We start from the raw sequence: 72,089 nt of genomic DNA on the forward strand, positions 1-72,089 counted from the left end.
AAGTTGTTGATAATTGTTTTTGCAAACACGACAATTTTTGTCACACGTGTTTTATGCTTTTGAACTGCTGCTGTAATTTATTGCAAGCTGTCTAACACTCTTAACAGTTAAAAACATGCAAAGTGTCTGAATTTTCTGATTTAAAATGAGTTTTGAAACATTCATTGTTTGTTTTGATGAAATATATTTACATTTGAAAAAATTAAAGAGAATTCATAAAAAAACAGTATGAACTAATTAGATACTTATTCAACAAATTTGAAAAAACCACAACAAATAACACAATTTTACAACTGACAAGAGTATATAATTTAATTCTGAGAAAAATTAATTCAAAATCTCTATCAAAGATTAACAAAATTGTAAATATTAGTATTATTACATTGCAAATAACATTAATAATTAATAAAATTCGAAAACAATCCATACTTTTAGCCAAGGGGGCAATTTTAACAAATTTTTTGAGGTGCTAAATTAATGTATACATTTCTACATTTTTGAAGATGCTCATACCCTTAAGTCCCCCTCACCAAATTCACGTATGCTTTTAGGTTTAGCAGATTTTACTTGTAACAGATAAAGAGGTATATTTCTTAATAATAAAATACTGTACTCTATTGTAATTGTATAACAATTTTTTATGTAATGACGCATAATAACATTGTTTATTTAGTATAATATTAAAATAATTGGCGACCTAAATAATTATTAAATCATTATTCTTTCATACTCTATAAACACATTAACAACTTTTCATTTATTACAAAGGCTAAATAATTAATGAATTCTTATAATTAGGTGGTACTTGTTTAATTAATGGCAACAAAAGAAACGGTTTCATAAAAGTTATCAATCTCATCTAAAATTAAATATAAAATATATATATAATTTCCCCTTTATATGACATCACAAATGCGTCACTGTCACATAAACATATTAAAAACCAAAACACTGAGTGTAAATTTGCATGTAAACACCAAATAAACATTTAAAAATAATTCGTGTCGATAGAAATATAAAAATGTTTAACTTTAGCCTTTGACGTTAAGATGTAACCAACAGGTGTTATCATTTAAAAATAAAATTAACGTAGTGCATTCAAACGGTTACACACATGTGATAAAGGCTCAAATGCTTTATTACTTCACAATGTAATACGCCACAGCTTACAACACCAAGTATTTTTATTTTAACTATTAATAAACGTTGATGTCCCAATGACGTTGGCTGAGTGTTGTGTTGAATGTTGATACAAAACAATAGGTGTTTTTGGCTAAAGATAGAAAATAGAGAAACTACCCGAAGAGAAAAATAATTATTACATCAAAATAACTTTTTGTTACAAATGCACTAACGTCAAACAATTATACGATTCCCTTTGTAAATATAAGATTTTTCTAAAAATAAAATGAAATTTTTTCGAATTTCTTGGCTAGAATTTTTTTTGAACTATACGACATATTTACGTACATAGATGAGGTAATAGTACTTTGTAAAATTCTATTTTTTAAAAACAAATATTAAAGATTGAAGGAAATATAAAAACTCAAATCAACTAATTGTTTAGAATAGTTTTAACATTTAAAAGTTGAAGTTCAAAACAGTTAAAAAATCTATGTATTATGTAACAATACTATTATAACATTAAATTACATCATATCAATTAAATGCAATTATAATGTCTTTTATCATTCCTTTTGTTCTAAAAAATACATTTGCCACGAGACTTATTAATATATATTACACTTAAAGAAAAAAAATAATGTGATTAATTATACAAGAAAATTATTTTGACGGTACAACCTATTAAAAATTCAATAAATCAAATAAAACAATGAATTTACGGAGTTATTAAATATGTTTTAAGATGAATATTATAAGTACTTAACATTGATAAAAATAAAATAACCAAGGAAATGATATCATTAATAAAAAAATGTATACTTCAAATGTATACACTCAAATTTTTAGTTTTACAATTTGATAAGTATGTAAACGTATTAATAATTTTTTTTTACCATACAATGCTGCAAATTATTTAGCTAAAAAGACAAGTTTTCAATAACTCAAGAAAAAAATGAGAAATCCAAGGACTTATTTCAACATTAAAATATATAAATCGATAAATACTATCAAAATTAATTAATTAAAAATCTATATAGATATTTAAATTCTTGAGATTGATATTATACAAAACAAATTATACTTATCTTGCCACAAAGAAAAAAATTTCACCGATTAAAATTGACAGGTTTAAAATAGATATATTTATGTATTCAATTGGGTACTTTAAAATATCTTAAATAAAAAAAAAACTATCTATTTTTCTTTATTACAAAAAAATATTTTAGATATCTGTTACACGTGCTTAATTATGAGTATTAAAAATACCCACAGGCGTAACATGAGTTTATAAACCTTTAAAATTGTGATACGTCTGAACAATTAATAACACTGTTGTACAGTGATAATTTAAAATCTAAAAAATACTATAAATGTTGACTTCGACTGTTAAGAAGTCAAAACTGAATAATTCAACAATTATAAAATTTGTGTGTACATACACCAAACAAATAAATAATTATACGACTAACCTAATATTTTTTCAGCTTTTTAATTCAAAGTAAGCACAATCAATTTAATTTAAAATATTAGGTTTTTATTAAGACGTTTTTATTTTTTTGGAGATAATTATTATAGTTCTTATAAATATCTATACATTTTTTTTTTTTTTAGATTTATTCAACTAAAAATAAATGTTTAAGTCATGTATTTGTCAAAATTTCTAGCACCTTAGCCGAGCTAAAGAATGCTCCAGTAATTAGATTCGATAATCATCATCAGCACCCCTCCATATGATCCTACTACTAAGAAACCTACAAACTAGTATTTTAAGGGAAATTTTTTTTTTAAATGACTCCTAAGATCATTGATTTCACACTAGAGTAGTATACACTACAATAATTTACATAACATTTTGAAGTCATATAAAGCAAAGAATTGAACCAGAGACTATCATATCCTCACTGGGAAAACCTCTGTTTGGTGTTAAAAAATGTGTATCAATCCTTAGTAATAAACTTTCAACTATTACTCCCAAAATTTATCTTTAAGAATAATTTTTTTAACAATAATCTTAATATTTATGTCGTACGTAAAAATAAATTCTGTACATTTTTAAGAAAAAAATTATCATTTAAAGAAAAAAAGAGTATTATTCTTAATAAATAATACTGTATGCTATTTTTTTATTTCAAAGGTTATTTGTAAAAAATGGTCAGTTTTACGTCCTCCTATTTCCCAAACTTAACATGCTACAGAGGGTGGTGCCCCTCTTTTACATTTTAGGGAATCAAAAACGATTTTTGGTTATGCCAATGATGGACGAGACGGATTTTATGGCCGGCTGGCACAAGAAAAATTTCATTGGCACCCTGGAGATCGAACCCGAGACCCCATGTGCCAAAACATACGTTTCTACCCTCTAGGTCAGAACGACCCTCTTATTTCAAAGTTTGTTGCTAATTTACAAAATACAAAGACAAAAACTAATAAATGTGGATAACGATAACGTTATTGTACACTGCTAGTTTTTGTACAACACTTATTAGGTCTTAAATAGAACAAAACTTCAAAGACACTGGCAGTTTTTAAAAATACGTGGCATTGACCGGGAAAAAATTCCGAGTCAATTCATTGAGCTTTGCTTATTTTCTCAGTCTTACTTTTGTTTGAATTTAATGATTAATATGGCCATTTATTCTTTTAATATATTACGCCTAGTTAATTTTAACATTAGGCTTAAAAGTATTTGTAGAATAAATGAATTCTACGTGTCATGTAGAAACCTCACCCAATTTTATTTTTTTTACTTTTTTATAAATGAACATTTTCTTGGTCAAATCGATTAAATTAGGTTTGCTAGTATGTCAGTAGAGTCAAAAAAGAGTAAAAGTTTCCTATGTGCCGATAGCTGATGGGAATTTTGGTGCTTAGAGCGATATTTGTAATTTTTTAGTGTTCATTTGAATAAAAGAATACAGAAGTTTCAAGTTAATAAATATTAAATGATAAAACGTTTGATTAATCATAGTAACGAAAATATAATTTCATGATTTAGTTATAATCCAGATCATTCGATGTACCATTTTTAATCACCTGATCAGAATATTACATTGTTTGTGGTATATCCTAAAGGTGCGCCCAAGAGACTTACAAAAACGTTGAGCGTTCAGTTTAACTTACCGGCAGTTATCACTATATGAACGCCAATGGCTGGCGGGAAAATCAGACGGAGTTTGGACTAAGCGATGAGATAGCGGTGTTGGTTTTGTTCGCGTGTGGAGACAAAATAATGCGACGTTGACCTTCGCTAACAATCAGCGTCTTCGCTGTACGCCACCAAACACGAGCATTAGTGTGATATTAATTTTTTATTTAACGCTGATAGGCTTTCGTGATAGTTAACAGATGATAACGTGGAGATAATTGTTGAAAAGAACAACAACAATGCACGTATTATTGTTATTGTATGAACGAGATGTGCTTATTATTTGGGTGCCAGCAGCAGTCGGACGGACACACGACGGTATCGCTCGTCTATTGAAATTTACGCCGGGCGAAAGTAGTAGGAGTATCGCTGCCGAACGGTTCGCGCTGGGCCACGCGACATTCGCCGTACAGTCAGCATCACGGCCCTCAACCCACCGACTGCCCCTTGATCGCTCGTCATAAACTAAATGCGATATCTAATTTACAACCTGAACTAATACGCTAACACTCGCCATTGTACACGCGCCGTGTGTCCAAACCTAGCGATATATTCGAGTGTTCCTCGCGTCGAGGGTAGTCATATCTGTGATAAATAGGAAACCGGTGCCGCCAGTAACACAGGTTCCGTTCCACGGTGGTCTCGTCTTCGCCCATGAGACCAAGTAACGCCGTCAATACGTTGGACGGCACCTCGACGCTCGCCGTGTAATGAAACATTCCTTTAAGACTTTATGGAACACCTGGCAATGGGGTTGCGGCAGAACTGTAAGTACATTAAACCGCCTCTTTGGTTTGCGCCAACCCAATTCTATGTCAACAATTAATTGTGATTATGACTAACGCATTTATTGTGCACGAAAATTGCAAGATTTTAAAGACAAAGCGATTACAATAAAAAATATCTCATGCCATACCAATGAACATTTTCTTAAAAAAAATCGTTTCAAAAAAGTAATAATCCCAATAAAAATTCTAACATAAACATTTTTTTAAGAAATTAACAATAAATAGTTCGTTATTTTAATTATTCGCTTAAAATAACTCCTTTTTTATAAGAAAAACGTATTTTTATTTAACGATAAGCACTCGGCAAACGCAATTTGATGTATCGTCACGATCCGCGAAACTTAAGTTTGCAGATCGTGTATTATACTCGAATCTCAGGGCCGCATAAATTAAAAAAATTTCCACCATATTCTGCAGACATAAATATTTCTAATAATTAATTACTGGCTTTAATAAAATATTACATCGACTATTTACTATGTTCATTAACTACCAATTGGGTTTCTAAAATTAAAATGAACTTTCAAGTCTAAACAAACACACGGTTTTGCAATAACTTAATTACAAAATAATAAAATAAATTATAATTAAAAACGAGATCATCATCGATAAACTTTTAATAGTCTCACTCTTCTTAAGAAAAGTGTTGTAATGATCCGTTCAAGATAAATTAAGCATTACCACGTTTATCACACTACCATTAAAAAATTGTGTAAATAGTAATAAAAAATGTTTTTATATAAGGCCGCAATCAAAATCGAAATGGTATGAAAATAATTAATAAAAGAATATTTGCAATTTATCCACTTATATATGTGGTGTAATAATATTCTTTTCCTGGATATTGAAATGAAACTTTAATTGGTTTATTTAGTCAATTATAAAAAATAAGACGCATCAGTTACAGATAAATGTTTATAATGCTATTGAATAACTACAATAAGTGCAAATACGTGACAATAATATCACTTATAAATCATTGTTTTCTTAACAACGAAATTCACCATTAAATTGTATCATTTTTTATTGAAAGTCAAGTGTAATATTAAACTGGAGTTTTTATTCAAAAATTATAAATAAAAGAAAAAAATAACAAATTTAAATATACACATAAAAATGTTGTTTTTATTAATGTTTACAACGAGTTAACCTAAAAATAGATAAATATTTCATCAAAAACACAATTGCTATGTTCTAAAATAAAAATCAAATCAAACCATCTTTTTGATAAAATGACTAAATTTTAGTATCTTAAATGCATTTGCGCGTTTAAACATACAAAGTCAATGTTATTATATACACGATATTATGTTATTGTGTTGACGATAAAAGTTCGCAATAAGAATACACAGACATTGTATTTAATGAGAAAAAGCTATTTGTTTTCGTTTTTTTGTTTAAGATTGTATAAACATAAACCAATTAACGTTGTCCAGTTCCATTACTGAAATATTATTACAATCAATTAGCTTGATTGATCGAGCAGATAATTAATCATATAAAAATTAAGTATTTTACATTTATTTAAATTAGTTAGCTATAAAGCACATTAATATTATAAATCAAACTATTAACTTTACACGATATTTGTTATATATTTTTCGATAAAAATACATAAAAACTGTTTTTAATGACTCCTATGCCTTTTAAAAAATAACAGGGCTTAAAATACACGTGAGCTATATTAATGCACATTTAAGAATAATAAATTTACATAATGATCTTTTACTATGCACATATTTGATTTTTACAACCCGAAAACTTCGGTTTTTAAAGGCATTCAACTGCTAAAATTACAAATTCAACTGTTAAAAATACATTTATAATTGTAAAAAATAACTACAAATATTTCCGCGAAACAAAACATAAAAATTTAGTCAATAAGTAAAATCCTTTGTTTTGCAGTGTTAAATAAAACAAAAATGTATTAACTTTACTACTAGTACTCCCAACAATTATACGCGATTTTACAGTCACATAGTAAGACATTATTTCTAAAAAGTAAATTAGAATCTAAATAAAAGCTATACTCTTTGCTAATTTATGAAAACAATTTTATGTTTTTAGGATATTCATAATTGCCAAAAATAATTTTTATTAGTTATGAATGATAAACATTGAGTCATGATACAATAATAAATCCCAAATCGTAATAATTGAACATTTTTTCATTAACATTACCCTATCGATAGTTCTTAATTTTTTATACAGCCTCTTATTCACCATTCAAAATTTAAAAGTTTTTGGCAACTATCAAATAAGAAAACATAATTATCTATTTTGAAGGTAATTGGTTATTTTTTCATCTTAATGATTCCGATAAAATATACCACTTCAAAATAGGAATTTTTTTTAGAATTTATACAAATGTATAATTTTACTGAAAAACAACGCGCGTCACAAATGAAACTATCCAACTGTTTTTTGATGCTGAAAATTCTTCTCGTAACGATTAAGTATATTTTCTAATGACAAAATGTCCGTGACCTAATTTTAGTTTTAAAGACTTTTAGCCGGTTAAAAACGTTTTACCAACAAAAAATTCTCAATGAATTTAAGCTTTTGGCATTATATCACAGTCCGTATACAATTACTTCATCAGATGTATTTCATTCATGAAATTCACTGTAAAAATTAGAGTAACTTTTAAATGTTCACCTACTATAGCCGATAATTTTCACTACCACAGAGATTGTTAAAACCTACAATTGATAGCGTTCGAGTTTAAAAAAAAATGCTGATTCATCAGAAAATCATATATAAATATACTCGTAATTGCTTATCACAATAATACACAACTACTTAACTTTCGTTTTTATAGTTGAAATTTATCGCTCAATGTCAAAAAGAAAAAAAATTACGCGTAAATTATAGATTTGTTTCTTTTTTTCGCGACATAAATATACTCACAACGTCATTTGAGCCAATTGACTTTACAAATTTAATAAAGCAAACAAACAATTACGACTTATAATATTGTAATGTAAACAAACTGATAGGCGCAATTTGAACAAAATGTTTGGGAGTCTAACTTAATTTCTCCCCTCCTTGAAAATATTTCTATATAAATTTACATGTAATTTCCAATAATTTTTAGGGGAGCTACAACACGAGGGTGGTCTTGAGGGGGGCCGAACCAAAATCGCGAATCAAAGCTCATAGTTATTAGATTAATACAATTACTCATAATTTGTTTTAACCTATTTAAATGGTATTGTTTTAATCTGCGAGTCCATAATAACTTGCTAAGCTCTAAAAAAAATATGAAATACTAGAACTTAATATTTTAGGAGATTTAATCATTTTTGTGTAACATTTGTCTCCTGCCCAAATTTTAGGTCGTATCTACTTTAACGCACTAATTACAAAATCACAAGGTATTAAGAGAACTATAATTAGCAAACAACTGATAAACCTGATTAAAGCTACGAAAATTTGCTAGTTAAACAAAATACTTAAATAGTTTAAATTCCAATCAATCACTTTTGAGTTTTCATACGTCAAAAAGTCATCGTTCGGTAGCTGATTGACTTATAAATGCCCAAGGTTCAAGGTATTCGAAAAGGAAATACATAGGCTATAATTTAACATTGTGTCATACCGTCCTTCAGTGAACCCCATGCGGACAGAGTTCACAAACCATATCGTCAATCTAATTGAAATTAAGTCGTCATCCAATATAACTAGACTACTTTAACAAAAATCTGTGTGATTCATCGCATCTATTTAATACACTTTCGTTTTGCAGATTATGTCTGCCGTGGCAACCCATGTCAATTCAATTTCCGTGGGAATGTGTCAGGGGTTCTCAGCTGTACTATTGCCACAGCTTCTCGACTCCAGCAGCTCTATTCTGGTCAACAACGTGGAAGCATCTTGGATAGGTAATTTATTTATTGTATTCATTTAAGCCTATTAGGTTCCTCGTATAAGTTCGATGAAAAACAACTTGCTTATTAATAATATATCAAACAAATCAAAACTTGTAAAAAATCATTTATTTATCGTTTTGAGTGATCCGTCGAATAAACAAATCGGTTCGTCATAATTTGTATTGGTAAATTATTTTATGCAACACAGTAATTCATTGCAATTATAAAACAATTTTATTCAAAGTTAAAACTTTGGTTGAGCAAAAAGCTAACAAGGAAATATTTATCTCGCACACAATGTAAACAAATCATTAGTACCCAACGCATGTGATTTACTTTCGCTCCAGCCACTGCAAATCGCCATAATTCCAATCATTAAGAGCAATGTCATTATCTACTATAGGTTCGAGGTGTCTCCAGGTTGCGGTCAAGGTTATCCAGTATATATATTCGATAACAATCGCGCGCAATAAATATAATTTGCAAAACGGCGAAGAAAAAATATGAAAGTTCCTGACTGTATTAACACGCAATTACTGTTCCTAATGATATATGATTGATTTACTCAGTTTTTCGTCCAGGCTAATTGCAATCAATTTTTCAATATAAGTCTATTTAGCCAAACCTACGGAACCTTCTATAACTCCAAAGTGACTCTCGGTAGAGTTGTGATAGAATTAGATACGATAATTAGCGATAAAACATGTAATACAATTAATTTTATCCGAAAATTGGGTCGTTATGATATATTATTATATAATCGAACCTTCGCGAATTCTAATTGAAATAAATTATTATTTATATATGAATAATACACATCGTACCTTTGCATATACTTAACCTATGAACCTGTTCATGGCCAAACTTTTTAATGTGTGTTCCTGCTCTACAATAATAATGATACTGCACAGATCTATTATTTTCTGGGTAAAATAATTAATTCAAAACTTCGAATTTATTATTTTTTACCCCGAGCAATAAAAAAATTTGTGTAGTCGTAAATATGTAAAAAAGTGTTAGTGTACGTTTAAAAGCGTTGGAATTTCATTCAACGATAAGTAACCGATGAATAATGTTTTTCCTTTGTGTTATGTGGGTGATTTTGTTTGATACTTCCCAAAACTAAAGAGAACAAATAATTTATGTGAAATAATTATATTGATATCAAATAAACTATATTTTACAATCATTATTTGTTTAGCTAGTTTAGGAGTTATATCAAATCCATTGGGTGCATTGATGTCAGGGGCCTTCATGCAAATATTAGGAAGAAAAACTACAGTTCAGTTAACTTCAATACCATTTTTGATTGGATGGAGTGTAATTGGACTATCTAATAACATAATAGTATTATGTGTAGGACGATTCATCACTGGAGTTGCTATTGGTCAGATATAGAATTTTTCTTAGTAAATCTTCCGTTAAAATACGAACAATACCAAAATAGTTCTAATTTTTTTTCACAGGTATGTCCTCAGCATGTTACGTTTATGTTGCGGAAGTTAGTTTAGCCAAACATAGAGGCATCTTATCGGCGTTTGGTCCGATATTTGTGTCTGTCGGTGTTCTTATCGTTTATTCACTAGGATCAATAATGTCTTGGCAGATTGTTTCCGTGTTATGTGCTCTAACCTCATTTTTGAGTTTCATGGCAGTGAATTTAACGCCTGAATCGCCATCGTGGCTGGCATCGAAAGGTCGAATAACCGACGCATCGAAGTCTCTATTATGGCTAAGAAGAAAGCCGGCATTGGCCGACAAAGAGTTAGCCGAAATCATGGATACTTTAAAGGTTGATAAAAACTCTGAAGTAACTCTATTACCAAAACTAGTAGACTTTTTAGAACCTGCCGTATGGAAACCTTTCCTGATACTAATATGTTTTTTTCTACTACAAGAAGCCAGTGGAATATACATAGTATTATATTATGCAGTAAATTTTTTTCAAGTAGCGGGTTCGACAATAGATAGTAATTTAGCATCAATTATTGTAGCTCTGTTGAGGTTAATAATGAGCATTACAGGTTCGATTTGCATTCAACATCTAAATCGACGAACTATGGCTATGACGTCAACAATATTGATGGCAATTTCAATGGCTGTTTGTGGAACATACGAGTTTTGGTACGGTTCGCTACAAGTAGACGACCGACCTTTTAGCTGGATTCCTTTAGTATGCATATTGTCTAATGTCAGCGCTAGCATGTTGGGCATGGTACCTCTACCTTGGATGATGATTGGCGAGTTATTTCCTCTGAAGGTCCGAGGTCTTATGGGAGGTTTGGTACCATCATTAGCATATTTCTTCATATTTGTCACAGTAAAAATATCACCTAGCCTCATGACAGCGTTGCAGACTGATGAAATTATGTGGTTATTTGCTGGCGCGGCCGGTTTGGCAACGTGTTTCATTGCCTTATTTTTGCCAGAGACGAGAGGTAAAAGTTTACTACAAGTGGAAAAATTATTCACCAATGACAGAACGGAGAGCCATGAAGAATTAGAAAAAAGTTTCAAACCCAAAGAACAAATATTTTCAATTAGTGCGTCGGTCGATGTATATCAAAAAGAACAAAAGAATTGGTGATAAATCCATACACCAAAATCAAACACTATGGCTGTGGCCTGGACTAGTCTAAGGGACCAATTAATATAAGATAGCTCCTATCACGAGTTAGTTAAAATGTACTGTAAATTGTTATTTTACTAAGAAATGTATTTGTTAGTACGTTGTCCTTTATGTAACATTTGGACGTGATTATCACACAATTTCACCAAGGTTAGCCCCAATAATTGTTTACAAAACCTTCTAATCTTTGATATTATTATTGTTTTTTTACGGCTGAAGTCACTAAAACTATTTATTTATTTAAACTTTCCACTCATAAACACATAAAAACTACAATAATTAGAAACTTTAGTTGATTTATTTATTTTAATCATAACAGTGGGACAAATATGTGCACTGAATACAATTAGATATGTTTTTGTATTGATAACATAACATGAAATTAATACATTCGCACACATATTTTAATGTTAAATATTAGTAGAAAACATATGGAATTTGTACAATAACATAATTTTTTATAATGTATTGCATATTTATCAACTTATTTATTAGATAAGAAAAAGGCCTGAATTGTAAATAAAACAAACTTGTGATACTATTTTATTGATAGGCATTTTTTTAAAAGAAATATACAATCCTCGATTTAGTATAAAAATGTGTTTGTTCATTATAGTTATTAGAAATTTTCATTTATAATCTCTTCCTAACTAACATACGACACTTATCTATTATTCACCTTATCAAAGTATATCACAAATGTTTATAAATGACTATAATTATAAACTTAAACAAACCCATGATAAAATTAGTAGTGTACCACATTTTTAAATGCACGTGACTAGATCACGGGGTAATACAGTACCAAAGGACAAATCATCAACGTTATGTTTCATAGTTAACGAGACTATTAAAAATAGACAGTTGTTTCTTAGATGACAGTAATCCAAAATAAATAAAAATTAACAATGACTATACGTTATTGTTTGATTGTTTAAGTAAAATTTTAAAATACAATAATAACTTTTATGAACTATAAAATGCTACTGTCTATTACTTTGTTTGTTTCAACAATTTCAAGATTAGTTAATTTATCAAGATTTAAAATACATTTGATAATTTTTCAAAAAATTTAAAAACTAGCAATCGTAAAAAAACTAATGCATTAAATTTTAAACTTGATAATCATCTATTTTTAAATGTATTACTCAATGCCGGATCCTTATTAATTACTTATATACTTTTCAGATTGTACAAATTTGAAAGTCTTACGCCGAATATTTTTTTTTACAACATTTTTATGTAATTTATTCTTACTGTTTCTATGAATTTTCGTATTTTGTTTTTTTGTTATTTCTTGACGAGTCATAATATTTTACTTCGATAAAATTTATCGATACATTACTAATTCAATCGTTTTTCTTTTTACATGATTTTATTGTGATAACGGTAAAAAGAAAAATAATTTATCAAAAAGTATGCATATTTCGGTAAATAAAAATATTTTAATACATAAAATATTCTATGAATACTCTTAGTTCCATATTTGTCTAGTCCCAATTTAACTATTGAGACTTTATCTTTAAAAAGCTTATTCCAACTTGGGTCTATTTCTATAGAAATACATTATTTATTATTTATATAATAAATATTATTATTATACATCGTTTTCAAAACTATTTAAATACCGAAAAAAATTATTTATACAATTATAAATCAATTTAAGTAACTTCTTATTTTTTCGGTTGAATTATTACATTTAATAATCTACAGATTTCTACATCAATAATATTTGATTTTATAAGTAACTATCAATTATTTTAACTTAAAAAAATACAACAAAGACACCATAAGAGATAATCACTAATAAGATTAAATTAAATTTTAATTAATTAGAAATTCTAATAAATAATCTTTTAATACGCTTGTTAAATGTAACTAAAACTATTTTACTTCTTGAAAACAAATTAAATAATCGATTTGATTAAATTATTCAAATAGAATAGAACTCAATAGAATAAATTTTTGTTACGAACAATTACAGAACTTGATGACACAAAAAATTAATTTTGGTATTTTTACAGATATATCAATATGTATACAACAAAATGATTTTAAACAGAATGTACGTGTATATATTTTAAACGGATTATAATAAATTTAACGAGTTAACATCTGTTTGCATGAAATCAATTCTATTGTGTTATATTTCAAAAATAGTCATGTCACTTAAAATTTTCTGATAGTTATCTGAAAAACATTGAAATAGTATAATCATAATTTAAAAATTAATATAATAATATGAACACTTTTGGAACGGTATATTTTTAATCATTTTAATAATTAGTTACAAACAATTACCTGATTATTAATTACAATACCTATCTTATAAAAATATCAACGAGTTATGTCGTAAATGTTTTGTGCTGTTCTTATCGTTAACAAGTAAATTAATATTTAAACCATTAAACATTGTTACTGTACATAATTACAAACAAATTTTTTGCAGCGGAAAAAATTGATGCAACTTACATAATATCCGCTAAAAATGTATTGTTTTGTAAGACTACTTATTTGAATAAATATGTGGTGGAACATTTTATTCATTTTACACATTTTATGTGACTTACATGATTTGGATGATATACATATATTAATAAGAGCCTAATGGTGAAATGTTGAAATATTTAAACTCACAAAGTAATGCAACTGGTTTAATGGTTACGATATACTTTAGAGTACAAATTAGCATTTTAACCTATCAAATTAATTTTATTAAGTAGACTAAAAATATACTAAATTATCACATAATAATTTCACTAATTCCATTTAATATGACATTTCAATAAACGACAAGTAAAATATTATTATGGTAATTTAACCTAATTTAATCAAATAGATTACCTAAATAATAAAATATTCAATAATAATTACAAAATATAATGTGACGATAGAAATTTTATCATTTTTGTACCTCTTGTTAATTCTTAATAAAAACAAATGTATATAAAACCAAAGTATAATGTAACATTTGCCAACTTGAAAACAAAATTAAACAATTAAATTTTGTTACATACAATATTAAAAGTGAAAATTAAATTTTTTAATTTTACAACGTTATTATAAACCAATTTAAGTTATTTATTATATTTATGATTGAACATTTTTATGTTCAATAAAAATTATCTAATTTGGTTTTATAATAAATTAGATGTTAAAATAATTTTAAAATCAAAATTAAAATAATACTTAGAAATATTTAAACAATTCTATAGTACGTTTAAATTGAAATATTTTTAGGAAAACTTTTATTTTATTTATGAATAATACTGTTTAACATCTTCATCCGTTTATTTTATTATTTTAAGAGCTTTAATGTACACCAAAAAATAATGAACGATATTTAATCGTGTTCTAAAGTTTGACGCCTTTAAAATTAACATGACAGACTATTGATCCTCATGATGAAGATTTAATTTTTTTATTGTTATGAAGTCTTAAAAATATATTTTTAGTATACAAAGTGTGCATTAATATAATAAGTTAAAACAATTAAAGTAAAACGAGTCAGTATTTAAATCAGTAAATATAATAATAAAAAAATGAAAAAAAAAAATGCACTCAAGTGAAAGTAATAACTGAATATTTCGTTTTTTGAGAAATGTAAACAATATTTAATTATATTTCAATGTCATAGTACAGTAACCTCAGTCCGCGCACAATGCAAATTAGTAGCGTGTCAGACTATCGAACTTGGCCACAATACTCTGTAGTGAGCTTGCCAAAACTATTTTTGGTATTGACCCCGTAAAACAAAAACAATTTAAAGGGAAACAAACAATTTTATGCATAAAAAAATTTGCTAATTATTAAAATAGCTAACTATAAACAACCTGAAACAAAATATTTATTTATATAAAAAAAAATTTACAATAACAATACATTCATTCAGATGAGTTAACAAAAAATAATGAGCTAACTAAAATAAATACTCAAAGAATAGTTATATGAATGAAATACATCAATTAACCTAAGTGCCTGGTTAATTACCACAAACGAATGAGTAATTATCAGGCCTCAATTAACCACTAAATTGTTTTATGGTTCCAAAATGTATATATTATCTCTTACATTTAATTAATGTTTTATTTGTTACCGTAATTCAAATAAATAAATAATTTAAACGTCATGTTATATTATTGTTGTATCAATACAGCATATTGCCGTTAATGTTCCCTTGGAGATCTTCTGAATAAACAACATTTTAGGGGTCAGCTAATCATATATTCCCCGTATATTTTTGAGATTATTATTATTATTATTAAATATGAATTCTAGACAAAATTGCTTGTGTACAAAATTTTTGTGTAATCATATATCGAATAAAATATTTTAACAATAAAGTAAATAATCAATAAATATTTTTAATAAGTTCTGTTATAGTAGATTAAATTTACATACACAAGAAAATGAATGTATTGAAACCTAATGAAAATAGCCGGTAATGTTTAAATATTTGATCAATGATAATTTTAACAAAATAAACCACAAATACAGCACAATTAACTTATAAGTTTAAAAAAAATTTGTTGTTGAAAAAACTGTAGAATATTGTTAATAGTATCATACAATTTCTTTTATTTTCCTTTAATTAATTAATCATACGATTTTTAATTAAGTATTACAAATTATAATATAAATGTAGTAACTAGTAATAATAATTTACCAAACCTTCAAATTAGAAGTATTAGAAAATTTTTTAAAAATGTACCAAAGAAAAACGTTCAAATATTTTATTCTGAACTTTTACTCGTGAAGTATTTTCTTAACGTAAATATTTTAATTTATGAACATTTAGAGCCAAATCAGTACAGTGATAAATTTATACTTTCAAAAGCATAGTAATTTAAAATAAGTACATAAGAGATGTTCCCTATGGTCTCCTTCATTGTCTTTTTGATAAAGGATGTTTAAATTAGAAAATTAATTTTTAAAAACAAATGGATTATTATCTTCAATAAATTACCTATTTATGAAAAAATGATTTAAAAATAAACAATACTTATCTCAAATAAGTAACCCAAATTATTATTTTTTATTTTAATGCTGAAAGAATTCAATAAATAAATAAATACAAAAATAAATATTAATATATTAATATATAAATATTAATAAAATAAGTTTGTTTTATATTTGAATTAAATAGCTTTAATAAATTGTAAAAAATATAAAAGGTAATATTGACTTTTTTTTTTCCAACCGTTAGGTTGGTTAATACCATTGGTATATCCTAAGGAAGTGCAGTAGTTTCCCGTTGCCTTCTGCAATATTGCACTATATTTACTATATTAAATATTGACTATATTTTATAAAATTATTAACAATAAATATAGTCTTATAAACATTATTTTATTTATAGGTTGATTTTGCACAATGAAGATAATCAAACAATTATCGACATACCGAGTCCAGTAAAAAAACAACTAGAATCTAGTGGATTCGAACTTTTCGAATACATGGAAGAATGTTCACAGTTAGTCACAAATGTATTACTCGCCAGTGATAACCGCGAAAATAACAGAAGAGAAACAGACAAAATTGAAAGAGATAAAAGATTAAAAGCAATAGAAGATGAATCAATAGAAGCGGCCACGAAATTTAAAGAGATCTGTGAATTATGGCCAGTGATACTAGACAAAAATGATGCGTTAGACATTTATAAACAGTCAGAATTACAAAAAAGTATACTTCTAAAATGTTAGTTTTTTAAATAGTTAAATAAATGTAGTCTAACATAAATATAGGCAGAGGAAATAATCTTATTGAACAAAAAAATGAGATGATCAATAAATTAAAACTAGAATTAGCTGAATCGGATTCTAGATTTTTACAAGAACAATATGCTCAGAGCGAAGATATAAGAATTTTACAAGAGAGAATTGAAAACCAAGTCAAGTTTATTAGAAAACAGTATAAAAACCACATCGATTATATTAGAGTGAGTATTCTTGTTATCATGAGCAAGGTCGAATTTTAATACTTCATTAAATATTATTCAGTCTTCTATTGAAGAACAGAGGAAAAAATTTATTGATAAATCAAATTATAATTGGGACGATTTTTATGATAAAATTGTAGTAAGTGAAATAAATTCAATTGATGAACGCTTAGCTATGATTGACAAAAAAGAAGACAATATAATAAGACAATTTGAGATTAACGAAGAATGTGTTCGAACGTTGAAATCCGAATTGAACACCGAATTACATGTAATGATTAGAGTAGTAAATAATCCAAATTACTTTAACGTTAAATTGTGATAATTATTATGTATATATAGCTCATACAGAGAGAATTTGAATTGATAAAAATGAAATGCTTAGAAAATGTGGAAAAACTTAATTATAACTATCAGGTTCTAAAACGAAGGGAAGAAGAAATTGCTTGTGCTAAGGCTGCCCAGAGAAGAAAAATTAATAAGTATGAGTATAAGTATTAATAAATATATATTAAATAGTGTTATTCATAATAACCCATAACCTAATCATTTAGGCTACAAGATGTGCTGTCGATTAAAAGAAAATTAGTAAGAGATACAAAAACTGAGTTCCAAGATAAACTGAAAATACTTTATGAGCATATAGAAAAACTTAAAGAAGACATTCAACGCTACGAAAACAAAACAGAAAGATTTTCAGAAGTCCAAGAAAATACATATAAAGAACTGTGGAATTATTCTCAAGAACAAATGAATTCTCATCTAAAAAGGGTATTACTTTTCTTATTTTATTGAATTACTTTTCACTTATGAAAATTTTAACACAATAGATTTTCGAAATCGACCGATTTATCCACGAAAAATACCTATTAGTTACATGGCAACCTCCACCCAAGTTAATGTACTCGAGTTTTACAGAGCTTCCTTCTTACAAAAACAACTTTATAACAGACAGAGTTAAAAGAGACAAAGGTTGTCTATTAGCATTTTTCTAAGGCTAGCGTCGAAGTGTTTATATTTTATATTTTTTAGTTATTAAAAAAGATGACATAGTTGACTTTTCCATTTCACCCTACAGTCGTTACAGGGAACAGGCCTTTTTGAATTTAATAATGGAAAAGACATTGGACAATGCTTCATTTTTATTAGACGATCAACTTCTCGATATAATCAATACACATTCGGAGAAAAATCTTTCCCTATTATTCAATATCTTGGCCACGTGTGGTATCAAAACCACAATTACATGGAACCAAATGCTTTTTAATGTGCGAGAACAGGTGATATGCGACATTTGCCAAAAACCTGTAACATGGCACAAACCCGAGACATTACAGTCAATAGATAAAAGGTTTTTATATTTATAATATATATTATATATACATTAGTTATTCAACAGTTATTTTAATAATTTATTTTTCTACTTTAAAGCAAAATGGAATATCAATTAGAAAATCAAATAATTGGCAAACTAATAGAATTTACGCAAAATCATTCTAAAAATATTGAAAACATTTTGTAAGTACGTATAGGCTTAAAAAAAAGATGTTTATACTTCTATGTAATTAAAATCTATTGCCGTAATTTTTTTGTAGAGCTTCTAATGAAGACAGTGTTATAAAATCACAGCAAAGAAAAATTTCTGAAACTGGACTGCTACACTATTTTAAATCATTTGATTACGCCAAAGCCGATTCAGACGTTTCTTTACTTACAAGTGCATAAAATATTTTTTAAAAAATTCTCAGTACTGATTTAAGTCATTTTAAGCATACATTTTAAAATTAAATAACTATAAATAAATAATCAATGGTTTTATTCTAACAAACTACAGTTTATGATTGATGTTAACAGGCGTAAGAGGGGGACACATATCTTGAACTAACTTCGTATAAAAATAAAAATATAAAGTATTGTAATTTGTATAAATAAAATAGAAATAATTTTAACATAGTTATCATAAAAAAAAAAATTATTCAATCAGTAAAAATTATTTTTCTATCTGTTCATATTCTTAACTTCATAGCAGCCCCCCACTAGTTTTTGATATACCAACTAATAATTAAGGATAACACCTAAATTTCTAATACATCACAAAAAAATTAATAAAATAAAATCATTCAATAGGAAATATTTTTTTTTTTTTTTTTTTTAGGATCATTGTCTCTTATGGATTATGGTCAAATGCTAAGTGAAAACAAATCTATAACTACTTTAAAATCACAAGATTCTCGACCTTTAAGTAAATATGAAAATCATGTCATCATTTAATAAAGTAATAGTGACTTATAAAGTGTGATTCCTGGTTATTATGCGTTATAAAAAGATTAAGGTGGAAATAAACAAATATGTAGTAGCATAAGATTATTTAATAGAGATGTGGAAGGTCTATCAGTAACTTTTTTATCAAAAAATATTAAGAGTGGCTATAATAATAGGCAAAATGGATGTATTTCCTATACTCATAAATTCGCGCATAATTAAATATGGTTATAATTAAACATCCCCATGTTGCTATGAGTTTTTAAACTTCTTATAGTTACAGCAATTGATAAGTCTACAAGCAATTATGATACGGAGTCTTATGAAAATGATGAAAGAGTGTCAATTACACAATCACAACAAAACATTAAAATCAATCCTAGAGAGCTTGGTAAAATTATTCAAATATTTACAAATAATAAATTTTTAAATTGTATTGAAAAATGTGTTTAATACCTTCCAGAAAATACTGAGAATGAATTAAATTTTCGATGCAATAATCTCACACATCCACTTTCGATTTCAAACATAGATTACCTGCGAGCTCTTAAAAAAACGATAGATAGCATAAAAAAAAAAAATAATAATCATAATCAGCAATATAGAACTGAATACTTTTTCAAAAATGTATTAAGCATAGATGACATAGAAAAATATTGGAAACAGTATCTAAACGTTTTTCCTGATGAAAACATTAAACTATGGGATAATTTTGAGAATGCAATAAAATTATACTATCAAGCATTATATTGTAAATACACAAAAACATAGTTATAGTTCACTTATTATTATTGACATTAAAATTAAGAGAATAGTAAAATTCTGTATGACTAAATAATCTTGTTTATTTTTCACTTTTACTGTGCGAAATTTAAATATATTATTGTTTTTATACCATATGCAATGCATATATTATAGACAGTTATATTATAAATATTAAACTCTATACTGTAGGTTAGGTACAATTTAATCATATAATTTTTTGTTCTATTATATAATAGTTATTGAAAAATAGTTAACTGACATAATAACTTATATGAATGTGTATCTGAAGTAATATTCGCCAATTTAAAAAAATAAGAATAATGGTCATAGAGAACATTTTTATATGTAATTTAATTACTTTTATCTACCTAAACACACAGAACAATAGATATTTCTTGTTAGCTTTTTTTTTATTTTATTAATGGGAACATAATATTTTAATGTTCCCATTAGTTCAAAACCTAAACAGTGAATAGATAAAGAATATTACCTAACATTAATTTGTATATATTTTTTTTATTTAGCTTATAATAGGAAGAGAAATGAAGTAGAAAAAATCGAAATTGAAAACAAGGAGTTAAAGAAAATATTGAGCACATTTATGGATTCAGAAAAAGTAAAACATATTATTAAATGAATAAAGGGTTGGACATGATAATAGAGTAACAATATTTCTGGAAAAATACATTATTTTTATTTAAATTAATAATTTGGTTCTAAGGGAGATAACTTTTTTAAATAATTATTTATAATATGATTCATATGAGCTTTTTTAAGGTTAAAACATATACAGAGTGATTCTATAATAATTATTATAATACACTCATTATAAAACACTTAATTAATCAAAAATAATAATTTTTTGGTTTCTTTTAGTTCAATGTTTTATTCAATTTATCAATCAAGTATTTTTTATGTATCCTTTTACTTTATAAAGTTGTATATAATTAAGTAGTTTGTTTATTACATAATGATACAATTAAGCAAATGACTAGTTGATAATAATAACTTTTGACCAATATTTAAGAAGTTATTAACATTATTATTTATAGGAGAGGAGGAATGTGGCTGAGAAATGTTTTGTTATAAAAATAGTTCTATCTATTACTTTAAATTTATAAAAACTATTGAAATTATAGTCCAAAAGTTGTTATTAACCAGTCATTTATTTAATTACATCATTATCTAATAAATAAATTAGTTAATTATAAATGTTGCCAATTGAAAAATTAAAGTTGATATTATTATAAGATATAAGGGATGAACATAAAAAATACTTTATGATTGATAGATTGAAAAAAACATAGAACTAAAATAAACTAACAAAAAAATTAACATTATTATTATTTTAGTACATTAGAGTTAGTAAATTTATACTTGACGGCCAAATTGAGTTAATTTTACAGTAAATATATATAGTTTTTTTTAATGGAGATTTTTCAGTGAAATCTACAATAAAGCTCTTTTGTAAGGTGTATTATATTCAGTATAACACTCTGTATAGTTAAAATATAAAAGATTTATAATGATAAATTACAAAAAAAAAATTGAACATAAAAACGCTTTTCTGAAAAGTCTAAAAATTTGCGTTAGAACCTTTCCATTCTATTTAAGGAATGTACCCTTATAAAAATAATTTAGTTTTGTATTTTTTTTTCTATCTCGTAATATGCGTGGAAATACAGGAAGATTTTAAAGAATATTGCAGTTACTGTGAAAAATTTCTTGAGAATATTCTTTGTTACATTATTAGTTACACTATAGTAAATATGCCTAACTTTTCATATTATCAACCAAAAATGAAAAGATTGTAACGCAAAATATATGAATTTTCAGTAAACTTTTTTCAAAACATTAATTGTCACAAAATTATATTGAAGTTTTTAGTTAATTACTATATAATTGTATATTAATTTGTCAAATTAAACAGTAAAATTAAAATGTATCTAGTATAGAATTGATACAGGGCTGAATTGTCATGATACTTCATAAAGTATTTCAGGATTTCACTAAAAAGGATCCCTCATTAAAATATTAAAATAATCTATCATTCAACCCTTTAACTACCAATAAACAATTTAATTTCTGAATTATTTTCAATCATATTTTAATTGGAATTCTAGAATGATAATGGTTTTCAAAAAATGTTTGCTCCAAAAATATTAAAACAAACAACTGTAACAAAGTTAAATTCCAAGCCAAATAATGAGAACACAGTAACCATCTATGGGACTCAAGTTGATATAATATCAGCAGACAAAAAGAACCAAAAGAAAAATACACAAAAATAATAGAACTATTAGTTACAAACTACCGTAATAAGAAAAAATGTAGAAGTAATGCACATATCTCTAGTACCCAATGACTATAGCACAGTGTCTGAAATCAATTAACTTATATCAACCGATGTAAAACAAATAAATTTGAAATTATTTCTTTTGTTTTTAAATTTACAAAAAATTAGGAGTGCAATGGGGAATTAACATGGTTTAAATATAAAATATATCAAAATACAGTCGAACTTGGTTATCTCGAACTTCTTTAACTCGAAATCGTCGATACCTCGAACTTTTACTCCGGTCCCTAGAATTTCCTATTTAAACAATGTAAAAAAATCTTGTTTAACTCGAATATTTTCATGGATAACTCGAAGTTTTGAGTTTTATTAATACATATGTTTTTGTATAAAATTTCCCTCATTTATCTATAAAGGTCATTACTCATTAGTCATTAATGTTATCGTTACCGATAAGTTGTTTATCTACGGTTTACGACGACGACGACTGGACGATTCACTACAAACGCTGCAATCAACAGCAAAACTCAAACAAAAATAAATACCTTTTTTAAATAATTTTTTAACCTCATTTTTGTTTATATGTACATACATTACCTACCTTTTTAAAATTACATATACATACATACTAATTTTTATTGCACATTTCATATTTTATTTATAATAAACACAGGAATTAATATACAGACATACAGTACTGTTTTAAAATTTTTTTTTGGATAACTCGAACTTTTACTCCGGTCCTTTCAACTTCGAGTTAACCAAGTTCGACTGTATATAGAGTGACTCACGATTTTTTAATAAATCTTTTATAGTAGATTAAGAAAACATTATTAATTTTCAGTAGTAAATTTTCTATAGCATTTTGAAGTTTATAAGAATCTAAATTTTCATGTGTTTATTTTACAATATCAAATATTAAAAATGTTTTCATAGAAAACTTTTAATAATATGTATTTAATATAAAAATATACTTTACTTCTATTTTCGTCTTTAGATAAACTAATTTTGACATTGTAAAATAAACATAAAAATAATCAAATTTATTCATAATTTAAAATGTTGTAAAAATTTAACAACAAATCGTACAAAGTAGATTTTGGTACTAAACTTCTATTTGAAATGTTTTAAAAAACATTGATTATTTTATTTAAATTTTCTCAAATTAAAAAAGAATATTTTTTTTTAGTAAATTAAAAAAAAAAGATATATATTTTCATAGTAAAGTTTAATAATTAAAAAAAAACTAACACAAAATATTTATTAGATTTGCCAAAACATCGTGGACCACTATGTATAATATTAAGATCACTAATTTATCTCCAATATATTTTTGGATAGCCTAAGTAAAATTTATTTAAATTTAAATGCAAATTAATATGCAAGTAGACATAGAAAAAAATTAATGGATATCAAAAATAAATATAAATAAGAGTGAGACTTGACTTTTTTCATAGTACTTAATACAATTTTTGTTTCTTTTAAACAAATTAAGTTATATTTTTATGAATTGTCATTTTTTAATTATAATTATAAATCAAACAAAATTTTTATGAAATAAAAGTTGATATTTATTTTAGTTCTGTAAATTATGAATCCCAATTATAATTTAATGATATTAATTAATATACTCTTCATATGTTAGTTTAAAATCAGAAAGATAAAAAATGTTGAGTAGTGTTACTATTCTTGCAGATATTAACTTCTCTAAAAATGTACAATTTACATGATTGATTAAGAAAAAAATCAATTGCACAATACAATACAAATTTTAATTTAAAATATGGATTCATTTGTTATATCAATAGGATATATTAAATTAACAAAAAAATTCTTTTTTTGTATAATGACATCCCTTACTACACATCATAACTTTTTACAAAATCAGTTTTTTACTTTAATATGACTGCCTACTTTTTATTATTTACTATCCAATTAATTTTAAAAAAAAAGTAAATATTGTAGCAAGGAAGAAAATGATCACTAAAAAACAATACTAGTTGATTTTTTCAATGTCCTTATATTATTAATAATCAAATATCAAAAAATTACAAGTCATTGACTTCCCTCAAACGTCTGATAGCTGACCGAACAGTAGTGGCTGCTGTTGTGGAATATACATAAGCTCCTCCAGCTACAGTTCTTCTACAGCGTTTGCAAGACCAAATACCAACACAAGCTCTCTTCATAGATTCCTAAAAATATTAACATATTAGAATAAGTTAATGTTAATACCTAAATAAATTAATGGTTTAGTAAAATTACCATTCTAATACAATTAAATTTAACCAAAGTATGGTGGTCAAATGATATTGCTATGAGGGAATATATTAAAGGGAATAAAAATTCTTTATGACAAAAACAATTAGCAGGAGCTGTGCTTCCTACTCCAAAACTATTTTCTTTGACTATTGCATGTAACTACACAACAACTTAATTTAGTTAGGGAAACCTTAATATAAATAAATGAAACTCAAATTAGAACTATCAATTTAAAAGCTCCTGAATAAAAATAATAGTTAATTTTTGTTTAAATGAAAATAAATTTAGCTAACTAATTATTTTACATTAAATTCAATTATAGAAAAATAAATTACAGTTAAGTAGTTATGTTAATTTATATGATTACAAATGATTATTATATTATTGTTTATTATTAGTAATATTACAAATTATTTCTTATAACAAAGTCTACTATCTTTTATCTATTAATAATTTTATTATTAAAAAGATTACAATTTTGGCATTATCCCTTTTTACTTGACACTGCCAAATTAGTATTATAGATATAAGAATATAACAACAAGCTTTCTACTGACAACCAAAATATTAATTTGAAAAAAAATGTTAACAGTTGACATTCAAGTATTTACTGAAATATTTAAAGAATCAACTTAATTTTTAAAACTACAACATACTTTTCCACAAAATGAACAGGTATATTTGCTGTGTTGGGTGATTTCAATTTTCTTAACCATCTTACGTAAAGAAGCTCCATATCGGGTACCATATTTACCTACAATTCCTACCTTCTTAGTACGTTTGGCCTGTAAAAATAAAAAATAATTAATTTTGGTAATCCAAAATAAAATATTAAATGTGAGCAAAACATCGAATACACAACATTATCAAAAATAATATTATGAATATTACAGTTAAAATATAGTGAAAGATAAAATTAATTATATTTTCTACCATTAACAAAAACAAAGAAACAATAACTTTATTTTTTTTTTACTCAATATTTTGCAATGAAAGGATTATTTAGATAAATTTGGATAAAACTTACCATTTTGAAAAGTAGTTACACTTCTTGCAAAACAACCAAATTAAGATTTACAGTCTGCTTAGTACTGTGAAATGTAAGAGAGGAAAATATATTGTCAACAGTATTATAAGAGGTTATGTTATTAACTAGTGCATCCAATTATGATATTATTCAGTGTTCTGGCACTGTTATATTATCATAAAATGATAATGTTATCACATTAAAAAAATATTAACCGTTACGAATATAGATAAGTATACGATAATCAGATTTTGTTTTAAAAACCCAATTACAAAATAATTAATTATTTCATAAAAAGATTTTTAGCAAATATATATTTTGATTGATATATTTTTATTAATTTCATAATATTATAATAAATTATGTGATACACTCCAAAATAATGATTAAAAAAAAATAATAACATCAAATATTAAACTATGTTTGAATTAAATGAAGAATTTGATTTAGATGATGAAGTAAGCAATAAATATGAATAAATATTTTATTTAAAAGCTATTTATAGAGAGAAAGCATTGTTTTTCCTTATATTGTAAACATTATTTAATTATTTCATGAAAATATTCCAATATTTAAACATAATTAATTAATTATCTGACAAATATAGATTGTGTTATATACTTATATAACATTGAATTAAACAAATGACTAAAAGAGTATTTAAAACATAAATTTAATATTCATTATACATTATTACTCGTAACTTGATTATTTAATAATAATAAAATACAAGGTATTTATAATTTATTTTATACTGCAATTTAAATTATATTAAACAAGCTTAAGTAAAATCTAAATAACTTAAAAAAATATAATATCAACATTATTTTTTAAAATATTACCAAACCTCATGAGAATATTATGCGATACAAATTCCATGTATCTTGAAGACAATTTTTTTATATAAATCAAATGCTTTTCTCTATATATATATTAATGAACTATAATTTTTACGGTCTAATAAATCAGAACAAATAATAATATTGTTTAAAAGTTTATATAAAAATGATACTTTTAGTTTTTTGCTTCTAAAGTCTACATTTTCTAAATTTAAATACTGATTATCCCATAGTAACTTGTATAAAGTACTTTTACATTGATAAGATACAAAACTTAAAAAATTATTTTGAACACAATTTAATGGCTGCAAGGTACCTAAACTTGTACTACTTTATATTGTACATTGACAATTTTATGTTTTACTGTATCAATAAAAAAATATATATTATAACATTTTAGATATTTCTTAGTACTCAAATTCTTCCTAACAAATCATCTGTTGTAAAAATACCAAATACAAATTGTATATCTAGTCCTCAATTTGATCAAGAAGAAGATGATGTAAGAATTTGTTTGACTATTTTTACTTTAATTATTATTTTATTAAATTTAATTATAATACTACATTCATAGGATTTATTTAACATATCAAGTTCAGTTTATGAATTAAATTCTACGCAACTTCAAAATAATGAAGTAAGTGAACATAATGATGGAAAAAATCACAAAAACTTGGGACAAGATGTAAGTTACATAATTAATTTATGATATTGATAACATGTTAATTAATTAGTATATTATAATTGATTAAAGGCTGAAAAAGAAAGTAAAAATCAAATAAATTCATGTGTTAAAAATCATCAATTTCAGTTGGATGCAGATTTTGACTCTGATGATGAGGTAATACTTTAAATTGATAATTATTTAAATTTTTTATAAAAATGAAAATTTTTAATTTAATTACTCATCAATTCTAGGCATTTTTCAACTCAACAAATGTACAAATTGAGGCTTTGGAAATACTAAATTCTAAATCAAATAACAATATTACTGCATTAAAATCTTTTCATACTAAAGGTAATACAAATGTATTGAAAAGAAAATTAAAAATATTTAGGTTCATGCTTGTTACATGTTTTATGCTTTGTTGATATCTATTTTTCTTCCCTAATATAATATTGAAATACATTTTTTATAAATATAAAAGTTCATTACTGTATTTACTTTTCAGAAAGTAATAAATCTATTTGTCATGATTCATTTAATACAACTATATCAAGTGTAAAGACAATGACGCCAAAATGCATTTCAAGAAAATTTCCAGGACCAGCTGGTCTTTTAACTGAAAAAGTAATATATAAATATGTTATATTTTTTAATAAATATTTCTGTAAAGATAACTGTTATCCTAGTTTTAGTTATTAGTGAGGTGGACATAATGCCCATGCACTCAGACCTGTTGGTCCATTATGCACACCTCATACAGAATTATCTTTATTTGGTTTACACACTTAAGTGTTATAACCTAAGTGTTATTATATCCTAAATATATGTTAATTATTTTATTTAAGGAAGATTTAATAACTGAAGATCCATCAAATTTAGAATCATTGGATGCCTCAATAAGCATTACAGAAAATGAAAAAAATGATGAAGTATGTAAACAATGAATTTGATTTACAAATCGTTATTTTTTTAAGTGCACTTTAACAATATATCATTAATAAAATAAGGATTTTTTATACAATATTACAATAAATAATTATATTCTAGGCATAGAGAAATTGATAGTTGATCAAAAAACAATCTTTTAAAATTAAATTTTAAAAAATTTGTATATCTTTACTGGAGTTATTAAAATGACCTCATTTTTTTTTTTAGAATTTAAATTTGCCTTCAAATGAATCATCTTTTTCTTCAACTCCATATCAACAGTTCCTATTAGATTTTTCTAATACAGACATAAATATTTTATTAGAAAAATACAATGTTGCATGGATAAAACAAAAGCTTCTACCATTCACAGCTTCAGGTAGATTTTTTACAGATAAGATACCATTTTTTGTCTCAGTTATACAAGAAATAGATTGTTTGTCACCTGATCCTTCTCTAATTCTTGTTGATAAAACTGGACTTATTAAAGGAACGATTCATAGAGATGTATGGACTCAATTTAGTAGTCAATTGAAAATTGGAACTATTTTAGTTTTATCCAATGTCGGCGTATCTTGTCAACGTATTGTAAAGGGATTTACTTTGAATATAACTAATGATCATTTGATTGCTATGTATAGCCATTCTCCAGGTAGTAATTTTTTTTTATTATCAAATTTTATTGAAATTATTATTAAGTATTAAATAATTATATATTATTACTAGATAATTTTCATGAAGTAGTTATCACACGTATGACAAGTCAAACAAATGAAGAAATAATTAATACAGCCAAGAGATGGCATTCGACCGATTTGAACAATTTATATAGAAAAGAAAGTTGTGAGGTCAGTGACAGACAGGTTGCTTTGATCAACTTGAAATTTCATGATACTTTATCAAATTCAGTTTCTGATAATCAACCTAAGACTATTTTAAGTAATGTTCCCCAAAATTCTTCAAATAGTAAAAGCTTCTTTACACCTAAAATACCAGTGTCACAAATATTGTTTAAAAATACTAGCAATACACCTGAAGAGCCACCTGCTAAAAAATTTAGAAAAGATTTTTATGATAATAAGTCTGAAGATAAAATATTGGTCAACGAGGTATCTGCAATACAAAGCATTTTTGAAGAAATTGATGATGCAATGTTTGGTGATTTTTATTGTTAATTTCTAAATAACTGTTAAGTAATATGTTTTTTTTCGAAGGTATGTTCTATATTTTGTTTTATTAATTCATTCAAATATGTTTGACCAGAGTTGTTTTTACCGCTAAATTATTGTAATCATTTTAATAAAACAATATTGATAGTATATACTTACTATTTTGGTACTTGAACTATCATAAGCATAGTTATTTATTTATTTTTAAATAAAATATATTATTTTAATGTTATCTGATTGCATTTACTTGAATAATTATTTAATTTAACAAAATCAATTTTTGATTTGAAGCCAATATTAAAACTATTTATTAAATGGTTTACAATGAGTATTTTTTTTTTTTAATTCTCGAGTGATCAGAATATTAATTTTAAAACTTACTCATAGACACTTTAACAAATACTTGAGATATCTCTTATAAAATGCTTTGAATTTCTTAAATTATATCAATTAGTGCAGGAACAATATAAATACCGAATAAGGCATGTGCTTCGTGCCCCTCATATAGCATAATAATGACATAGTTTTGTTTTTTGGGGGCATATACAAAAGAAAAGTATTTATTACCTTTTCCAAACAAAAAAAAATAATATATTCACACTGTAATAATTCTTACTAACAAAATTCATTGCACTTCAACCTTTTCCCTCCTATTTAATAATAACTTTAATTTATGAATATAGCATCATATGAATGAGACAAAGATTTTTCTGTGATTAAAATGTAAATATAATACCCATTTTAGCATCATTTTTCATAATATCTAAATAAAAAAAACATATTTAAAAAATAATTTTGTTAAATAAATAATATTTTCAGTATAAACAATAGTATTGCAGTTGTTATAAAAGTATAATTACTTAGCATAATTTTACTTCAACAAAATTTCATCTTATTAATATGATAATTAAATTTACAAATTTATGATAGCAAAAAGAAAAAAAAAATTTAATTTAATTATTTTTTTATATCTGATATTGTGGTAACTTGATAGCAATTTTACGCCTTAATATGCATACATGTGTAAATGAAGTGATAATAAACACTAAACTTAAAATCCATCTTTCTTCTTCACAAAATAAAAACCAACCTAAAATTAATAACATAACAAATAAAACCCATCCCTTTATTTGCCTGTACATTTGTTTTTGTGTGAGAACATACAGTTGAGCAAGTCGTAAAAGAATACTACAAAAATGTAACCAACTAGTATCTAGGGAAGTTTCTTCCTGAAAAATAAATAATATATTAATTATAATAAATACATTTTTTTTATTAAAAATTAATTCTTTGATGAAATAATCAAAGGAGTTATGAGAAACAATTATAAAGACATAGTTGTCCCTCTTTTTTAATCTGTTGGATTAATCAAAGTAACACCAAAATTATTTTGGATATTCAACATTTTCCTAATTTAGTATAGTATATTTGTCTAAGTGACTGATTTAATACACATTACAATTGAAATTGTTCTCATTGAATTTTGATAAAAACTATAATAGTTTTAAATTAATAATGCTTACTTCTGAAGACCAGCTGTTCAATACCCCCAAAATATCAACTACACTATGAATAATTAAACTCATTGTCAAAACCATCACAGTTTTGTCCAAAAATGATAATGGCTCTAATGTAGGTAATGGTCCAACTAAAAAAACATAATAGAATTAAATAAACAATAGAAATATTATTAATTTGTATTACATGATTTTACCACATAAATTTAAGAACATTAAATGTACCTCTTACTGTTGGAGGAATAACCTGATGTGTATGATTTTTATGAGATGAGTTAGCTTCAATTAAAAATACTTCTTGAGGTGGATCCAAACTAATATCACGTGTGATTTCAGATAAGTTAATTCTAGATGTAAGTTGTTGAGGTTTATTATATGTTTGCTGAATAGGATGTATTGTAGTATCTAAAAATTCAAATTTATAAAAAATAAGTCTTTTAACATTAAATATTAATTTACCGAATTCTATCAGGCTATAAGGCCTTAAAGCTTGCTCAACTTTAAAGCGATCATATTTCTTTGTGAATTCCCCAGCTAATTCTTCTAAAAAGCTGTAAGCCAGAACTTGGGGGTATGAAGATATACACATTGCCATACAGATTATATTTAAACATGGTAGAAAACTGAAATATGTTAATGTAAACTTAATGTAAAAATAAAATTTTTTAATACATCATAATTAGGTGAATAAAAATTTGATTAAAATAATTGTATAATTTAAAATAAAATACTTAAGTTATCAGTTTATCAATAGTTTTTTTTATAAAGAACTACTACAATGTAATACAAAAGTTTTGTATAATTGTAATTGACGATAAAATTAAATTTATTATCTAAAATTTAGTACTATAGATATTTGTTAATTTTTTTAACAAGTGATAAAAATTGATATAATAAATAGCTAAAAATAGATTTTAAAATATAATGATTTTTACCATCAATTTTTTTATTTAAGAATTATATCATCACATGGTCAGCAGCCCATATATAGAATGAAATCTATATAAGTTAATCAATTTGAATAAACCTTATCACAATAACAACACAGGCATAATTTTTTTTATAATATTATAAATGCATCAACATATTTTAACTAAAGTAATATTCGAAAAACTTAAATAGGATAAGCGTGGTCAATTCACATATCTTATTTTAGTATGATATAAAAAAAATTCAAAAAATAATTTTAACTTGAAATTAAGAGAAAATATTTAAATGAGATTTAAATTTTACTCATAGTTCTATAATTTAATGAAAAATTCGGACAGAATTTATGATAATTGAGGTTGTTTTTAAATGTAGCCTATATACCCCTACACGATAATAAAAAAAAAATTATGACAATAATTAAACATAAAATATAAAAATAAAGAACCTGTTGATTACTTTATTATATACAAAAACTTAATTGACTATTAAGTAAATATCAATAACTAACTAGTAAGTTTTTTCGTTAAGGCGTAAAAAGCACTTATTTTTTGTAGTATCCGATCTTTTTAATATGTTTTTCACAATTCGATTGATTCCTTTTAGATCAATAGCACTTTCCCCGTTACAGTGATAATTAGTAGTGGATGTCAAAGGTAGAAGATCCCGGCTTCTTAATATTAATGCATATAAAATCATGTCACAACAATTACAAACAGCCTACATAATACATTCAAATTATAAAAAATAACATTAACTTATGTGTTATATAATAATGTTCATACTTAAATCATGCGATTTCAATCGCTTTTAAAAATGTACGACCGAGGCCGTAGTTTAAGTTATAAAATAATAAAAGTCAATAAAAATAATCGGCAAACTTAATTATTTTGTTTTCGTGGCTTTTATCATACTGATAAACCTTATCAGATTAATCTGAGTCCGGTTCTTTTATCATATTACGCTTATGATTATTAGTTAAATATACCCATTGAGTATAGATAGTACTATCAATGCTCAATAGTATAACATATACGGCGCTTTTCATAGACAAATCCTATTCACGATTGTATATTCTTACAGTGAAATAAAATATCATCCTTAAATTAAATGGGCATGCTCTATTGTAAAATTGAATCAGAAAACACAAAAAATTGTTTTTAAATGTTAAAAATAAATCAATTAATAAATAAAATTATTATTATCTATGTATTCAAATCTATTGGATCTAATATTATTTAATTTTGACCTTTTCAAATGAAAAATTGCTGTATATTGATTAAATATCAAGCAAAATATAATTTACCATTTGTACAAATTGGATTAAAATTAAATGTTTTTTATAAGTGATATTTGTTTTTTATGTATTTATTTCAGAATTATGAAGTTAATGTCAAAATTTTTAATCAAACAAAAGCTGGATAATTCAAAAAAGAAAAAAATTATACTATATTACATGTCTTGAATAATTTTAAATTACTACTGAAGAAAAAATATTTTTATGAGTTTTATTATGAGCTATTTATAGCGTCCACCACAAAAGTATAAGCATATTTTACATCTTTATATTAAATAAATTACTTATCAATTATTTTTTATAAGTAATTAATTGATGAAATTCATTAAAATGAAAAATATTAACTGAAATATTTCTTCTGCAGTTGATTTACAGATGTCTTATTATCATCTATGATAACCACCGTAATTAAAAATTCCTTAAAAGGTTCGTAGTAGAGTAATTATTAAAAAGGAATGCATCGATTTGTAATTGTTTCGTTAGATTTTATATTCTGACAATGTGAACATATTTAGATATTAATAAGTCATTATTCATTTAAAAGAAAAGATTACAATTAATATTAGTCGAAACATAAAAATCTTAGTGGATATCCTTCAATATATTACTCGGTACAATGATTTAAGTGATTTTTTTTCTTTAAACGAGCTATTATTATGCTACTCATTGATAATCTCTCGTCTCCCTCTATATACTATTTTTCTCCCTCTATATACTATTTTCGTTTTTCTCCCTCTATATACTATTTTCGTAAGCCCCTTAAAATAAGCTCCACCTGGAAGAAATATTGCGTTTTTTCCTCATTAAAATTCCGATCTTAATCCTATCGCCTCCGTTCCCGTACTGTTCGACGGCTCTTACGGTCCCGCGTCTTTTCCGACCGCCGCTCGAATTTTTCGCCGTACCCGTTTTCTTAAATTCACGAAAAACGCTATTTCCTGGAACGGAAAACGACGCGAAATAGGGGAGCGCGCCTCCCACTCGGCCTGTCGCGTTCCCCCCGTTTCGTCGTTATCGCCGCGTCCGACGCCCAAACGTGTTCGTTATCATCGCGCCGCCGTTTTGTGCATCGTTTATTCTGTCGTTATTTCAATATAGTGTATTGACTGTATTCGTTTATTAATGTGATTTTGTAAATTTTCTACTACTACGGCGATTATATTATTAATTGTCGATATTGTGACGGTCTTATTTGATTTGATTTTGTAATTTTTAGATGGCGTTTGTCGTGTGCCCGGAAGACTGCTTCGATAATGGTTCGAACCGTTGGCCGAGAGTGCTGGCTCAATCAATAGTGCTGTTAACAATCTACAACGGATTTATTAAACGGGTAACGCATTTCTGTTCGTTAAAAAAAAACGAAAAAAAAACCTGTGCGCTGACGTTTTTACAACGATTGTAATCGATATAATTTCAAAATCGTTGTAATGGCAGTATTAATTTATTTGATTTTACAACTTTTACAAGACGGCGTTTGTTGCGTCCTGACGTGGTACGCTTCGATAACGGTTCAGCCTGTTGGCCAAAAGTGCTGGTTCTAAAGGATAACGGATTTATTACGCGGGTAATTCATTTTTATTGTTTGTTAAATAATATTAGTCGGTCAGTAATTAATGTAGTTTGTTTTTTTAAATGGTGGTAATGGCATCGATAAATTAATTTTCATTTTGTAATTTTTAGACTCTCATCTGTTGTGCCCGTAAGAATACGCTGGAAATCGCTGTTGGTTTAGGATTTATTATTATTACAAGGGTAATTTATTTTATTTCATTAAACGATAATTTATTGTAACCGTTTTATTTTTCTCAAAGTCGAGATCATCCTTTACATTTAAATTAATATAGATTAGCGTATGTTAATCATTAGGTCGATTTGTATTTTGTTTATAGTCGCTATATTCATGTACTACATCAGTCAATACATTCTCTCTCTATAAATGTATACGTATATATTTTAATTTTTTTTGCATATACTATATTTATATCTTTGATTCCCTTTGCGATTGTTTTTTTATTGAAATGTACTATTGACGATTTCGCAGCAATCGTCGTATAATAAAATTGTAGATTCTAGAAGATATTAGTAAGACAGTATATAGAGGTAGATATTTATGGTAATGGCAGTTTTAATTAATTTGATTTTGTAATTTTCAGATGGTATCTGTTGTGCCACGACAACTAAGCTAGAGATTGATGATGGCAGTCATCGCTATTGGATTTATTGCAAAGGTAATTCGTTTTCATTTGTTTAAAAAAAAATTTATTGCTATTGACTTTTTTTAAAATAGACTTCATCATTATACATTTTAATCATTAGTTTGATTTGTATTTCATTTATTGGTGCAATATGTACTACATCAGTGTATACGATCTCTCTCTCTATATTTATATATATATATATAAGAGTGTTGGCTCTTATTCATAATGGTTGTATAATATTGTTGATTGTATAACATATTATGGTAATGGTTGTATTAATTTAAGTGGTTTTTGTAATTTTTAGATTGTGCTACCGTTGTGGTGCCAGGATAACAACTATGCTAGAGATTGATGACAGTCATCGCTATTGGATTTATTGCACGGGTAATTTATTTTCATTTGTCAAAAGAAATTTATTGCTATTGACTTTTCTTAAAATAGAGTTCATCTTTAAACATTTTAATCGATTTACTTTGCATATATTAATCATTAGTTTGATTCGTATTTTATTTATTGGTGCTACATCAGCCTATACACAATCTCTGTATGTATATATATATATATACATACATATAAATATATTTTTACACTTATATACTTTATATTGTAGATATTTTATTATTATTATTATGGTAATGGCAGTATTAATTGATTTGACTTTGTAATTTTCAGTCCGTGCGTCTGTTTTGACTGTGATTGATTAGTGGCCAACCGACCCGAAGAGTGCTGGCTCTAATTCATAATGGTTGTATTACACAGGTAACTGATTTTGGCTTATTTTATTTATTGTTGATTACAATGTAATGTGTACTGCATCGGCCGATAAGATCCAAATGTTTTTGATTTTTTCGTACGTGTATATTTATATATATATATTTTTAGTTATGCAATTATTTATCGAATTGTTTGCAATGGAGTTCATCTTATTACATAAACGGCAATTGTATTTTATATGAATATCTTTTCTGATGAAAGTATAACGGCAACAACGTTATTATTTATTAAAATGTGTATTGGATAATCGTACGATGAATGAAATCTTTTTTTTTCTCCTCTATTATAATAGTGACTGTATATTAATTAATGTGATTTGTAAATTTTAGATAGTGCACGGCGCCTTTGGTAAATCTACAATATTTTCACTTCTGTTGTACTCACAACGTGTTGATAGTTTTGTGCTGTTGGTTTATTTTTTTGCCTATGCTTGCCCTCCCTCACTGTTCGCCGTTCCTCCAAAACGGTACTGTAAGCTTTTCGTTAGTTGTTATCTTAGATTTTATTTTCATTTATATCGTTTGCTTTTCAGATTGTCAAACAACGATTCCATAAGATATTGCCGTTCGACGACAGAGGATCATCACGATTACTACGTGCAGTTCGCTCTTGGAGTTCATCGAAAACGATTATTTCTTATTTAATTTACAACGTAATTCCTTTACCGATATTATTGTATCTGTTTACGTTTGAGTCTCTCATTAAACCGTATTTTTCTAATAATAATTATATCTATTTGTACTTGGAGTATATTACTTCAATAACCACTAAATTTTTTTATGTGTGTGTGTGTGATCAAGACAATAATAAAACATTAATTAATAAAGAAACGTTAATTTTTTTTTTTATTTTTAAAAGAAACTAATATCCTATGTTTACAATATTATTTACCGTAGGTCGAAAAATATTAAATTATTTTAATAAATAATTTTACATTTAATATATTATTAATTATTTTAATGCATTCAAATTATATTTCGAGTACTGTATTTCAATATGAATAAAACTTTTTTTTATGTGTGTTGGTGACCAATAATGAAACTAGATTTTTCATATTTATATTACTTTTTTATTTGAAAAAATAATAATTATGTGTGCAATAATTTTAAATACATTAAGACTTTATTATCGATATTGTATCAGATTTTACATTTTATGTATGGCAATTATCGTGCACGGTGACTCTTACTTAGTCGATTGTTATACATTGAATTTTCGATTCATAATCGTTTTGTTCGAATGACGAACAATTCACTATTGTATTATTTTAAAAATTACGAGTTTAAATATTTATTTATTTAGAGAATACTTGGAATATTCGTTTTTGCCTACTCCATTAGATACATTCGACGTACTTTAATTTCGAATACTCTACTTTAATATGAAATATTAATCGGTTTTAGTGAGTATTCTACTTCTGTATATTTCCCCCCCCTAACCCGATCGACGCGTCGGGCGTGCTACCGATTTCTCCTGTTATTGTTCAACGCAACGTATCCGGCGCAGCCGGATACCCCTTTCCGTTATCTATTACCTACTTGGTAACCGGCCTTTGCCGTCTCTTCTCTAGATCGCGTAGCAAACCCTTGGTTTCCGTAGCGAGACGTACGTTCGAAACGTTTGGACTTTTTTTCCGAAATCATCTAACTTCGCTTTTGCAGCCTCTGCTAGAATAGTGGACGGGTTTGGATTTGTTGTGGGGTGGGGTTGCAATTTTTTCCGATCCCACTTTGCTGGGTTTCACGTGGGTTTGAATTTGTTAGGTTTACTTTGCTCGATGGGGTTGCACTTGCTCCCGATCCCTCTTTGCTGCGTTTCACGTGGGTTAGAATTTGTTGGGTTTACTGTGTACGATGGGGTTGCACTTTTTTCCGTTATAATTTGCTCCCGATCCCACTTTGCTGGGTTTCACGTGGGTTTGAATTTGTTAGATTTACTGTGTACGATGGGGTTGCACTTTTTTCCGTTATCATTTGCTTCCGTCGCCACTATCCTTTGCTAGAAATGCAGAGCATTTCTAGTCAATAAAACTAAACCATAGACAGAGCCATATTAAGGAATTATGGCCGGGATTATTCAATTTTGCCGCTCTTAATGACTTATTTTTTTTTTTTATTAGCTTTTATTATGAAAATATTATAGCTCGACAATTACATAAGAATTAAATAATATAGTATTAATTAGCGTTGTGAATTACAAGAATAATGGGTGTTAGTATAATAAAAGTAAAGTATATGCAATAAATTATAATATATAATAAAGTAGTTAAATAGTATAGCCAGCGCTCAATATAAAATAAATGATCGCAGTAATCACGGGAATAGAATAGGAATTTAGTACAATAGAACAAAATTAGAAATTATATTGGATTCTAAAAATTTTATAAGCAAGCACCTATTAGGCGCCAAGGAGGAGCAATTTAATATATAGTGAGAAAAATCTCCGAGGACTTCATCTTCATGTAAATGGCAAAAGGGAACAGAGTTCAGGTTTAATTTGTAAGCGAATGCTGGTAAAAGGTTATGACCCAGTCTGAGTCGTGAAAAGCTTGAAATGATATTGCGAGTAAGATCTAGTTGATGGAACCACGGAATTTTGGAAGGGCTACGTTGGACCGATGCCATCGGGCAAAGCTGTTAGGGAGAGAAGACCACTAGGAAGGCCATGCTTCCATCAGAGTAGATCTAAAATAATGCAGAGTATCGCTATAGTAAGTAACGTTTCAATGCAAATCTGTATATTTATTTGTTTTTATATTCCGTTCGAATAGCATAATTAAATTGCCACACAGACGACAACAGTTAAATTTTAACTCAAAGATTTCATAGATAATTTTAGTGTGTATTATATAGACATGCAACTGATTATTGATTTTAATCAAACTATGAACATACTAAAAATCATATTAATTGATTCTAATTTATATTTATTGATATTTTTATTGATTACTTATATTTGTATCACATAGAGTTTTATTTGTAATTTATATAGTATTCTTTATTATTTTTATAGAGTGAATAATACAATTTTATGTAAGCTAACGACATGAGTCTGTCTTTAAAGACTTTCTTTAAAAGCGGTTTGTGGATTAAACAAACAAATAATTATAAAACCTTATGTGCTTTTGCATATGGTTGAGACGTAAAAAAAAATGAATGAATAAATTAATTTAATTTATTTAAACCTAATTCTTCATAATAAACTTTTATAACATTTTTAGAAAATAGAATAAGTTTGTTACAAGCAGATGAAAAATTATCGGTATTTATTGACTCGGGTATGTCAATGTTTAACGATAAATTTCGTAATCGACAATGTTTTTCATGCGTTTTATTTAGTGGTTGACTTTTCGATTTGTAATATTTTAGAAATTCTGAGAATTGTTTAACGCACGTTGATGCTTGAAATTGCATTTCTTTCAGGTTACTGTTATCATTTTTGGTACCCAAAACAGTCATTGAACAATATCCAGATTTTATTTCTTTAAGTAAGTTTGTTATTAAAGTACACAAAGATATTAAATTAGAATTGACATTGTCATGATCATATTCTCCTCTTAAATTATGTAATGAAAGCAATGTTTTATATATTATATCAAACATTTTAGTTGTCTCATTAACTGCATCAAAAATTTGTCTCGCAAGATTAATATATACTTCATCAATACATTTTACATAATCCGTTTCACAAAAATTTAATAAGCAAATTACATACTTGCAATACTTAAACAATATTTCTGTATAAATACACTTGATCAACCTTAATACATGTTGAATTTTACAATGAAAATTTATTCTGTCTGTTGGGTGTCTAAAAATACGGTCTACGCTTATAACTTGACCATTAAATATAATATTAATATGTTTCAACGACTTCCATCCACTTCCTTTAGTAATTGTGTTTAATTGTTCGATTACTTGTTTATGACAAATATTTTTATATGAATAAAGTGTAGGTTTGAAATTACTAAAAAATATATACACTGAGATTTATTAAATATACTTCTCAAAGTTTTATCGTAAATAATGTTTTCATAGAAATTTAATTAATTATTATGAATCATTGTAAATATCAAGTTTATTATGAGAAAAAGTAATTCGTAAGGGGTAACTTTTGAGAATTCAATATGAACTTGTTATTACTTTGTTTATTAGTTCATGTAGAATAAATTAAATAAAAGTTTGACTGGTTCATATCCAGTTCGATAAAATTATTTTCTGATATAATAATTAATTCTTATTGGGTTAGGGGACTAAGACTTTTATCTAGCATATAAACATTATAACAAGACATTTTTTTTGTTTGTTGATAATAATGTTTATATTGGACTTGTAAACTTTTTCATTAATAGAATATTTAATGATATAAACAGTAATTTATAAATGTTTACTATTACTCTACAATAATATCATATAGATTTTGTTACCTTGCATCATTTAATTCTAAAATTTCATCAAAACCCAGATTTTTGTAGAAATTTGTAGAAACTTCATCATAATACATGTTAAGCCATTCACTTAAATAATAGCTCAACTCTATGTTTTTATTTTGTCGCGTATTATAGTCTTTTAGATTTTCTTCAAGTAAGCACTTTGGTTTACGATTGTAAACAATTAAACTATTTTTCTCTTTAATTTTCTGATAGCTTTCGTTACCTATTCCTTTGATAAAACTGTTCACATCTAAAATAACCTCATAAGCATCTTCTTTGGTCTTAGGATCGTTTAGATCGATAAAAATCTGAGTATTTTGTTGAATTTTTAATGTTGCATATTCTACAAAAGTATAAATTTCTTCTACTATAGGTACAGAGAAAGTTTTTTTTGCACTCGCTAATGTTTTAAAATCTATGTTGCTAAGATAGTTCATTACATTGTATAACTGTTCAAACATAGTTTTCGAATTTTCCACAGCACTTTGAAGTAAAACTATACAACTTAAAAAATTATCTCCCTGGTTGAAGTCATAATATTCTTGACATCGTTTAGCTATAGCGCTAATATGATCAATAAATGTGTGAATGACATCTGTATACGTGTAATTTAAAATATGAATTATAGCTTCGAACTTTTTTGGTAGTACTATACGACTCCCTTTGCAAATAACGTCCTTAATATTAGTATTTATCTCTGTAGAAAAGTCGTATTTAATTTCCAAATGCTGCATAGAATCCCATCCAACTTGTTCACTTAAATGATCCATTACTACTGACAAATATTTTTCATATGTTTTTGATCTTATTTTACAACTCACAAAACATTTTGTAGTTAGTATACAAAAGGTATAAAAAATAAAATAAAATATCTTGGGTAACATTATTCAAAATTTAAATTACATAAATATTATAGTAAGTAAAATTTTAGTAGAATTATTAATTTTCTGTGTTAGATATATATATTTTAGTACCTAACGTTATTATATAAATTTATATTTTTAAGAAAACACGGCGGTTGATTATTTTTAATTATTTAAATAATATGTTCAAACATATTACGGGTAATATTTTCGACTAGCTATAATTTATGATATTGACGTATCGTTGAAAAATATCGTTTCTGTGAGAGCTGAAAAAAGTTGACAGACGCACAAAAAAAGCATATATATATATATATATATATATATATATATATAGTATAATTAATATTAATACATTATATTAATCAATTAAGAAATTAAATAAACATCAAAGCTAAAATATTATGAAATATTAAATAGTAATATATAAAATGTATAAGAACGAAATAGATATCGAAGCTAAAAAACATTACTGAATAAAGTTATTTAATTTATTTAAACACTAATATAGCACCTTATTTGCTTTTGCATATGGTTGAGATAGACATAAATAAAAATGAATTAATAAATTAATTTAATTTATTTAAATCTAATTCTTCATAGTAAACTTTTATAACATTTTTAGAAAATACAATTAGTTCGTTACAAGCAGATGAAAAATTGTCGGTATTTATTGATAATACCGACTTAATAATAAATGTGCCGAATAATAAATGTGTTTTTTTTTATTTTTTTTGTGTCTGTGAACGCTCAATCTCAGCTCTCGCTGGACCGATTTTGATGAAAAATATGTCAAAAGATCACATCCATAGTCTTACTAAAAAGCAAAGAAATTTAAGTTAATTTTTTAGCTTCGATGCGAAGCTGAGAAGGTATTGGTTTTAATAAGATGTGTTTTTTTTTTTTTTTTTGTGTCTGTTACCACTTTTTCTCAGCTCTCACCGAACCGATTTCTTTCAATGATGCGTCAAAAGATCACAAATTGTATCTAGTCGAAGACATTACCCTCAAAAATTGAAAAAAATTCCCTCGTTCCCCGTAAAAGGGGGAAACCTCCAAAAAAATTACAAATTTAAAAATCGCTAATTTTCGAAATTTTTTCAATTTTTTTTACTTAAAAGTGCCATAACTTTTTCAAAAATAAACATATCAATATAATTCTGTTTTATATAGATGCATAATATCATTACTTTTCATTTGGTATATTTTTTTCATAAATTTAACCCTTAACCTGCACACAAGGGGGGATTTAAAATGTCAACTTTTTCACAAAAAACTAACTTTTTCAACTTAACTTTTGAAAATGTTCCGGAAGGTCTGACACTTTTATATATATCTTAAATTAAAGCTAATGTAGTATACTTTATCATGAAAAAAAAAAAATTCGGACTTTATTTTATCTTCATGGTGAAAACAGACATTAAACTTAATAAAAAAAATACGATTTTTGTAAAAAAATTCTTTTTTATATTTNAGAAATAATATTTTTTAATAATCCCTTTTTCATTCGACATACTTTATCTTAATTAGGATATTAATAATGAACTAGCAGATCATGTAGCTTTTGGAATAATCCACCAATTTTTTAAAATTAAACACTATCTAAAGATTTGCATCGAAGCGTTTTTTTTTTATAGTGATTTTAATCACTGTCAGATATCATTATACTTGATCCATCTATGCCACGTCACCACTGTGCCGCGACCCCCCTGTGCTGGTTTTTTTTTTTTATTAATTCTTATCAGATAACATATTTTTTCTGAAATTGGATATAAGATATCAAAAACTAATTTGTTTTTTAAAGCTTAAAAAGAGACACTCATACCCCATTCCATGATCATGCAATTATGAAAAATACATTATTTTTATTAAGGTCATATTTCAGAAAAATATTTAAAGAAAATTTATTTTATTTTAAATACGTATACAAATTTAATCAAAACTAAATATATTATTATATGGAATATGGTAAAAGATAAATCGTAACCAAAAGTTACTTGTTTTAATCGCAAGTTATTAAACATGAACTAATTTCTATTTTCCCATTTATGTGAATACATATACGTATACAGAGTCACATACTTGTGACTCTTTAAATCGCAATCAAAACCTAACGTTGACTGAAATTGATAATTGTCACGTGCTCTATTTAAATTGACTCAAAATTGAAGTTTTGTTATAATTTTGAATATTTTAACTAACAATTATAAAAAAAAATATTTTACATTTATTATAAGAAACTTTCTGTAACTTTGCAACTTTTCAATTATTGTAATCGGTTAAAATGTTTAAGCGATAATTTCTTATTGTTATGTTTAACTTCATTCATTATTGAGTGAATACTTAAACTTAAAGCAGATAGTCAATCAAATTTATCAATTATAAAAGTAATAGCTAACTATATAATAGTTTAATGTTCTTCGTTTACGTCAAATTTATTTACTTAACTGTTATTGTTCAATCAAATCCAAAATTCGATCACAAAGCATCACAGTTTCGATGTCACAACTTATTACAATTCATATAATAATATAAAATGTTGTCATTAATAGAAAATATGCTAAACATATGTTGTTTGTACTAAAATTTCAAAAGTGACAATTTTTTTTTTTAAATTTACATAAAATAAATGTAATTAATGTGTTATTTTATAAAACACATTTGTTATCTATGAAATTTATAATATCCGGTTCGAGTTATTTTTCTACAACGGTTATTTACACCCTTTCCTTCATTAAAAGAAAAAAATAGAGAATAGTACATTTCACAGAAAACTATAATGAACTCATTTATATCGTATTGTGGAAATCTATAGGCGCACATCTGGTTACCATGTTCACACACATTCGTACAGACACATGTCGATAGTGTAATATTTAAGTATAGTGTTAAAACATCCACAATCACCTCGATTATTGATAATTTCAGTGTTTTACTGTTTACCATCGTAGTTGATCGGATAATTTTACAATCGTTGACAAATTTGAACCATGTAAATTACTTAGTCATTTGAATTGTCTCCCCTTTGTAAAAAATTGAACTTATCGTATACCAACAAATACGAAGCCGTCAGTGGAGTACACGATAATTTACTCACAGCTTCTAACAGAAGTGTCCACTACATGCGCACAAGGAACTCACAATGTAGTCAATGATATATCTGTACACTATATTTATACTTATCCACATTATTGGAATAACCCGTTTGCCAATAAATTGGAGTTCTATGCGATGGCGAACATTGTATTTCAATGTATGTAAAGCAAGTGGTAGGCAACAGTAGAGCCGGTCAGTTGGCCGGTTTCCCACAGAAGATCATCACGATATCCAGTAAATCCTACCGAGGGCATCTGCTACCGTGGGAGTCCGTGAGATCGATAATATGGTGGAAATCGTGTGCACCATAGGCTACGTTACTGTAATACGGTGGCCTTTCAAAACTATTACCATAATCGCCATCATTATGATATTAATTATGCAAGATTTTCCTATATGGAACACACATACGGACACTTACATCTTGTAAACCGAGGAAAATTCGAGTTTTTTGCTTTGTTATTTCGTTACAGATATAAGCAAAATAATATAAATTTAAGGAAAAACTATTTTTACTGGAAAAGAAACAATAGGTGGTATAGCTTCTGTTTTGTAGGACCGAGTGTACAATTTTTTAGATTAAGACAAAAAGCGAAATCTAAATGTGCTTGGAAAATTTATTGTTATTTTATAACCATGAAAAAAACCTTTAGAGTAGTTATTTATTTAAAATGCAAAGATATTTTACACGCACAACTCCACAAATAAGTTCCGTGATTAAAAAGTATATTGTCCGCTTAACTGTTATTTAAAAAAAATAAAGTTTTATGATTTATAAAGAAATGATGAGAGGTTAACATGGGTAATATTACTTGATCCTAAACGACAAATTTTACTATTGGTTTTAGGATATGGATAAAATCATTTTTTTTGTAATACAAAATTCACCAATGTCATTTACTATAGTTTTAATTTATTATTTGAATAATTAATTCGATATTTTTACTTAACAGCTTTTATTTAAAATTAGTTATAATTTTAAGGTGTTTTTACCAAATAAATATAATTTTAAACCAAGATTAATATTCCTTAAAGAAATATACAGCTATAGTGGTGTAACCAGAAGTTTTTTCGAGTCATTATATAATCTTTTATTTTTAAAAAAATACATTTTTTCAATGCGTCTCTATTTTTTTTTTTTAATTTGAACGTGTAAACAAATGTCATTTGACAATTTTTTTTTTATCTGTTTCCCTAAAAATTCATGCATCACTAACCATTTTACAATTTTACTAACCAGTTTACAACGTCCTAAACATCCAAATATCCGTATCCAAAATATATTTCCGGGGGTGGTCCAAAATTGTTGCGAATGGTCAGGTTTATATAAATTTATATGTACTTTTTAAACATTTCACGTAGGAGTTGATCTCTGGACCCCCTCCTTAAAATCGGCCATGGTTCTAACCCTAGTTGCGCCACTGTACGGCTACTTAAAAAAAAAAAAATACTCTTAATATGTACACAAGTTATAATTTATTCCAATAAGTCGTGTAGCGATCATATTATTATGATTAATTGCCGTTTAACGTTTACGATTAGAAACCTGTAAGTTATTCTTGTAATTATATGAGATGCGTTGATTCAATTATTCTATTTTTTCTCATAAAACCGATTTTCTTCGCATTCCTTCAAGTTTTACTGTCCAAATACAGGACTTGAAAAAAAAAAAAAGCAGAAATAATTCTTTTATGGTTTTACAAAATTTAATTGTACAGAACACAAAAGATAATACAAGTTGTTAGTGTCGCCACCGGACATTCAATTCGAACAGAAATGAAATAAAACTTTGTTCTTACTACTTTTAAGTATAAATTCGGAGTGCTATAATTTTTAATTAAACGTTATGAATTCGATTAAAATGTCAGGCAGTAGTCAACGGACTACCACAAACGCGGTCATTTGACGCATCAAGATTTCAGTGCACAATCAGAAAACTTAAGAGACCGTTGGCTGGCGACTGTTGTGTACGTGATTAGTATCTCCGTGCGCCGTCCATTTGGTTCAAAATAATAAAACAGGCTCAATCGTAAGTATATGATTATACTTGACATGTGCGTGTAAGTATTTTGAATAAACCCAAACAATGAGAAAAGTTAGTGAAAAAAACATACAGTATTTAAACCACGTTCGTAGGTCGTTTATTTCGTCGCCGGTGCACTTAAATATACTATTCCATTTCTCACTTGCATGCCAACTCTGAATACATTGGTCGTTTTGGCAATGGTCGTCACCTGTCACCCTATCTGACACACTGCCGGCATACCGAAATAACAACTTTTAATTATACTTCGTACTGCCGCTGAGCACTGGTAGTCAGGTAACAACTACAGCAGCGTGTGATACCTATACCCATGACGATAACATAATAGTGTCACTTCATTAATTTTCACATTAGCAGCCGTTTCTCGAGCCCGCACACGAGTCTTCATTGCATCTCCAGTCACAATGGTGTCCCATGCAACTGTGTGTGACGTTATTAAGTGTATGCCTCTCGGCGACACATTCAGCCGAAGCGTCAACAACAAATGTTCACTAGCGGATATGCAAAATTCACACCTGGCCATCGGCTACGGGCCAAATGCTTCAGAATCGGCGTGCGTGCGGGCACCTGATGTATGAAATTTGATAAACACATTAGGCAATTCACTAATGAATAACTGTTTTGTGTCTTATACAAAACGTTCACTACTCATTTGTTCTTATCGGTCGTAGCGAGTGACATTTTGCTTTTCAGAGTCACTTTTTCGCTACCGATTTCATTATACTCTTTATGGATTTTATGATGATAGTTTTTTTTTTTTAATAACTCCTGACATAAAAATACAATGTTACACTAGTGATAACTCGAACGATTTAAATTCCAAGCAACTTGCTCGAAATTATTTAAAAGATATTTTTTCAATCTGCGTTTAACTTTTTTTAGCCATAATTAGTAAATAATTTTCTGTGGTTAGACGAGGTCGAGATTTTAATTCGCGTCATAATCAAATAGAATAAAAATGATTGTTTATTTTTTTATTATTACAGCTGTTAGTTAATCAAATTTATGACGAGCATCAGCTTACACAAATATGCAGATAAAAAGTATAAGTAGTGAACAATGTTTACAGTGAACCGTAAAATGTTTTAATTGGCGAGGAGAGAATAAAGATAATACTATCGATACAACCAAATTTCTTAAAAAACAAAATTTTCACAAGATTATACCGTAAATAATAATAATTTTAACATTATTGTACTCAAACTAAAAAATCATAAAACGGTAACTATACAAAAGTTTTAAATTATTACAACTGGTATCATGTATTAACATTCATATTACTCTGAATCTATACAAATTTTCCGTCTCCTAATAATAATAATTTCTTTATAAAAAAAATGTATAGAAGATATTTTCTTCTTACAAAGTTTAGTTCGAGTTAATAACGCCGTTTTTCCGTTTACATTCTTCACCACTCATTGTTAATAACATTTTTTCAAAAGGTTAATTTTTTTGTGTGTTGAAATATCGTATTATCATTTTGCTAAATCCAAAAAGTAATATTACTAAAAAACAGACGCCTTTGTACATTCCGAGCTTTAGTGTCGATGAGGGGGGGGGCACTTTATTAGAATTTTAATAACCAAAACTCAGTATCAACAATTCCTTCGGTTTTACAACTGAATATCGGTCTCAACATACCATCCAAAATTTCAGAACGACGACTTGTAATGATTTGTTAGATTTTAGTGTTATTGTAATTTATTTTTCAATTATTAATTACACGTCATTTTCATTGAACTGTGATATAATATGAGGTATAATAGCATAGTAGACAAGGAAAAAATCTTTAGAGACCAATAAAAAAATAATTTTCATGCTCCATTAAATGAATTCTCATTGTTGTTATAAATATTTTATGGCACGATAATGTGTCGTTTTGACCACAGGGTAGGGGCGGGGGTGGTTGTGGCTGCGGGAGCAGACTGCATTCCTCAGGTAGCAATAGTGTCAGATATATTGTAGCGCAATGAAACGTACGTTTTACATACATATACGTGTATTTATACACATACAATACACTCGCAGACAATAATATCACACGGATATAATGTACGTGCGGTCCGGCGGCGCCAACATGAGCCCGCGTTCCATTAACGTGCGCGCACAGGTGTATTAAAAAATATATACCCCGTACACGATACTAACGTGGCATTATTTTTTCGTGCGGTGCCAGTGCTTATGGGTCCGAAGTGAACAATACGGGGGAGTCAGAGGAGAGTTTATGTGTCGTTGTTGCCGCCGCCTCATCATCTCATCCACCGCCACTATCCCATAACACATATTACAATGCTACGCGACACCTGTGCAGGTGAGCACCTGTGTGTGTGTGTGTGTGTAACCGCCGCTGTCTTTGTGTATACGAGTCTAGACACTTGGCGCCTACGTACGGGCTATATTCTCTCTTTTATTCTGACCCACTCGATTAGTAAGTATATTTCCAAGTTATCTCTAATAAGTTATGTTGTAATTTACAACTTCCATAGTTCAGTATGGATACTAAAACAAAATGTGTCTAGAGAAATTTAGCAGGTCTCTAATCTGCAACTCGGACGAGTCCCAACTAAGACTGCTCGTGATCAATACGTGTACTTATCCTCGACATTTGTCGAACTGCATAAATATTACAACAGATATAGTAACAACTCGGTGAACCAGTTGTCTTTACCGGGTGACCGTAAACATCGAATACATTCGTCCTACATGGACACAGCAAAGGCATTAAACAAATTCTATGTTTTGGATCTTAAGAGTGGACATTTCTCATATTCACTTCTGTGTCGTCCAAATTGAATGAGTCATGATTATCAACAATAGACATTTACACGAAGATTGCATCTAAGATACTCTTAGAAACCTAATTGACCCCAGCCCCTGAGCTACCTACGTAAAGGTTCTAAAAAACCTTTCGCGAAAATCAATCGAACGAGGGAAACTAATATTATTTGTACTAGCGATGGACGTCGGTATATAATCGGATAATCGTTAGTAAATTGTCCTTTCAATGGTCCTTTTTCTACAGCAGCCATTCAAACCAACATAATGCATTTTGTTGTACCAAGAAAAGCCTTGCCGGCACATTTGAACGATTTAAACAATTTATTTTAGTGTTTCTTTTTAAATCAAATTAATTTTAAAAAGTACTCAAAAGATAATATACACTGCGAAATTGTGTACATATCAAAAGTAAATAAACTCCTGCGCATTTTATTTTCGGACTCTCTTGCTGAAATATAAAATAAAATAGATGAAAAATTATGAATAATTTCGTACCATGATAATCAATTTAGAAAGAAAAATTTATTACACCTCAAATCAAAGATTGCCATTAGAACGCTCACTAAAGAAGCCAGCGCTAGATTTAACAAGTGAAATTACTTGATTTATGTAGCAATTGACCTGCTAAAGGAAATTGTTTCAGTTATTATGATAAATAAATAATTAACATAATATTAATTCAAGTGTGTAGTAAAAATTCGCTATGGTATATTATTAAATACCTAGGCACCATCAACTGAAGCCAAACCCATAACTTGATAAAATTATACAAAAAATAAAAATAGGTCTTTTGTATCATGTAAATAATTGATGTAAGAAATTAAACTTAGTACAACTATTATAAACTTATGATATTACGTAACATATATTAAGAAATGGTATAATTACATTATTATTGTACAAAAAACAAGATTTTTACAAATTTTATTTTTGTCTATTGTGATAATTGTTAAAAATATAATTAAATACCTAAAATTTCACAAAAGTTTATCATACTTACATTAAAATAAGAATCTATTTCTCTCTTTTTCGACCAAGTCACATATCAGTAATAAATCTTATACAAATTTAATAATGATTTAATAAATTTATTCTTACGTCTTTATCTTTTTCATTGCCAAATAATTAAAAACGTTAGTTCACCACAATCAGTACAGTGTGGACGCAGCATAGTTAGAATAAGTATAGATAATATCTGAAAGTGATTAAAATCAATATTATATAAAACACTTCGATCCCAATGTGTTTGAATTTTGCAAAGAAATTGTTGGATTATTCTAAAAGCAACATTTCCTTACTTATATCCTGTTCCAAGTTTTGTGACTTACTAATAATATATTAATAATTTAGTATTGCAATTTTAACAGAGAAATTATAAAAGATTATAATGTTATTGCATATTTTGTTAACTCTATGACAAATGTGTATAAGAATTTTAAGTAATAGATTATCAGAAAAAAATGATAGTTAACAAAGAAAAAAATTTATTCTTACACTCGATAGCTAATTATAATTTCAATTATGAAATAAAAATTATATTTCATCATATCTACAGGTTATCAGAATATTTTTCAGAAAAGGCAGCCCCTTCCTCTAAATATACTTATTGGATGCACATTAAAAGTTGCAAAAATCCTCCTTAAAAATATTTAAAATTAACATTAAAAATATATTAAATAAAATAGGGATACCTAAGGTATCTATTAACAAAAATGTTTGTTTTGTTTCGTCTATTTTTCAAAAAATTTTAAATAAAAAATGTATAAAAAATATCGAAATTTACTGATTTTAAAAATCATAATTTTATTTATATTATATTTATATTAATATTACAGGGAACGAGGAAATTTTTTTCAATTTTGGAGAGTAATGTGTTTAACTAGATACAATTAGAAATATTTTGACGTATCATTGAAAAGAATTGGCTCAGTAAGAGATGTGAAAAGATAAGTCGTCGGGTAAAATTTTTTTTTTTTAATTGGAGTACATAACATAAGCTTTAATTTGACATATGTTTAAAGGACGCAGTATTTTCAGAACATTTTCAAAAGTCAATTTAAAAAAGTTCTACTTTTTATAAAAATTTTCAAGTTTTCAAAAATTCAAAAGAGCTTTTCTTAACTTTAAAGAGGCAAAATAATCAAAATAAGTATAAATTTATATTTAATGCATGTTGAAAAAGTTGAGTTTTATAAAAAAGTTGCTATTTTGAGTCCCCTTTTCTGAGCAGGTAAAGAGTCAGATTTTCAAAAATATTATATCAAATAAAAGGGAATTGCTTAAGGTTACAATATAAAAAAATTATTTTGATTTATTCATTTTTCAATAAGTTACGACAATTTTTAGAAAAAAAAAGTGAAAAAATGTCAACATTTATAGATTTTAAACATTTTTTGGGGAATTTCCACCTTTTACGGGGAGAGAGGGAAAATTTTTCAATTTTTGAAGATAATATCTTCAACTAGATACGATTTTACATCTTTCGGCGTATCTTTGAGAAATATTGGTAAAGTGAGAGCTGAGAAAAAGTAGTGATTAACACACAAAAAATAAATAAATAAACACATCATAGTAAAATTAATACCTTCTCAGCTTCAAATCGATGCTAAAAAATAATATGTACAAATTAAACATTTACAGTACTGTATTAAGTCTTATCAACGGTTCTAGGTCATTCACTGCTGTAATATAAAAGTAACATTTTTCTATTATTTGTTCTTACTATTCTTTAAATTTTGTCCAGTTGGGTTTATTCAACTCCGGGGGTAACCTTGAATATTTTCTAGAAGGGCTATGCCTACTGGAAAAATACCTAAAAGAAACACTGTACTTTAAAATTCTAATTTTATCTTATAAAGATCATTTAAGATGTCTCTTAACAATGATGCATTTACTTATAAATAAAAATGTAAAGAAAAAGTTTTCAAACAAATTTTTTAATTGTTTTTTCATGTTTAATGCCTACTTTAATGACTAAAAAACGTATAAAACAATTTTTTTTTCAAAAAACAGCATTTAAAACTATAATGTGTTATATTTAAAGGGCACTTGTAAAATTTAAGATATTTTTCTCAAGTTTAAACCACTAAACATGGTCTTTAATGTTAATTTTGATGGTTATTCTACAAAAATCAAAGCTGAACTTTCTTTATAACTTTTTTTTAGCTTAAACCAATAATTATATTTTTTTATAGCAATAGAAATCTTTACAAAGATTAAAAAAATATAATTTTTATGTTTCTAGCATAACTAGATATTGAAATAGTTGTAGTTAACATTAAATACTTATGAAAAGCTCAACATTTTGATACTTTAACAATATATTTATGAAAAATTGTTTAACTCTGTACTTAAATACATTTTAAAGTAAATGATGAAGCACAATAATTATATTTTTATAACTATATATTTTTTGACGCTGAAAAAAATAATTTAATTAGATCTCATGTATCATCATTATTTTTTAAGTTACAGGAGTATACAACCATATTAATATTTATTATTAATTTCTTCCAAAAATTCAGAATAGTCATTTTTGAACTTTGATAATAATTTTGATGGGTCGATATCTATTTAAAAACAAGTACTCTTTGAGATATAAGCTTTTCTCATCATAGAGTGGGCAAGGACACGCGGGAGTAGTGATTATAAATATACACCAGCACGAGCTGTACCTACTATACCTACTCAATTGAAAAAGAGCTAAAAATGACTATTTTGAAGCTTGAAGCACCTAGAGCACATGTCAATTTTTTACTTAGTATTAGTAATAAAAATAAGTGGAGATATTGGTCTTTTTGTGAAAAGTTATTGTTATACCGATTAAATATTTTACAAACCTTTATGTACAACTATTAATATGAAAAAAGGTTTTGAAAGGACTTGTCAATGTCTACCCGTATTCTTTATCTGAACAACAATTTGTACGTTAACATCTATAGAGGTTTATGTTTTCTATAGGAAACCAATAAACACTGACTTATTTGCTCTCTGGTTCCTAAGGCCAGCCATGCACCGAAACAATTTGTACCATACAAACTCGGAATTATATTTTTGTGTTAAAAGATTAATACTATCGTATTTGAAGTAATATTCAGAGCCTTAAGACGCAAGAGGGTCAAATCCTTTATTAACTTTCTCAACGACTAGAATTAATCTCTTTAATATCTACAACTATTATACGAATACATAGAATGTACAAAATAGTTTTGGGGTAATAGTCTTTTATGCATTTTTTTGTCACTTAAAATCTAAGTAATATCACATCACCGCAAAAAAATTACAACGAAAGTTGAAGACTAAATAGTCGAAAAGAGGCATTAAGAAAAAAAAAAGAGGTTTTAATTTTTACTATAACAGCGAAATAAATTTTAACTAAATAGCGTTAATAATAAAAATTTGTTAAGTGTCATTTAAAATTATTTATTACAATACCCTCTACTTAAGTCCCAGTTTCGTTTACAGACAGCGTCCGGTACCCAATACAACTCATCTGTCATCTTAGTTCTAAAACATCAAAGCGCGTTTAGAAATATGTATAGAAGACAAGGTCCATGGGTGCGAAAAATCAGCAGCATCTTAAGTTGGTCTGCAAATGAGTCGTCTCGGCTAACGCCTCCCTGAGAAACGTTTACTCCGGTGATCTATGTGTTAGTATTCTGGGAATTTCTGTTCTTCGATAATGTGGCGGCAGTAAGGGCGACGGACGAGACACGTTATTTCTTTTGTCGGTTAAAAGAGATTGGCGCCTCCGGCCGCCCGCGGAGGTCCTATGGACCAGGTTCGTCCAGATGCGTTACACCGTGAACCTGTTAAGTGTATGTGACTTGGGGACAACCCTCTACACGCCTTCACTATAAAAACGAAACATTTACTAGAAGTGTTGCCACAAAACACTTATTTGATGCAAGTAATTTTATGCGTTTTTTAACCAGGGAAATCTATCGTAGTTCAATCACACCTCTTAAAAAATCTTATGGTGATACGTATTCCCGTATGACTTGCTACATCAGTTATCACAGCTTATCTTTCAATCGACCAAATATTTTAAAAACATCAATATACTGGTGTAATAGTTTCTTTTCCATAACTATCATATACTTAAGGCTATGGTAAAAAACTTGATCAAAGTGGTTACGGCTACTGGGCATTATGAAGACGAGTCGTGACGACGGCACTTAACTCCGCCCGGCAATTATCGCTAACGTAAACGCCCTAACCCCTTCAGACTCGTAATATAATAATAATACCAAAATTCAAACCGTGAGAATTTACTTAACAACCTTCAAATGAAATCTCTCAATTTTTTTCAGTTAAATAATTTATTGTCGTATGGGCACACGTGTAAAATTTGGAAAAAAAACTACAATATTACTTTTATGATTATTTTGGTTTTTAATAAAAACATTTAAACATGATGGAAATCCGTGCAGGATTTAGACTTTCTTGGGATACGGGACAAATTCGTTCGAGGTTCTTTACAAGCCAAAGTCAAAAAATTGAACCCGAAAATGTAAAATACAATCTAAAAACTCCACGTTTGTTACCAACCTAGTTGTATTCCTACGAGGTACAATTAGATGGGCTTTACTACCAAGTCGAAGAATCAGCTTCTAACCCAAAAATGTATATATATTTAGATTATTTATTTATTATTGTATTAAAATATTGTTTATAGTGAATGGGTAAAATTAATTTGCACCGCCAGTATTTTTTTAAACGCTTTACGGCTAATGAAGAGCTACAGCCTAGCCCAAAGAGTAAGTTTCTTAACATGAAAAGGAATGCATTCTAATTATGTCAATGACAATGGATTCACCTGTCTCTTATGATTACGATATAAAAATAAATATTAACACACACTACGAATGCTTTTATGATTTTATTGTGTTCCCCAGATACCTGGGATGTTATTCCATTGTGAAATTTTTCACTTACTTTTGCTCCCATTTAATAAAAATACAAAATTTTAATTGTTTTATCAAGTTTAATTTTTGTTTTTCATAAATTTTCTATCGAAGATAAAAAAATATTTAATTTTCTTTTAAAATTGGAGTCCGTGGCCCCCAAAGTGTGAGTACCTTTAAAACTCTCCGTCAAATATAGATAAAAATGATATTTACCACTCCAAAAATAATTCAAAATTTAGTTTAATTATTATAACTACGTAAGTTAATTTTTTTTTTTTTTTTGCTCAGCTTTTTTGGGGTATGTTTTAGGCAGAACATCAATTGTATATTACTGTAATTTATTAAATTTACTAACGTATTACTGTAATAAGAAAAATTAAATCGTCGCCCTTCTCTAAAATAACATCTAAATATACCACTATTGGTCTTTAGTATAGTTTAGCACTCAAATTTTAGTGTACTGAACATTATTTGTTGAGTTTTATAAACAAAATGAAGGCACATATGAAAACAGCACTGAGTCAACACAAAAATCCACGTGGCTGGCAATATTTTTATAGTTTTGAAAACTATACGAGTTTTGTTAAAATTTTTCCCTGTGATTATTCAAAATTGTAATAAATTAATTACAACGCCATTTCATCATTATTTTAACTTATAATTGGTAACGAGCACTCCCGTAAACATAACGCTCAATGCGAACGTAATATTTACAATGTATAAATTATTTCTTAATTAATATCATATAGATGAGTTATAAATAAATTTTTATGACCCATTTTGAGGATAAAATCTATTATTAACATAGCTCGGATTATTATTTTTTTAATCTAAGAATTATAATATCCGGTCATAAAAATAGGATTAAGTCGTCAGGGTCATCAACTTTTCAGGAGAACTCTTTAAAAATGTCATATTTACACTTGTGTACGAGACAAAATCACAATGTGGAATTATAGTAAATACAGTTAACGTGTGTTAAAATCAATTATATAATCAATGTATACACACTTTAATTTCCATCGACATTTCTACGTTGACCACTTGAAAAAATTAATTTATTTCACATGTACTTGATACGCTCCGGGGTTGTAAATTAAATACATTAGTACTTCGGACTAAATTCAGGCACATTAATTTTCTGTTAACACTTGTAATTTATTCGTTTGAAAACCATCGGTGAAAACTCATAACAGCAGGTGTAAGAAAACTTAGGTATAGATTGCATCTTCGTAGTTAATCGGGCTTTGAATTTGTGTAATAAAATTAGATACAAAATATTTTGAATTAAAATATCAGGTGCACTCGAATAATCTTCAGATATCTGGCGTTTAAATGCATCGATGAAATTATGATAATTTTAATTATATGAATTGGTCAACAATTAATTATCTAACCAATAAAACTACAACCGGCTTTCGATACCCACTGTTTCCATCGAGCTTTCAGACTTTCACCCGCTGACTTTTTCGGAACCGGTCGACTATGGAAATTATGCAAAAATGTTGGTAATAAATTTAATTTAACGCAACTCAATAAAAACATCGGGAAACGTTTTTCTCGTCTGAAAAATTTGTAAAGGTGCGCTTGTATTTATAGATTTATGAAAATTATCCGGTCGGTCTGTACCGAAAAACTCATTAAATGCACCTGTAATTTTGGCATCCATCTGCCATTGATGCCAAATGGTCGATGCACCTGCAACTGTCGATGGCATATCCCCTTTTATAGGCTGATGTCGTATACAGAGTTAATTATCATATTATACTGTTATTATTATATCTCTTTCTGCAGCATGAGATGAGATTCAAGATTAGAACCCAAACCGCCGTATCCCAGCCGTTTAGAGACAAGCGAATAGGAGTGCGTTTCCGTTTGCATCCCCTGCTCGTGGCAGCCCATACACGATGTAGCGTCAAGGCTGTTTGATAGTAATTACACATTGTAAACTAGGATGTCACCAATTAGACATCGACTATACAATAAACGCGTATAAAAAGGATGTGTTCGCCAGTTTGTGTAGGAAGCGGTGTCGGCACGCGCTACCAGGTGTAGCAAAAGGGGCACGTGCCACCCCAACGCACCGTTACGCACACCTGGATACACGAAGATGTCAGCTGCGGAACGCAATCAAACTCTTTTACGTTTTTTACAACAAATGATATCATACGGGTATCCCTTCCTGTCTTGCTTCAATTATAAACGGTTTTTTTTTCAACAAATTACCCAAACCAGACTTCATGCGTGGGACAATATTGATGCAACGGATATACTTCACTAGTATTTGACGTATTAGAGTAATTATTACCACACTCCATGTAGATTCAGTAATAAAACGGTATTGTTTTCTTTAGGCAAAGAGGAAGTCGCCACATGCGAGACGTTTTTTATCGATACGATCATTACAACATTTATTAGTCTTTTAGCAATAACGCACCCGTGATAAATAGGGTTATGCAGTCAATGATAGACTAGAAGGAAATTCTTTGGCCTAAAATCATTTTCTTACAGTTCAAGGAAATAATAGGTTCAAAAATCCTAGTTTTAAGAGTTTAACTAGACACCAACTTTTATTGTGCTATAAAACGGTGGCACAGTTAATAAACCCGACTATTAACATTTGTGACACGAAGCCACATCTGAGGGATACATTATAAAAAACAATCTAAAAATTCCCATTCGTCGGTATGATATTTTTAATATAAATGATAATTTTACACACGACTAGTGTTATTTTCATATAAATTATATGTATACGAATATAACGTTTTCATTACTATTTATCAACAAATTTGACTACATTGTATACGCTAGAAACTTCCACTATATGTATGTGAAAATTCGAAAAAAATGTTTAAGAGTGTAGAGAGGGTCACCTCTTTTATATAAATATTAAATGTTAAAGATGCAATGCTTTTAAAATGGGCTTGTAAAATGTGTTTATACGTATAAAAAACAGTATTTGTAGCAGATATGAAAATTAGTTTTAGAAACTTTACAAATAGTATAATTTAGGATAAATAAGGTGTCATGGGGTAAAACTGGCAGAAATATCCTTAGACGAAAATATATTAAGTTAATGTTTCAATTACATTGACAACAAACTATGCTACAGAAAATGCTAATAATTGTTAATGTTTTTTATAAAATTAGTACAATTGAAAATTCTTGCCCTCCACATTATAGGATGACTAAAATAAAATGTTCACTAAAACTGATTGTGCCATTAATAATAATTTGTTCAAAAACAAGTAGCCTATTCGATATCTATGCGTACCAAAAATGAAATGTTAACGACGTTCTGTTAACACTTATTTTCTTTTTTATATTCCTCAATATTATAATATTAAAAAAGTTTGTAACATCTTGGCGGCAGAGACCGAAACACTATCAAATTATAATTTCGCTATAGTTAAAATAGATGGATAAATGTTTACATACACTGTAAGAAATGATCCAAAATTGTCTTTATGAAAATATGATATAAAATAATATACACGTTAATTTAATCATCAGTAATAGCATTTTAACATAAAAGTACCGAAAATCAATAACAATTGTATTACTACGTTGTCATAATATGTTATACGCTATATGCGTTAAAAACTTCTAGTAAATGTATGAAAAAATTCACGCAATTGTTTTTTCAAGGAGCGTAATCATAGACGCAAATTGAATTAGCTTGGAAAAGCTAAAACTTCAGAAAAATTACATATACGATTATATAAATAAAAATTAGGTAGAGGCGTTACGTATAATAAAAATATTTTGTCGAAAATGCGCTTCTGAGTTTAACTATTGAACTTTTAAATGTTTCATGTAATTGCGTATAAACGACTAGAGAAGAAAAATCCTATTTTAGGTATCTAAAATTACCTAAAACTGCTAAAGACTACAGCCTTTTTTCTGTAACTCAAAGGTTTAGTTATACACTTATGATAGTCATAAAACAGGCATATTATCGAAAACGTTCGTTGTACATAAATTATTAATGCATACAGTATTGCAATGACAATCAGATACAACAAGACACTGAATTAAACAAATAAAATAATGAACCTTGATAAATAATATTGAATTATTAAAATAAGAACATGCGTTACATACCATTCATGTCATGTGGGATGTGTGGGGGACGTCACCGCATGATTAAAGTGAACAACAATCGGCGGCAGAAGAGACCCGAAGTTACTACCGTACACTGACCATAGACAGACCAGATAACTCAGTCGTGAGTTGACAGACAACGTGTGCAGTCGCTGTCGGATTCGAATTAGATAAAAAACATTAATTTTTGATAAATCAGCGTACTAAAACAATAGTCCGCGTTAGTGCTCGTGTTGATACCGTTTATACTTTTTTTTTAACAGTAAAAAACGATTGTTGGATTATTTTGTAAATTAAAAATGGTGACTTCACGGACAGCTTTAGAAGGAACTTTACAAAACCGATTGGCAAACATTTGCAAGGATACTATTACAATGAAAGCTAATTCCGAAGAGTTATTTAATCTATGTAAGTGAAAAATATATAAATATTAAAAAAAAATTACCCATTAAAGTTAACAAAAATTACATACAGAATTTACTTTAATTACAAAATTCATATATTATTATCGTAATAAAATAAATCTAAAATAACTATCCACTTCTTTTTTTAATATGTTTGCTATAAAAAAAAAAGGTAGACTTTAAGTTTAAAAAAAAAAAACAAATTTAGATGAAACATAGACATTGACTTAATTGTTCAACATTGGCCTAATATTTAAACAAAGCAGTCCTCCATTCGCTCAAATAGAAATGTATAACCCGAGATGAAATTGCCTATTGTAATGTTTTTTATATTATCAAATAAAATAATGACATAAAAAAAAGCACTAACAATATGCATTAACCTTAATGCATAATATTTTAAATAAAATAATTGTAAATTATTTGGATTATAAAATAAAAATTGAACTAGCTTATTTGTTAATAATGGTTAATACATGCAGAAAATTACAATGATGGAAAACATAGGAATGGACACTTTTAAAAAGAAAGTATTGCGATAAAAATTAACACTTTTGTCGATGAGATAAAATGAATGAAAACATTTTAAAATTTATTTCTAATCCGTGTTTATTTAGAATAAGATATAAATTATTTACAGAGTGTTCCATCAGGATTTTACATATTTAATAATTTTTGATTCAGCAAATATTTTGCGTTACTTGTTTTTTTTTTTATATTTTTTTTCAGTTTTAGACTACGTTAAAATATTTTTTTTATTATTTGTTTCTAATAAATAAAAATATAATACAATTTTTTATATATTTTTAAAATTTTATATATTTATTTTTAACTATTTTACCCCCAAATTCTTCGTACCATTTTTTCGTTAAATAATTATTTTTTCATAAAAATTCATAGACTATAGTTTAATTTATTTTATTAGTTAAGTTTATTGCAATAAAAAATTATTCCTAAGAGTAGATTCAATGGTAACTTTCGAAAGATAAATGGGAACCTATTATTTGTTTACTATTAAATGGAGAATGGTCTAAATTTTAATTGGCCGATAACCGGTATTGTATTATAACTTTTTGAGTTGTTATATTTTTTAGTTATAGGCAAGTGGGTTGCGCAACGTATAAGAATTATTATTTGTGTGCCATGGCAAAAATAGAGCATCGCTAAACACTACCCCGTTCCTCAATTTCTTTAAATCGTCAAATGCTAATATCTCAATAAACTTAACAGTTATACATTTACTTTACATCTGCATACAATATACATACAGATAATGATAAAAACAAATCTTATTCCAATAATTTTATTAATGTTTATGTTAACAGATAATAATAATGTAAAACCGGAGGACATCGACGCGACTTCTGATGGACAATGTTACTCGCCAACAGAACTGTTGACGTTCAAACGGGAAACAACTACACCCACAAATTTGAGCGAAGACTCCGGAGTAGACGTGTCTGTGCCACCACGCAAACGGAAACGTATAGAAGACAAACTTTGTCCGACGTCCGACAAACGTCAAGATGCAGTCTTGTCGGTGAACTGCATTATTGGTATTCCAGACAAGAGTCATGGATATCCACCATTCAGGCCGTGGAGTAACGAGTCTGCGTCAGCATCAGACGTTGGTCTTAGACTATTTCATGACATACAAAATGTAGACAGGATACTATCATTGGCGCAACGCAAAGAACCACTGGAACCTCAACCGTTGGACCTTACCAAAAACACAGCAACCGAACGGCCTATAATTGAAGAACCTCGTGTGACTAAAAACTCAAAAGATATTTGTACGACTTCAAATCTTTCTAGTACCGATTCAAATACCCTGCTGACAGCTACCACTACAGCGAACCCAACCACTAAACACGGCAAAAACATGTCAAAAGCCCGAAGGATAGAGGCTAACGCGCGAGAACGGTCCAGAGTTCATACGATCAGCGCTGCTTTCGATACTCTTAGAGCTACCATACCATCATACTCGAAAAATCAAAAACTGTCAAAATTATCCACCATCAGAATAGCAAGCGCTTACATACTGACCCTGTCCAGGTTATTGGACATGGACTACAGCCTCGAACAAAATAGGCCGTCGGTGGACGACTGCGTGAATGACATAACCGATATTATCCACTTAGAAGGCAAAACGAGAAAAAGAAAAGATGAAACGTAGAAAGCCAACTATTGATAGATTTTAAAAGTCTATTTTATTATATTGTGTGCACATAGACATAATAATATGGCTCGTACATAAATTTTTTAAGCATATTTCTCTTTTGTCCCACGTGTTAAAACACATGGCTAACACTTGTAGGGTTGTTAGCGCTGTTCGTGGTTATAAGTGAGCGTTGACCTATACAAGTATAAATAACATAATAATGCATATTGAATCCAAATTTAGATATCGAAGCTAATTGCGTTATATTTGTTCACTACCAAACGACATTCCAGAAGAAAAATAAGATATTGAATGAATTACACAATTCTATTTGTCAATGAGAACGCTTTCTTAAAATATTTTCTGAGATTATTGTATTATATATCGGTCATAAATCCTAGTCAGACATTATATTAATATGTAATAAACCAACGTATCTAATTAAAATTATATATTATTAATATAAAGTATAGTTTGTAATTTATGTTTTCACCAATTATAGATTTTTTATATTAATTATAAATGTTTATTTCAATTAAAACTATTTATATTTTAATTTTTAACATTATCTTAATCAAAACGCAAAATTTTAAATCATTATAAATATAATTATATTTTTATTAACAGTAATTGTTAACAAAATCCCAAATTAAATTTCAGATAATTTATAAAGTTGAAATTAAAAATAAGTGATGAAAATTCTAGTTCAATGAAATTAATAACATTTGCATAATGTTCCAATGAATATTTTTTTAATTTAAATAAAACAAAATTTTAGAACGTGTTATGATAACATATTTTTTTTTTTTTGTATCTCAAGATTTATTGAAATGGAACAATTATGAATGGAATAATAAATTAATAATTTACTTACCTATTTTATTATTAGAACCCGTTTTACAAAGAATAAGTTAAGTATTTGACTATGAAAAGCTTTTATTTTAAAGTGCAGTAAATGAAGCAAGAGTGGTTATTATTAAGATTATTCAAATAAAAATAGTACCAAGTGTTAATAATGCTCTAAAAAACAATATACAAATCTATTTACAAAATAATGAATAACTATTTTATATAAACAAACAAGTTACCAATCTATTATTTAGTATATTATGTATATATATAGTATGAAAAGTATTCTTTCTTAAGAATTGTATAGATAATACATTTTTGTTTAAGAATAAAGATTTTTAAAAATAAAAACAGATATTTTATTGACACTTATCTTATAATAATAAAAATATATGATATATTTAATCGTTACCGAAAAAAATATAAAATATAATATAAAATGTCACATTTAACACAATGACGTCATATGTAGATTAGAGGAGAAATAGCTATAAACTGTATAATAGATCATGTTGATTGCTTTAAATTTTTAATAAATAATAGTAAACATTTTTTTTTTAAATTATGGATAATGATTGATACGTCTAATGCAGCAAATAAGAATTATTAGGATATTTTTATTGTTTGTAATACCGCGTTAAAATTTAAATGTTCACAGATATCTGGTAGAACGTTAACCACTACCAAGGTTAATTAGTTTTGAAAAACAAATTTGATAACAAATAAAAATCATTGGTATGATAACTCAAAGGATAAATATTTACTATTTACAATTGTGAATCAATGAAAAATAAATTATGAATTAAAAATGTATTACTTATGCTAGATTAAAAATCTAAAATATATTTGTTACGCCTTTAACTTAGTGTTTACCAATATGTATTTCAGTAATAATAATAAGTAATGTCATCATAATTACTTAAAGAAATTTTTCCAATAATGATCAATTATTTCATTTTACTTACAATAATTCTATTTTCAAGTACTTACTTAACATTTTTTTAACCGTTTTCTTTTTGATATCTATAATTAATCAATTATATTGTAGGCAATGTTAAAGCTGATTGCCAAGATTACTATGGTCGAATTATTAGCCAAGGAATGCATTATGTACCAGGACCTGATACATGTACCCTTTGTGTCTGTGATAATTCTGTAGCTAAATGGTGTAAAGCTGTACTCTGTTCCCCACCACAAGTAAGTATATTAATAAATAATTTTCACTATATTAAGATTAGTTGTGGTAATTTTATTATACAATTATATTAATTACTAATAAATAATTAAAATAAAATTTTTCATTTTATCTTTATTAAAGATTTATTTTACCTTAAAAATACCAGTTTATATATACATATTATTAATATATAATAATAGTTAATAAGCTTTCATTATTATTGATTGTATCCTATGATTAATGTTTACATTAATTACAAGGAAAACATTAAATTTTTTTTTTATTCCTTTACCATATAGTATATAAATTTATCAAGTACCATTATTAGGTTACTGTTTTAATAAAAAAATTTTTTAAGTAATTATAATGAAACATATAAAGTAAAAATGAAATGTGTTATTCATTTGATTAGATTTGAATAATAAATTGTACTTTTATAAATACATTAGGCAACTCTGTGAGCCTTAATTTTCAATTTCATTTTAATTAAAAAAATTGAATTATTATAGGACTGTAAGTCTTTTACTGTTGGAAGTACTTGCTGTGAATTTAATTGTTTGGATAACTCGCTCAATGACAATGATGTGGATTATAAAGGTGATAATATCAATGCTAGATCGATAGCCAGTACAGTAACTGCTTTTTTGTTCTTCATATTGATTGTATTTCTTATCAATCGACTTCATAAAAGGAACATAATGTCAAGTATGAGTTTTGTATATTACTAAAAATTGTTTACTACAATTATTTTGTTTGTATCATTATTGTTCATTCTCTTATCTTAAAAAAACTTTTTAATTTTTTAAAATTATGTTGATTATATTTTACTTAATTTATATATTAATAAAATTGATATTTTTAACAAAATTATTTTCTAAATTTAAAATTATCATACAAACAATTTTTTTTTTAGATGGAGAAGTGTTTAGTGATCCGAACTCACCTCAAATGGGTGATGGTGTAAGAGGTATTGGATTTATTAGTGGTTATATGAACTTTCCTAGACCAATTGGCTCTGATCTATATTATGGAGATCATGCTACTCTTCATATACCCTTATGGAAAACTTATTATCCTCGTGGTGATGCTCCTCCGCCATATGATGAGGCTATAGCATTACCTCATCAAATACCTACAAATTTTAATGAACCCATAGAAGAAGTGACCAATCATCATAGAACGTTACCTGTAACATTAACAGAAATTGAATATAGTGAACAACAACTAAATGAAATTGAAACTGCTGCTAACCAACCTTTATTAGAAAACAGTAATTTAAATTTTACTTATTTTTAAACCTAATTTTTTTCATTATAATAATACAATTTAGGTAAAACAAATAATAAAGAAATTACAGAAAATGTAGTAGTAGGAACTTCAAGTTCTAATAATGATTTTCGTGAAGAATGTCAAAATTGCAAACATGATCAAGAACTTGCTGAAGGATATGATGACAATTTTCCAGAACCAGAAACTATGACATTAGAGAGAAGACCTCAAGTATTACATGAACATTCTGTTGATGAAATTGAACCACGCTCTTCCATGACATTACCTGGAGATGGACGTTTAAGAAGGTTTATTACAAATTTGTATTCTAGATACCTTTATTTTATTTACAGTATTACAACACATTTAATCTTATTTAGATCCCACATTAGTCACAAAAAAGATACTTCCAGGGAAAACTGGCTGAAGGAAACTAGTGTTAAAGAAGATTCAATTTCTGATGATGAAAAATCTTGAATATAAAGAATCTGAAAAAAATATTTAAAGAGCATTAACCAAATTTGTTTTTGATAGATAAGTTTTTAATTTTTTTTTTACTATTAAGAATGAGCAACCTTGAGATATCTTATTATTTACATTTATTACATTTTACTTTATAAGTATTTTATTTGAATTTTGAATTTGAGTTTTATTTTTAAGTTAGACTTAAATTTTAAGCTCTTAATTTAGCTGGTAATTTCTTTTTCTATAGACAATTTGTAATTTTTTAGGTATTCAATTATTCCAATTTCATCACATTAAATTGTTTAAAATATTTATAGTTTCTAATATTTTTTATTTGCTATAAAATCCTAAAAAATTTAATTATCTACAAATATATCAAAATTAAGCTGCATAATTAGTATAATAACAGATATTACTTTTGAGTTCTCAACCTGAATTTAATGATATCTTATTATTTGATGTTGAATAATTTTCTTTTTTGTCCATAAAAAATGTGAATAAATGTTATATTAATTTAAGGTATATACCAAAGTTAGTACTTAATTATTAATGAATTCAAATTATTATTCTAGTCTTAACTTATTTTTATTTAACTAATATTTTTAAATTCATAACTCAATAATAAATTGAATATTAAAAAAGAATCAATAATACAATTTTAAAATAATTTCATGTTATATTTTAGATAATACATTCTCTCATATATTATTACCACAATTCAGTAAATGAAACAATTCATTTAATGTTACCTTAAAGGCAATACATCATAAATTTTATTTTAGAAGCAATAATTGTTTATTAAATATTAAAAAAAGTTCTAATATCCTTGTAGTTTTTTCTGTTGTTTAGAATTTTTGTGACTTTTAGAGTATATCTGATTGTTCTTTCCACTTTTTATTATTTAATATACTTTAAATATATAAAATCTAACATTTTCTTAATGGAAACTGCTATAAATAAAAAAATTGTGATGAATATATTATTATATTTGTGTCTACTAAAAAATGTTAAAAATGTAGATACAAAACATTGTTATCATTATATTAGTTGAAATAATACATGTATTATATGTAGATGTAAATTCTAATTGTTCATTAATAGTTTTTTTGTAAAGGGTACTTAATGAATAATTACAATTTTTAGTAATTTCACTGATTATAAAAAGTAAAATAATATTTTTTTTAAATTATTATTGTATAATACTTTACTTATATTAAAATTTAAAAAAGTTAACTCCATATATTAATTTAAAAAGTCCCTACACTTAAATTTATTTGTAAATTTTGTGTGAATAATTTACTAGATTTAAGATTTTTTAATAATTATTTATGATTAGGTATACAATTGATTGGACAACAATAAAAAGATGTTACATAAAATGTTAAAAAGAATAAGTTTTCAATACAAATATTACCTTAATTAGTTCTATATTATAAAATTTATTTATATCAAATTGTTGATAGATTTAAAATCTTCTTAGTTACTATTTAATATTGTAAAATAATTGCGACTACACCATCTCTATTTATTTGCATTATGTAAAAAAAATGAGACATAATTCTTAAGGTGATTTGATATTGCTGTTAAAATTATTTAAATGAATAATTTCTTTTTATTTGATTTTGATATATATTATTATTCAATGAAATATAGCTTCATATAAAAAATAATTTTCAATTTGCATTCAATTAAATTTAAAATAATTATTTTTTATTTTTGGTATTACTGAATATTATTTTATGACCTGAATCATAATAAAACAATTAAAATAATAATATATTAAAGCTTGTGGTATAATATAATGTGTATAATTTTGAAATATTATTAAATAAATTGTCAATTTACTTCTAATTCTATCAAATATCCTACATTATTAAATTACTCATAATTGTTACAAAATATCCATACTGTTTATTATGATTGTAATTTTGCACATAGCTGCTCCATGTTATTGAGTTTATGCATGTATTATTATTGTAATACCTAACCTTGGTTAAACAACCAAGTAAATTATTGTTATGGTAACTATTGTAAGTAATAAATCAAATCAATAAGTTTCAGTCACTTTATGTTTTTCATTTAAATGTTACTATAATTATTAACCTAAAGTTTGTATTTCTTTCTGTGATAAAATAAGATTGCAAGTTAAATTTACTGGTTTTTCTAATTCTAATTATTTGTGAAAGGCTATATGTATTTAAGTATATTTAACTATAATTCATTAATGTTAATTATTATAAATTACCATTATATGTAAAGATTGAGTGAATTTATATATATAGAAAGTAACTAATTTTATCATTAATATAATTTAAGGTTAAATCTTATAATTTCATTAACTTTTAGTGTATCAAATTAAATTTATAAATGTTATATTATATAGCTACTTTAAAAATTTAAAATGAATTGTAGAGCAATTTCAAATTAATTTTCTTGTTAAATATGTTCCTAAATAATGTAACCACTTAAATGTATGTATTTTACCATATGATTATAAACAAAATATAAAACTTAGAAAATTACCATTGTTGTTTTTGATATGATTTATATTTCATATAAATTTATTCTTCTAGGTGATATATAACCATTTTAGTTGCTATATAGCAACTATTATACACAACCTCATGAAAACTTAAATAAAAGTTAAAAAATTTTGTCATAACCAAAATAAACAACCAAATTTTGACTCAATCTACAAAACTAATAATTAATAATATAAAATTTTCTAGATAATTCATATAAACTTTTTAACAAATTTATCCTAAATAAATAATGTTAATTGTTTAATGATACAAAATAAGTATAAAAAGGAAATATTAATATTATTATTATTAAAATCTAAAGTTTGGTAAAATTAAGAGTTATTCATTTATCAATTTAAAAAGTATTGCAATTTTATCAGTTACAAAATAAATAATTCATTTTATCATTTATTTTCATCAAAAAAAACTTTTTAGTTGTTACAAAATCTTCACTTAATATCTTGATTTTTAAGCCTTTTAAACACAGCCAAAAATTTATCCCCCTGATTTCTTGTAACTTTTTTACCTTCTTCAGAACTTTCAAAAAGTTTTTCTACAACAGGATCATCTTTCTAAATTAAAAACCAAAAATGTATATAAAAATTTATTATCTTCTATTATAAAAACAACATTAAACTACCAGATATGATTCGTTTACTGATTCAAAAAGCCCATGTTCACAAAAATGTTTAGTCATCCAATCATGCAAATCTTTTACATCTGTTACAGTGTATACCATTGCCTAAAATAAAATAAATAATATACTTGATATTAACAATAGTATTTTAATTTCTTTATTTTGAAAATAAATCAATAACTAAATATTACATACACCTTCTGCAAGTACATATGCATACTCAGATAGAGTAGTATCATTGATAATTCTCCATTTATGTTTAGACTTTTTAAAATGAGGATCTGGATAGAGAAAAAACATTTTCTTTATCTAAAATAATATCATATAATTATATAATAATAATCAAAAAAATGTTATGCTCATAATAATTTTTCTAATATTTAATTTTAATTCTACTTACTTGACCTTTTTTAAAAAAGTTGGGCAAATATTTTATAGCATTTGTACGTATGCAAGCAATGTTATCATAAGAACCTGGTTTGTTAGCTCTAAGTGCTTTGATTCTTTCAATGACATATTGTGATACTTTAACTCGTATTTCCATACCAAGGATTAAACTACTTGGAAACATTGGTGATAGTGTAACTAATGAAAAATTTAACATCAATTAAAAAAATTAAATTAAATGAATAAAAAATGTATGATTTGTGTTTACCTAAAAGACCACCATATCCACATCCTATATCCAACATTTCTACTTTATTACTGTGAATTACTGAATTTTGATCAATTATTCCTGGATAAAGTTTTGACCAATCATAAGCATCTGGACAATTAGGACTAGAATATATACAATTTATCACTATAAGTTAGAAAAAATAGTCACCAAAATGCATAATTACTAATCAAAATCATGATCAGCTATTGGATTTGAATGAGCTCTTTGTCTATAGTATTTCTTTTGTGGCAACGACTTTTCTAGTTTTTCATTTTCCTCTTCAAATGATCTTTTAGTTTTTTCCATCATTGCTAATTTATTAATTTTAAGATGCTCATAAGTATTTATCTAAAAGGTGAATATTTTTACTTTATTCTTAAATTCCTTATTAAATACATTACTTTTTCGTATACCAGAAGAAATAATAAAAAATACTATTAAATTAAATAAATTTATGATTATTTTAAAGTATCTTAATTATTTAAAATAAACTATTTTGAATAATAAATGAAAACAAACAAAAGTTCTACTTCAGATACTTACAAAAATATTTTTTCAATATATAATTACTCAACTGCTAAAATATTTAAAATCATTTTAAATGTGATAGTTCTTTATTTTGTTTTATATATTAAGATAAAATACAATTTTACAGGTAATATTCTGAATAGATGGTAACGAAACACAACAACATTAGATCCATACAAATTTTAAGGAAATAACTGTTATCATGTTAACTGTTATCTAATTATTAACATAGCACGTGTTTTGTTTAACAACCTTTATTGATTAAGGAGTGATAAAAAAATCGAAGAAAAATTAAATCAGATTTTAAGAAAACATTATCGCATACATGTAATATTAAAAGAATAATAAATATAATTTAACTAAACATAAAGGATCTTAGGAGAAGAGCAGGGGGACAGTGGCCCTGTCCTTGATTTTTTGCTAAGTTAATTTTTATAACCGTTTATTATAATATTTTAAGTTATAAATTTTTTTTAATTAAAAAATAAAGAAAATTTATTTTTATTTATTTTTATATTTTATGAATGACAGGATTAGGACCGTTTTTTTAGCTTCGATGCGAAGCTGTGAAGGTATTAATTTTACTAGAATGTATTTTTTTTTTTAATTTTTTTTTAAAATTTTTTTTTTTGTGTCTGAACGCTCAATCTCAGCTCTCACTGGATCGATTTTGATGAACAATACGTCAAAAGATCACAAATCGTATCTAGTCAAAGACATTAACCTCAAAAATTGAAAAAAATTCCCTCGTTCTCCGTAAACGGGGGAAATCCCCCCAAAATTACAAATTTAAAAATTACTAATTGTTGACATATTTTCAATTTTTTTTACTTAAAATTGCCATAACTTTTTTAAAAATAACCGAAAGATTATATATATTTTTTTTAGATACTTTAGATATTTACCTATGATTTTATATATTTTTGTGAACATTTGACTCTTTAACAGCCCACAGGAAGGGTTTCAAAATGATAACTTTTTACACAAAATTAACTTTTTCAACTTAACTTTTGAAAATGTTCCGGAAAGACTGACACTTTTATATATACCTTAAATTAAAGCTAATGTAATATACTTTAATTTGAAAAAAAAAAATTGACCTCTGGATTTGTCTTCATGGTGAAAATGACTACCGTATTCAAAAATATGATATTTTTGTGTTAAAATTCTGGGTTTTGTATTTTATTTTAATTTAAAAAACCTGACAATGGGAGTACACTGATTTTCATAAATATTATATTAATCAAATTGATATAGCATAGAACGTTAAACTTAATTAATGTTTTTTGCTTTTTTTAAGTTGTGATAATAATTTTGAAATTTGAACTAGATTAAATAGCTAATTTTTTCAATTGCCGTTAGCGATGTACGGTTGCCGAGTCGGTTAAACTTGGGTTATACGAGCTTGGGGTACAAGGTTCAACCCACATAAGGCAATAAGTTATTTGCATTTTTTCTTAATTCTTTTTAAGTTAGAATAAATTTTCAACTGCTTTGATTTTTATCTCATTTAGATTCAATAACTTCAATAAAGATCAAGGATCCCATCACTGTTGTCGCCACTCGCGAGTAGAAATTTTTTATTCATATTAAAATTATTTTACTATATTTTAAGTTTTAGTTTCGATGCAAAGTTGAGAAGATATTTTTTTGTGACTATCATCTATTTTCTCTGCTCTAACTTCACCTACTTTTTTCAACAATACGTCAAATGACTACAATTCGTATCTAGTTGAAGATATTACTATCAAAAATTGAAAAAAAAA

At 26.7% G+C, this 72,089-nt stretch overlaps 8 protein-coding genes and 1 long non-coding RNA gene across 21 annotated transcripts; 5 read left to right on the forward strand and 4 right to left on the reverse strand.

Annotated features, from left to right (window-relative positions):
* The first annotated feature begins 4,624 nt into the window (after window positions 1-4,624).
* LOC126896241 (dynein regulatory complex protein 1-like) lies at window positions 4,625-23,862 on the forward strand. 5 transcript variants are annotated; one of them, XM_050668861.1, is made up of 16 exons: window positions 4,625-5,037; window positions 8,807-8,942; window positions 16,919-17,241; window positions 17,304-17,497; window positions 17,559-17,768; window positions 17,840-17,979; window positions 18,052-18,268; window positions 18,328-18,469; window positions 18,530-18,848; window positions 18,929-19,015; window positions 19,093-19,214; window positions 19,653-19,739; window positions 20,037-20,150; window positions 20,223-20,510; window positions 21,049-21,140; window positions 22,648-23,849. In XM_050668861.1, the coding sequence occupies exons 1-16, from the start codon at window positions 5,004-5,006 to the stop codon at window positions 22,813-22,815; spliced, it is 2,673 nt and encodes an 890-aa protein (XP_050524818.1). In that variant the 5' UTR covers window positions 4,625-5,003; the 3' UTR covers window positions 22,816-23,849. The 5 variants fall into 5 exon arrangements, with proteins under 5 accessions (XP_050524818.1, XP_050524819.1, XP_050524821.1 ...); XM_050668862.1 differs by lacking the exon at window positions 19,653-19,739; XM_050668864.1 differs by lacking the exon at window positions 20,223-20,510 and having other exon boundaries at window positions 22,648-23,848.
* Window positions 23,863-24,820: 958 nt separating this feature from the next.
* On the reverse strand, window positions 24,821-26,259 carry LOC126896278 (60S ribosomal protein L37a). Its single transcript, XM_050668926.1, has 3 exons — window positions 26,110-26,259; window positions 25,739-25,867; window positions 24,821-25,015 (listed from the first exon to the last, which is right to left on the reverse strand). The coding sequence occupies exons 1-3, from the start codon at window positions 26,110-26,112 to the stop codon at window positions 24,869-24,871; spliced, it is 279 nt and encodes a 92-aa protein (XP_050524883.1). The 5' UTR covers window positions 26,113-26,259; the 3' UTR covers window positions 24,821-24,868.
* A 139-nt stretch (window positions 26,260-26,398) lies between these two features.
* On the forward strand, window positions 26,399-29,943 carry LOC126896252 (uncharacterized). Of its 2 annotated transcripts, XM_050668892.1 has the most exons (10): window positions 26,399-26,567; window positions 27,349-27,450; window positions 27,523-27,633; window positions 27,703-27,789; window positions 27,867-27,966; window positions 28,121-28,239; window positions 28,461-28,544; window positions 28,771-28,921; window positions 29,033-29,194; window positions 29,269-29,943. In XM_050668892.1, exons 1-10 carry the CDS (start codon window positions 26,529-26,531, stop codon window positions 29,715-29,717), a joined length of 1,404 nt encoding a protein of 467 aa, XP_050524849.1. In that variant the 5' UTR covers window positions 26,399-26,528; the 3' UTR covers window positions 29,718-29,943. The 2 variants fall into 2 exon arrangements, with proteins under 2 accessions (XP_050524849.1, XP_050524848.1); XM_050668891.1 differs by having other exon boundaries at window positions 26,400-26,567; window positions 28,771-29,194.
* Window positions 29,944-30,492: 549 nt separating this feature from the next.
* Window positions 30,493-33,062, reverse strand: LOC126896260 (vesicle-trafficking protein SEC22a-like). The gene is made up of 6 exons (XM_050668903.1): window positions 32,941-33,062; window positions 32,667-32,875; window positions 31,688-31,851; window positions 31,454-31,633; window positions 31,235-31,359; window positions 30,493-30,940 (listed from the first exon to the last, which is right to left on the reverse strand). The coding sequence occupies exons 2-6, from the start codon at window positions 32,852-32,854 to the stop codon at window positions 30,677-30,679; spliced, it is 921 nt and encodes a 306-aa protein (XP_050524860.1). The 5' UTR covers window positions 32,855-32,875; window positions 32,941-33,062; the 3' UTR covers window positions 30,493-30,676.
* A 1,265-nt stretch (window positions 33,063-34,327) lies between these two features.
* On the forward strand, window positions 34,328-37,254 carry LOC126896280 (uncharacterized). 7 transcript variants are annotated; one of them, XR_007701815.1, is made up of 7 exons: window positions 34,343-34,782; window positions 34,920-35,016; window positions 35,133-35,204; window positions 35,606-35,680; window positions 35,955-36,034; window positions 36,323-36,890; window positions 36,957-37,254. It is a non-coding gene; the product is annotated as an uncharacterized LOC126896280 (long non-coding RNA). The 7 variants fall into 7 exon arrangements; XR_007701814.1 differs by having other exon boundaries at window positions 34,347-34,584; window positions 34,669-35,016; XR_007701811.1 differs by having other exon boundaries at window positions 34,351-35,016; window positions 36,323-36,673; window positions 36,754-36,890.
* A 2,129-nt stretch (window positions 37,255-39,383) lies between these two features.
* Window positions 39,384-41,800, reverse strand: LOC126896248 (uncharacterized). Its single transcript, XM_050668887.1, has 2 exons — window positions 40,851-41,800; window positions 39,384-40,390 (listed from the first exon to the last, which is right to left on the reverse strand). Exons 1-2 carry the CDS (start codon window positions 41,738-41,740, stop codon window positions 39,589-39,591), a joined length of 1,692 nt encoding a protein of 563 aa, XP_050524844.1. The 5' UTR covers window positions 41,741-41,800; the 3' UTR covers window positions 39,384-39,588.
* Window positions 41,801-59,720: 17,920 nt separating this feature from the next.
* LOC126896258 (transcription factor Atoh8) lies at window positions 59,721-62,771 on the forward strand. Its single transcript, XM_050668900.1, has 2 exons — window positions 59,721-60,061; window positions 61,383-62,771. The coding sequence occupies exons 1-2, from the start codon at window positions 59,953-59,955 to the stop codon at window positions 62,231-62,233; spliced, it is 960 nt and encodes a 319-aa protein (XP_050524857.1). The 5' UTR covers window positions 59,721-59,952; the 3' UTR covers window positions 62,234-62,771.
* Window positions 62,772-63,830: 1,059 nt separating this feature from the next.
* Window positions 63,831-68,042, forward strand: LOC126898209 (uncharacterized). Of its 2 annotated transcripts, none has more exons than XM_050672153.1 (6): window positions 63,831-64,049; window positions 64,116-64,264; window positions 64,754-64,949; window positions 65,158-65,514; window positions 65,575-65,821; window positions 65,894-68,042. In XM_050672153.1, the coding sequence occupies exons 1-6, from the start codon at window positions 64,007-64,009 to the stop codon at window positions 65,988-65,990; spliced, it is 1,089 nt and encodes a 362-aa protein (XP_050528110.1). In that variant the 5' UTR covers window positions 63,831-64,006; the 3' UTR covers window positions 65,991-68,042. The 2 variants fall into 2 exon arrangements, with proteins under 2 accessions (XP_050528110.1, XP_050528116.1); XM_050672159.1 differs by having other exon boundaries at window positions 63,835-63,967.
* Window positions 68,043-68,892: 850 nt separating this feature from the next.
* LOC126898226 (tRNA (guanine-N(7)-)-methyltransferase) lies at window positions 68,893-70,510 on the reverse strand. The gene is made up of 7 exons (XM_050672168.1): window positions 70,339-70,510; window positions 69,980-70,143; window positions 69,793-69,917; window positions 69,538-69,722; window positions 69,333-69,446; window positions 69,141-69,242; window positions 68,893-69,072 (listed from the first exon to the last, which is right to left on the reverse strand). The coding sequence occupies exons 2-7, from the start codon at window positions 70,102-70,104 to the stop codon at window positions 68,950-68,952; spliced, it is 774 nt and encodes a 257-aa protein (XP_050528125.1). The 5' UTR covers window positions 70,105-70,143; window positions 70,339-70,510; the 3' UTR covers window positions 68,893-68,949.
* Window positions 70,511-72,089: the final 1,579 nt, after the last annotated feature.

This window comes from Daktulosphaira vitifoliae, unplaced genomic scaffold (assembly GCF_025091365.1).
Source record: "Daktulosphaira vitifoliae isolate Bord-2020 unplaced genomic scaffold, ASM2509136v1 Scaffold_1, whole genome shotgun sequence".
NCBI classification, from domain to species: domain Eukaryota; kingdom Metazoa; phylum Arthropoda; class Insecta; order Hemiptera; family Phylloxeridae; genus Daktulosphaira; species Daktulosphaira vitifoliae.

Excerpts from the sequence above, each read along its gene's own strand:
- LOC126896241 (XM_050668861.1), top strand. The coding sequence starts at position 5,004 with ATGGAACACCTGGCAATGGGGTTGCGGCAGAACT. Across the intron at positions 19,215-19,652 it reads AGACGTTTCTTTACTTACAA|GATCATTGTCTCTTATGGAT; the intron begins GTGCATAAAATA and ends TTTTTTTTTTAG. Across the intron at positions 20,151-20,222 it reads AATCAATCCTAGAGAGCTTG|AAAATACTGAGAATGAATTA; the intron begins GTAAAATTATTC and ends AATACCTTCCAG.
- LOC126896278 (XM_050668926.1), bottom strand. Across the intron at positions 25,016-25,738 it reads CCTGTTCATTTTGTGGAAAA|GAATCTATGAAGAGAGCTTG; the intron begins GTATGTTGTAGT and ends TAATATTTTTAG.
- LOC126896252 (XM_050668891.1), top strand. The coding sequence starts at position 26,529 with ATGTTTGAATTAAATGAAGAATTTGATTTAGATGATGAA. Across the intron at positions 27,451-27,522 it reads TTGATCAAGAAGAAGATGAT|GATTTATTTAACATATCAAG; the intron begins GTAAGAATTTGT and ends CTACATTCATAG. Across the intron at positions 28,545-28,770 it reads AAAATGAAAAAAATGATGAA|AATTTAAATTTGCCTTCAAA; the intron begins GTATGTAAACAA and ends TTTTTTTTTTAG.
- LOC126896260 (XM_050668903.1), bottom strand. The coding sequence starts at position 32,854 with ATGATTTTATATGCATTAATATTAAGAAGCCGGGATCTTCTACCTTTG. Across the intron at positions 31,634-31,687 it reads TTATAGCCTGATAGAATTCG|ATACTACAATACATCCTATT; the intron begins GTAAATTAATAT and ends TTGAATTTTTAG. Across the intron at positions 30,941-31,234 it reads TGAACAGCTGGTCTTCAGAA|GAAGAAACTTCCCTAGATAC; the intron begins GTAAGCATTATT and ends TTTATTTTTCAG.
- LOC126896248 (XM_050668887.1), bottom strand. The coding sequence starts at position 41,740 with ATGTTACCCAAGATATTTTATTTTATTTTTTATACCTTTTGTATACTA. Across the intron at positions 40,391-40,850 it reads TTAGAATTAAATGATGCAAG|TAATTTCAAACCTACACTTT; the intron begins GTAACAAAATCT and ends TATATTTTTTAG.
- LOC126896258 (XM_050668900.1), top strand. The coding sequence starts at position 59,953 with ATGGTGACTTCACGGACAGCTTTAGAAGGAACTTTACAAAACCGATTG. Across the intron at positions 60,062-61,382 it reads CGAAGAGTTATTTAATCTAT|ATAATAATAATGTAAAACCG; the intron begins GTAAGTGAAAAA and ends TTATGTTAACAG.
- LOC126898209 (XM_050672153.1), top strand. The coding sequence starts at position 64,007 with ATGATCAATTATTTCATTTTACTTACAATAATTCTATTTTCAA. Across the intron at positions 64,265-64,753 it reads TACTCTGTTCCCCACCACAA|GACTGTAAGTCTTTTACTGT; the intron begins GTAAGTATATTA and ends GAATTATTATAG. Across the intron at positions 65,822-65,893 it reads GGAGATGGACGTTTAAGAAG|ATCCCACATTAGTCACAAAA; the intron begins GTTTATTACAAA and ends AATCTTATTTAG.
- LOC126898226 (XM_050672168.1), bottom strand. The coding sequence starts at position 70,104 with ATGATGGAAAAAACTAAAAGATCATTTGAAGAGGAAAATGAAAAACTA. Across the intron at positions 69,918-69,979 it reads GCTGATCATGATTTTGATTA|TCCTAATTGTCCAGATGCTT; the intron begins GTAATTATGCAT and ends TATATATTCTAG. Across the intron at positions 69,073-69,140 it reads CAGTAAACGAATCATATCTG|AAAGATGATCCTGTTGTAGA; the intron begins GTAGTTTAATGT and ends TTTTTAATTTAG.